Raw genomic sequence first — 72,089 nt, 5'->3', positions numbered from 1 at the left:
GAGCACCCCATCTGTTCATCTTCAACAATCGGGACGTGTGCTGTTGGCATGTCGTCCAGTCAACCAACGACTGCACTCACAGATTTTGTCTTTTCTTCCCATTCCTGCTACAGGAGGCAGGCAGAAGACAAAACAAAGCCATGAAAATTTCTAGTTGTGCTCAGAGAGGCAATTATTTATATGGAAACAAACAATTCCCCTAGTTCTTTCTGTCTTTTATCCACATTTGATTACTATATTCTTCAAAGCTGAGTGTGGGGGCTAGAGGATCTCGCTTTGAAACATACATTGTTTATTTCAGAGAGGAAAAGAAATATATGTCATGTGTGGAATGCTTGGGAATCTGAGTCATTGTAAACTGAAGCTAAAATCCCATGACACTTCCAGGCTAAGCCTCTGGTTGGGTAGCTGCTCTCCTGGCCTGCTCTCCTCTCCATCATGAATAGTCTCTTTAGACTTAGAAACATTTCAAGTGTTGCATTATGTGATGAGATTAATAGTAGTAGTAGTAGTAGTAGTAGTAGTAGTAACGATACTCTACTACAAAGCTGTTGGAAATTCACCTCAATATAGTAGAGAGGATGGCATTACTCTATTTTAGCTGAGCATTTAGGAATTATCTTTACAGGGGAAGACAGAGCTGAATGGGAAATAATTTAAAGAAGACAAGGAAGTCTCCTGAACAGCTATCAAAAATGAGGCTTGCCATCCAAAACAAAGAAACTTATTAATAAAAACTGAGGGTGTTTTCAGTAGGATGTGTTGTTGGGAGACACGAGCCTCTAGGGGGCACAACAAAGCCGCTGAGAATTATGCATAGCCTTTTTGAAATTCTAACTTCCCATAATTGATGCATGTGTGGATCCATGAATCCAGATCACAGATGTGTATAGTAGTGCTGTAGTAAGTTAGCGATCGAAGCCTATCATGTTTGAAAGTATTTTAAGGTAGGAAAATGGTGAGACTCACCAGCGCAAGAAAGTAAACAGTCTCAAATAACAGGAAAACAGTAAGAAGTTTATAAATTGTTAATCATTCAACAAATATTTATTAAGTACTTGATTTGGCATAGCACCGCACTAGTAATAAGGGCGGGGAGGGAAAACCTCAATTTCAGAAGAACAATCGGAGGACATTGTGATACGAAGCTTACCTGACACCAATTTTAGATGAAAAGGATCTAAAGACAAAAAGTAGTGCCTTGACAGAGTATCTGAAAGGTTGGTTCTGATTTCTATTTAAGAAAGTATTGATGAGCTGTTAACTGAAAGTAAAATTTGGGGTCGTTATAGTGTACTTCCTGCACCTCGCACTCAAGAATAACCCAAATCTGTAATCTCTTAGCTAAGATTTCTCAAGTGTTATTTTGAAAGTATTTTAGTTTGACCTAAGATGTGATATTTCAGGACAGAGCGAAGCTCTTAGCTACCTAGCTTTCATAAATATCAGTCTTGTAAGGACCATGGTCCCTGGTGAGAATCTGATGAGAACTATGGATGTTCTTCTGAGAAAATTATACATTTTCCACACATATTTTAATTTTCATAAGTTATTCCAGAAATTTCAAGACTCTTTCAGTCTGTCCACGGACCTTCTAAGAGTACCTGAACTTCCTAAGAGAAGATCCACTTTATCAGAGGATATTCCAGAGCTCATGATGTACAGATATTAGTTCGGGGACTCAGGGAATCTGCCCACTTAGAAGTTCTTGCATGGATAGAGAGATCTTTTAGTCTTTTCAGGAGGGTAGAACTTGCTGATTTCCAAGCAGCCCTAGGCTCAGAAGGTTAGAATAACTGATTAGTGAGACATATCTTCCAAGATGGGGAGCACAGGCCCACAGATGGCTCCAATGCGATTTCAACTCATGTTTAAGCATCTTGATGTACGGAGAAGTTTTTTGTAGGAAGTTCTGTGATGACTATAAGGTAGCATGGACCCATGTTGGACAGTCACTGAGAGAGGGGGACTTCTTCCAAAAGGTATCTAGGATCTAGGACTTCCTAGAGCAACCAGACTCTGTTATGTCTTATTCCAGGAAAGAACATCCCCCAGAGACATAAGAAAGTAGAATATATACAGGACCCCTGAAGGGATAGAATATCCTCTATTTGGACGAAGTTGGTTAAGTAAGTAGGATGAAGATAATGCCCTGAATATGTAGGACCCCTGAAGGAATAGATTATTCCTTATGTGGATGAAGTTGGTTTATAACATGCTAAGGTTGAAGTGTCTGTAGATTATCAGAAGGACAGTTGAAAATATGAATCTGGACTGGAAATACAGGTTGGGGTTGTATATACAGGTTTGTGAGTCACTCATTATTTAATTACCTTTCCCCACTTCACCATTTCTCCTTTCTTTCCTATTCTTGTTAATGATATCACTATTGATCTGTTGGTCCAAACTGAAAACCTGAAAATATTGTAACACTTTCTCTTCAATCATCTTACACTTCTACCACTTTTGAAGGATCGCTGGTTGCTCTACATTTGGGCCATTACTTTAGTTCAGGCCATCACCAGTCCGGCTGTTATAATAGCTCCCCTCACTGATCTATGAATCAAACTCTCTCCTCTACAAGTCAGCCTCACCATGACAGAGTTATCTTCTTAAAATTAATCTGTGTCATTCCCTTACATAGGGCTGTTGTTTTGATGAAGGGCAGTACTGCACAATCCACCTAAAGTAAAGAATTCTGAGGTCAAATAACTTTAGGAATTCTGCACATTATGTTTTCTTCTAAGAGATTCATATATTATTATATTCAAGGCTCTGAGGAGTCCTTCTCTTGCCATTTGATACAGCATTTTCCCACATGTATTTGCTCATGGAATTTTTTTCACAGGATGTTTATTAAAACCCTCTCAAGTTAGTGTTACCTGAAACACATTTTGGGGAATGCTCTCCTATGGGTTAAAACACGAAACAGCTTGGAATATGAAACCACTTGAAATTTGATCCCCTTATATTGCTACAGACATTTTTAAACCACTTACTGCCCCATTCCTTGCATCCTTACTTCGACTACATCAAACTTCTTGCCATTTCTTCATACTCCAGGTTATTTTGTTTATTTTCCTTTTACTGCATACATTACAGTAGCAATTGTGAAAATAAATGAAATCATGAGTATTGATTTGGTTTCCCCATCCCCTATTCATCTACCTAAAGTTGAAGATGCAAAGAAAGAAAGATGAGGCATTGAAGAAGTTGAAATTGCGGGGAAAAAAGAATGAGGACTACACAGTGGAATTTCTGTTTACTTGTTCTGAAGGAAAGATGGAAGGAAAGATAATAGAAAAATAGACTTTTTTGGGGGGAAAACTTACGTTTAAAAATTTTGACAAACATTTCTTCAATGCCTACTATGTGCTGAGCCTAATGCTAGACACACAAAAATCTTATAATGCATGTTTTAATCCCATTTTAAAGCTCCGTGAGCAAAAGCAAGTACTAACTAACTTCAAATGCAGATCTGTTTGACTTTTTCCATGGCTATGCACAAAAGGGAATCAGAAAAATAAATAATAGGGGAAACATTATGGATTAGCATATTGCTAGCAATAATAATAATAAATATATAATAATAATAATAAAACAAGTTGATAACATTTATTGAGTGCTTACTATGAATTAGGCCTTAATCTAAGAGATGAGGCTAAAGAAGTTATTTCCTTTCTCTTTGTTATTTCTGGTTTCCACCAGCAGAGTGCACATTGTTATCAATGTCACAATTCATCAGGGACTCCATTGAGACTTTATAAGCAAAAGGTAAGTGAAGTACTTACCATTGAAAAAGGGAGTTTAGAAATTATAAACACAGATTTTCTTTTTACTTTACTTGGTGAACATGTCTAAAATGACTGTCTCAAAATAAGAGATATCAGCAAGTAATGTGGAATTTCAAGTGAGGAAAACATTCTTCAAAAAGAGACGTCTTGAAAAACAGCAGTAGACAATATATGCATAAAGAAATATTTCATGAGAAGATTAGGAATAACTGAAAGTTCACAATTATAAAGTATAATGAAATGTAGAGCAAATTATCAGTTGAAGCTAGAATAAAAGTTGTGAGATTTAAATCACTCACTTGAGGTAAAAAGTGGGGCAAATGGGAAAAGAAGAAACAGCTGGGGCACCTGGGTGGCTCAGTCGGTTAAGAGTCTGACTCTTGGTTGTGGCTCAGGTCATGATCTCAGGGTCGTGAGATCGAGCCCCATGTCAGGCTCCATGCTCAGTGGGGAGTCTGCTTGAGATTCTCTCTCTATGTGTCCCTCTGCCCCTCCCCCAGCTCTCTCTCTCTCAAAATAAATAAATAAAATCTTTTTTAAAAAAGAAGAGACACCTGATCTCTAATTGTACAGTTGCAGAAAACTCTTAAACCATACATACGAATGCATTGGGAAAGTGTATTTATATACACAGGTGGGAAAATAATTCCAAAGGGGATGGGGTGAGGAAGGAGGAGGCAGAAGGATAAGGATGAAATTATTTGGGTATCATACAAAGACCCCATGGACTAATGGAAATACTGGAATGTACAGAAGATTAAAGTTGTAGCTAAAACTTTTACCTTGAAGATGAAGTGGTATTAGAGAGAAGGGATAAAAGAAAATAGGTGGAACAAATTTACACTTCTGGTGATGACACAGACTCTGGTCCAGACTTATCCTGCTTCTGTAAACAAATAGAAGACTAGAGAAAATATATGAATTAATCATTTTCATATACTGAGGAATATGCAGTATGGGACAGTGGGCCTCAAAAGAAGGAAAACAAACAAGGTGAGCCTTTCTGCCTGAATGTACTTTCCTCACGCTGTGTATGTGTGTGGGGGGGGGTCTCCTAAACAGAGCAGGGCATCATCTTGCTGAGTTGAAGAGACAGGGATTAGAGTTTGGAGATGCTGATCTGACTAATTTGCAAGGCAGAGTGCTGGAGAAGAGGGAGCCACACAGCAAACAAAGCTCTCGGGGTGCCTGGGTGGCTCAGTTGTTAAGCGTCTGCCTTCGGCTCAGGTCATGATCCCAGGGTCCTGGGATCGAGCCCCGCATCGGGCTCCCTGCTCCGCGGGAAGCCTGCTTCTCCGTCTCCCACTCCCCCTGCTTGTGTTCCCTCTTTTGCTGTGTCTCTCTCTGTCAAATAAATAAATAAAATCTTAAAAAAAAAAAAGGAAAACAAGCTCTCAAGATCCTCATTGGTGGTCTCCTGGAGTCTTTGGCAGAATACCTGTACTCAGAATATATAAAGAACTTTCAAAACACAGTAATAAGAAAATGAGCAATTTGATTTTTAAAAAAGAATCAAACATTTGAGCAGACACACTAGGAAAGAAGATATACAGATGACAACCACATAAAAGGGTGCTCAACTTCATTATTCATTGGGGAAATGCAAAATAAAACCCAAATGAGTTGTCACTGCACATGTATTAGCATGGTTGACCATACCAAGTGGTGAAGATGTAGAGAAAGTAAAATTCTCAAATACTTCCTGTGGAAATGGAAAATGATACAACCACTTTTGAAGATTGTTTGGCAGTTTCTTAAAAAGGTAATTATACACATACCTAATATCCAGCCATACCAATCCAAGAGAAACAAAAGTGTATATCCACACAAAAACATGTACACTAATGTTCATAACAGTGTTATTTTTGATAGTCAGAAGCTGGAAACAACCTAATTGTCCATGAACAGGGAATGGACATACAGTTTGTGGTATATCAATACAATGGAATATTATTTGGCCATAAAAGAAATGCATTATCAATATATGCAGTAATATGGATGAATAAATATGCATACTGAGTAAAAGAAGCCAAACAAAAAGTACATATTTTATGAATCTATTTATATAAAATTATAAAAATGCAAGCTAATCAATAGTAATAGAAAATGGATCAGCTGTAGCTTGAGGATGAGAAGGACCAGGGAAAGACATGAAGGTAGAATCACAGAAGTGAACATAGAAACATTTTCAGGTAGCATTTGTGATTGTGGTGATGGTTTCACAAATATATACATATATCAAAATGTACCATTTTTTATAATTTAAATATGTATACTTGTTGTATATCAATTATACCTCAATTGAAAAGGCGTAAAGTAACAAAGAAAAAAGACATTAGAATAAGTGAAGCCTCAGAATGATATATCTCATGAATATAGGTGTAAAAATTCTTATAGGATATTATCAAGTAGAATCTAGCCATATGTAAGGATAATGTATCATAGTCAAGTGGAATTTACCCCCAGGAATTCTAGGTTAGTTTTTCATTGGAAAAATAATCAACTTAACTTTTAAACAACCAATGGGTTGAAGAACAAATCACAAGTTAAATTAGAAAATACATTGAGAAAAATGAAAATGAAAACACAACATACCCAAACTCATGAGATGTAGTGAAAGCAGTTTCCAGAAGAAAATTTATGACTATAAATGTTAACATTAAATAAAAGAAGAAAGTTCTCAAATCAGTAACTTAAACTCAAAGCTATAAAAGGAAGGAAATAATAAAATTTAGAACACAGATAAATAAAATAGTGAATGAAAAACAACATAAAAATAAATAAAGCAGGGACGCCTGGGTGGCTCAGTTGGTCAAGTGTCTGCCTTCGGCTCAGGTCATGATCCCAGAGTCCTGGGATGGAGCCCCATGTCGGGCTCCCCGCTCAGCAGGGAGCCTGCTTCTCCCTCTCCCTCTGCCTGCCTCTCTGCCTACTTGTGCTCTCTATCTCTCTGTCAAATAAATAAATAAAATCTTTAAAAAAAAAAATAAAACCAACAGTTGGTTCTTGGAAAAGATCAAGAATATTGACAAACTTTTAACTAAAATGACAAAGAACAAAAGAGAGAAGATTCAAATTAACTAAAATCAGAAAGTGAGAAAATTACTATTGATACTATAAACAAATGTATGCCAACAAATTGGATGATGTAAATGAAATGGACACATTTCTAGGAACATGCAACCTACCGAGACTAACTCATAAAGAAATAAAAAATATGAATATATCTATAATTAGTAAAGAGATGGATTAGGAATCAAGTGTTCCAAAAAAGGCCCTGGACTAGTGGCTTCACTAGTGAATTCTACCAAATATTTAAAGAATTAACACCAAAATCCTTCTCAAAAGTTTCCAAAAATTTGAAGATGAGGGAACACTTCCTAAACTCATCTTATGAGGTCAGCATTATGCTGATATTAAAGCCAGACAAATACATTATAAAAAAACCCTACAGACCAATATCCTTTATGAATATTGATGCAAAAATCCTTAACAAAATACTAGCAAAGCAAATTCAACAGCACATTTAAAGGATTATACAACATGGGATTCTCTCTATGGGGTGCTTGGGTGGTTCAGTCATTTGAGCATCCGGCTCTTGATTTCATCTCAGGTCATGATCTCAGGGTCGTGAGATTAAGCTCCATGTAAGACTCCATGCTGGACGTGGAGCCTGCTTGAGATTCTCTCCCTCCCTCTCCCTGTTCCCCCTACTCTGAAAAAAATAAGAAAAATAAAGGATTACGCAAGATGACCAAGTGGTATTTTTAGGACATAAGTATGGTTCAACATACAAAAATCAATGAATGTGACATGCCACATTAACAGAAGGAAGGAAATGGGACGCCTGGGTGGCTCAGTTGGTTAAGCAGCTGCCTTTGGCTCAGGTCATGATCCTAGGGTCCTGGGATCGAGCCCCACGTCAGGCTACCTGCTCAGAGGAGAGCCTGCTTCTCCCTCTCCCTCTCCCTGCAGTTCCCCCTGCTTGTGCGTTCTCTCTCTCTGACAAATAAATAAATAAAATCTTAAAAAAAATAAAGAAGGAAGGAAAGAAAACCCCACAAGATCATCTCAATCAATGTAGAAAAAGCCTTTGAGAAAATTCAACATCCTTTTATAATTAAAAAAAGCTGAACAAACTAGGAACAGATAAAATATACCTCCTCGTAATAAAGACAATATATAAAAAACTCCACAGCTGACGTCATACTCAATGGTGAAAGACTAAAAGATCTTCCTCTAAGATCTGGAACAAGGCAAGGATGCTTGCTTCCACAACTTCTTGTCAACATTGTATTGGAAGTTCTAGCCAGAGCAAAAGAAAGACATAAAAGTCATCCAAATTGGAAATGAAGAAGTCAAATTATATCTGTTTATAGATGACATGATCTTATATGAAGAAAAACCTAATGAGTCCACATACAAAAAAACCGTAGAACTAATAAACAATTTCAGAAAAACCGAGTATACAAAACGCAAAAAATCGGTGGCATTTTTATACATTAACAATCAATGAGTAATCTGAAGAGGAAATTTAAAAACAATTTCATTTACAATAGCATAAAAAAATCAAATCCTTAGGAATGAACTTAAGCAAGATGGTGAAAGACTTGTACAATGAAATGTACAAAATGTTGCTGGAAGAAATTAAAGAAGGCACAAATAAGTGGAAAGACATCATATCGTTAAGACTTCATTAGTACCCAAATTGCTCTACAGATTCAATGCAATCCCTACCAGATTTGCAACAATGTTTTGTTTTTTTTTGCAAAAATGAAAAAAATCCATCTTAGAATTTATGTAGAATCTCAAGGGAGCCAAAATAGCCAAAATAATCTTAAAAGAAAACAAGTTGGAGGTCTCATATTTTCTGATTTTGAAATATACTACATGGCCACAGTAACCAAAACAGCGTGGTACTGGTATAAAATACAGAATACAGACCAATGGATTAGACTAAGAAGCCCAGAAATAAATGTTCACATATATGGTCAAACGATTTTTGACAAAAATTTCAAGACCACTCAATAGAGAAAGGACAATTGTTTCACAACACTGATGGGAAAATTGGTTAGCCATGTGAAAAAAAGAGCTTGGAACCTTACCTTGTACCATATATAAAAATTAATTCACAATGGATTGAAGATCTAAATTTAACAGGTAAAACTATATAACTCCTTGAAGAAAACATAGGGAAATGCTTTAAAACATTGGATTTGGCAGTGATTTCTTGGATATGACACCAAAAGCATAGGTAACAGAACAACACATAGATAAATTGGACTTCATCAAAATTAAGACTTTTGTGCATCAAAGGACATTATCAACAAAGTGAAAAGACAACTCACGGAATGCGAGGAAGTATTTGCAAATCATATGTCTGATAAGGGATTAATATCAGTATAAAGAAGTCTTACAACTAAGCAACAGAAAGCCAAACAACCCAATTTAAAAGTGGGAAAGCACTTGAGCAGTCATTTTTCCAAAGATATGCAGATGACCAAAAAAGTCCATGAAAAAATGCTCAGCATCACTAATACCGGGGAAATGCAAATCAAAACCCTAAGACACCACTTCTCACCCATTAGGATGGCTATTGTCATAAAAATAGAACACAAGTGTTGGTGAGGATGTGGTGAAATTAGAATGCTTGTGCATTGGCGGGAGTGTGAAATGGTGCAGCCATTGTGGAAAACAGTATTGTGCTTATTCCTCAAAAAAATTAAAAATAAAATTACCATACAATTAAGCAATTTCACTTCTGAGTATATGCCCAAAAGACTTGAAAGCAGAGATTCAAATAGATATTTGTATACGCGTGTTCATAGTAACATTATTCACAATAGCCAGAAGATGGAAACAATGGAAATGTTTACCAATAGATGAATGGAGAAACAAAATGTGGTATATACATATGATGGAATATTATTCAGTTTTAAAAAGGGCAGGAAATTTTGACAAATGCTACAAAATGGATTGAACCTTGAAGGCATTATGCTATGTGAAACAAGCCAGGCACAAAAGGATAAATATTTTATGATTCTACATATGAGGTGCCTACAATAGTCAAATTCGAAGAGACATGAAGTAGAATAGTGGTTGCTAGGGATTAGGTAGAGGAAGAGTGGGCAGTTAATGCTGAACGGGTACAGAATTTTAGCTTGTGAAGATGAAAAAGTTCTGAATGTGGATGGTCATGACGGTTGAACAACAATGTGAATATACTTAACGTCATTAAATTGTACAGTTAAAAATGTTCAAAATGGTAAATTTTATGTTATATGTCTTTTACCAGAATAAAAAAAAATCAATTCAGTCTACCATATGAAACTAATCAAAGAGTAAAAACTCATTGTGTTCAGAAAAGGTGCAGAATAAGCATTTCACAAAATTCAGTACACATTCATGATAAATACTCTCTGTTGTTTAGGAATAGAAGGGATCTTCTTCCAGAAGATAAAAAGCATTTGAAGCAAAATAAGACAAAACAAAAAAACAACGCCAACCACTTTAGCTAACATCTTGCGTAATCTTGAAAGGCTGAATGCCTTTTCCCTCTAAGACTGGAAGCAAGGCAAGTATGTGTACCCTCACTATTCCTATTTAATATTGTACTTGATGGCCTAGCCAGTGCAATAAGGCCAGAAAAACAAAAGACATAAAATTAAAAACAAAAAGTATACTCATTATTTACAGAAAACAGGATTGCATACATAGAAACTCCCATAGAAGAGATATATTTTAAAACCCTCCTGAAATCCTAAGTAAATTTAACAAGAGTGTTGAATATGAGGCCAACAGAAAAAAATCAATTGTATTTCTATATACTAGAAATAAACAATTGAAAAATGAAATTTCAAATAACCATTTACAATAGCATAAAAACATGATACATATAAGATAAATTCAGCAAAACATGTTCTAGATCTCTACACTGAAAACAGTATTGAAATAAATTATTTTTTAAAAACCCTAAAGGAATGGAACTATATACTGTATTCATATATGGTAGAGTATCAGACATATAAATACAGAGAACAAACTGTTGGTTGCCAGAGGGGACAGGGGGGTCGGGGGCTGGGCAATATGGGTGAAGGGAAGTGGGAGACACGGGCTTCCAGTTACGGAATGAATAAATCATGGGGACAGTAGGCACAGCATAAAGAATACAGTCAATGATATTGTTATAATGATGTAATGGGACAGATGGGAGCTACATTTGTGGTGAGCAGAACATAAGGTATAAAACTTGTCAAATCACTGAGTTGTATACCTGAAACTAACGTTAACGTTGTGTGTCAACTATACTCAAAAAATAAAATAAAATAAAGCTGCTATAAACATAAAAGACAAAGAGGTAGTCTGTCAATGGTCAGTAACAGACCAGAAACAAAATATTTGCCACATATATATCCTAAATTGGGATCGTACTCAGAACATACTGAAACCTTTTCTAGCTACAGATTATCCAGCTTTCATGGAGTTTTAGGTGTGGGGGCTGATGTTACCTATCCCCCTGTGAACCAGAGTAGAATCTCCCCACCAGCTTTTCAGTGTTCTCTTTATAAAGCAATGGCAGAGGGGCACCTGGGTGGCTCAGTTGGTTGGGTGACTGCCTTCGGCTCAGGTCATGATCCTGGAGTCCCTGGATCGAGTCCCGCATCGGGCTCCCTGCTCGACAGGGAGTCTGCTTCTCCCTCTGACCCTCCCCCCTCTCATGTGCTTTCTCTCTCTCTCTCTCTCTCAAATAAATAAATAAAATCTTTAAAAAAAAAATAAAATAAAGCAATGGCAGAGTCCCCGAGAGAGGTGTAGTTGTCAGCTAGTTTCTGCATCATGTTCATTTGAAAATCCTGTCATCGTCTTTAGGCTTACTTCTAAAAATCAGGCTTTGCTCTATTCAACTGATTTCTAGAATGTGTACAGAGATTCTTTGGAAGAGGGCAAGATTTTAGAAGAGGGTTGTTTTCTCCTCTCTACGAAGCTTGCATTTGCAAAGCTCCCCACTTAACATCCTTCCAACTTTCCAAAACCAAAGTCTACAATTCCAAATAAAACTGTGGAATTCAGGTTTATAAATACCTCTTTTGCCACAAAAGATTTGATGCTGGAGGAAAGGCAGATGTTTTCTCACACATAATTTGTAAGTTTTAATCTTTGTTCTAGGCGTCAGATCTGGTTTCTATTGGTGCAGCTGATAGACTCACTCATTAGGATAAATGCCCTACTCAATCTTAGGTTTCTTCCATAAATGTTTGTGTTCTGACTGATACATTTTTACATTGTTTAGGGACCGGCAATCAGAATATTGATTGAAAATAAGATAACAAGCTATCCTGGAATTAAAATTAAAAAATAAAATAGCATACACTCATCTCAGATGGAAGAAGCAGTATAGTAGACATTTTGGACTTCTCTGTTAGTGTCAGTCTGGGGCCATGGACTGGCCAGAGGGGTTAAGCTTCATGATTTAGCAAAGTAGAAGCGATTTACAAAATATTCCCTAAACTGAGTAGGTTGCAAAAACTCAGATGGGGTGGGGAGGGAAGGGGGAGGGAAAAGGGGAGGGAGACGGGGGGGAGAGAGAGAGAGGCTTGAGTGGAATCCAGAGACTTGCTAAGGTAGGACAAGATGTGATCTAGAGTCCGGAAGGACACATTGATTGTTATAATAGCTGCTACTTCCTGAGTGCCTTCAGTGTGGCAAGAACATTAATCTGAAGAATGAGGTATTATTATCCCCAGAGAATCAATGAGGAAATTGAAGCATAGAGAGGTTAGATACCTTATCCAGGACGGTGTAGTTGCTAAGTGGTAGATCTGGAAGCTGAACCTCATCATTCTTCCTTTAAAGCTATTTTACCTTGGGGCGCCTGTGTGGCTCAGTTGATTTCAGCTCAGGTTATGATCTCAGGGTCGTGAGATCGAGCTCTGCCTCCGGCTCCACGCTCTCTCTCTGCTCCTTCCCCTGTGCGTGTGCTCACGCTCTCGCTCTCTCCCTCTCAAATAAATAAATAAAATTTTAAAGAAAGGCTGTTTTGTCACCTCCCATAATACAGACTATTTGTGAATTTTGATCCGGTCAGACAAACTGTTTTTTCTCTGAACTATTTTATATTACTTTCTGGATGTAGGTGGCCCTGGGAGTGCTGGTATCAGTCTGACTCTCAAGGATGCCAAAGGTTTCCAGGTAATTCCTGATCTGGATGAGGCAGGGATAGAAATTTTGCGATTATCTCATGGTGAAGCTCTGTTTGCTTTTATTAGGAATGTACGGACACATTCCTGTCAGCAGACAGCTTCAGTGTTTAATATAAATACCTAGGTTTCTATTCATGTTTTGTTGGCTGGAGCAAGGGCTGAATTGTTCAGTTCGAATGAGTTGTTCGTGTTCAGTGTTCAAAAAAAAAAATGCAGATATATTAGTTTACAAAACTGACACCTCAAGTGCCAATAGAATCTTGGAGTTGAAAGAGACCTCAAGAAAGAAAGATGAGCCATTTAGGCCTTGCATCCCAGCTTCAAGGTACAGGAATTGTTAACGGGGATTGAATATCGCTCCTATGTTCTGTGAAAAGTTCTTTATATTTAAATGATTCTTATTATTTAGGAAAGCCTGAACTAGATAGGATCAAAAGAGATTGTCCAATAAGGTTATTTCATTTTACAGATGAGAAAACTGAAGCCACACCCATTGTTGAATTATGCAACAGGCCTTTTCCTTCTGGGTATAATACTGGCAGATTTTTAGATGAAAATCGTGTCAAGGAAATTTTAATTCTAGCCCATGACGTCTGAGAAAAGTGTTCCCTCTCTGCTTCTCCTAAGGGGAGGCTGGGGTTAGAGCAAGGGAACGTGAGCGTGTACGTATGTCCTTGGACATGCACGTGCACATTGGAGGTTGCAAAACTCTAACTGCTACTGGCTTTGATAAAGAAATGCCATGGACTTGAGCATTTCCCTTAGATTGAAAATGACTCCCTGCCAAGAAAGGCTCGCTGCAAGTTTTTGGCTGGTGGCAAATGCGAGATAGGATCATTCTTGTTCCAGAGCCACCAACAAGGCGTACCAGTCATGGTTACTAACCCACACTCCAGGGGTGAGGAGGTTGGAATTCTTTCACATGGACTGATCCTGGGTTTGCCTAGAAGCAAATACACGCTTCCAAATACCTTCCACATCTGGATCCCACACTGTGAGACTTGGCAGTCGGATCGCTTTAAAAATGTTGCAGCATTGTTAGATAACCTGCCAGGATATGTTGAAATGGTACATAGTTTGGAATATTCCACATATGGGTAAGTATATAAGTCCTTAAATGCTGTTTTTCTTGTCTTTAATCTGGCAAAGAAGTGTAAACATACAATCAGAAAACTGTAGCAACATGGTTCATATTTAGCATATTTATTCATCTTTGTTTTAATTATATTTTCTGGGAAAGTACTATTTGAAAGATATATTGTTTAATGTAATAGCCAAGTCGCCCGGAAAGACTTGTATATAGAGAGATCTCTAATGCAACATATTTTCAGTGGGTACATCTCTTTACATAATTTCAATTATATTTTTCACTGGGAGTTGCTTTGGTTCAGTGGTTGTAAAAGTCTGAAACACTGTGTTAAGAAAGATTCCGAAGTTTCATCAGGGTTCTAAGTGGGAAAGAGAACCCTGAGTTATTAGTGATTTGGACATTAGTGTAAAAAGTGAAAGCAATAAAAAAATGCCAATTATGTAATATACTGGATACATTTATTTTTTTCTAATTTTTTTGTTTTTGTGAATAAGATATATTAACATGATAAACCATGAAAACAGCACAGAAGAATACATGAGAAATTATTTTCCCTTCCATTCTTCTTACTCAATCCCCAAGTGCCACTACTTAGAAGCAACGATTGTTGCAATTTCTTTCAGAGACATTCTATATTTTTAAAAGCATTTTTGTATAAATATCTACCTTTTATTTTTGTTTTTAAAATTAAAAAAAGCTACCTTTTGTAGTAATTGTAGCATAATATAATACATATAATTGTGCAAGACTGTTGAATACATGTATTTTTTAAATGTCAAATTTTATGTTATATATATTTTACCAAAATTAAAAATAATAACAATATAACATACCCAAAAACATTGAATTGTTCACTTGAATAGATAAATTACATGGTATGCAATCTATTAATATGGTTGGATTAATTTCTCCCATATTTGTTTTGTTTTCTGTTAGTTGCCTTTGTTCCTTGTTTCTGTTTTTGTCTTCCACTCTTTTTCTGTGTAGCTCTAATTAAGCATTTTGTATGATTCCATTTTTCTCTCCTTTCTTAGCGTATCAGTTATACTTCTTTTTAAAAAAATTTTGTTTATTTAAGAGAGAGAGAGTGAGTGTGTGAGCAGGGGGGAGGAGCAGAGGGAGAGGGAAAAGCAGACTCCCAGCCAAGCAGGGAGCCCAAAGTGGGGCTCGATCCCAGGACGCCGGGATGATGACCTGAGCCGAAGGCAGACGCTCAACTGACTGAGTCACCCAGGTGCCCCAGTTATACTTCTTTCTTTACTTTTTTTTAGTGGTTACCCAAGAGTTTGTCATATACACTTACACCTAATCCAAGTCCACTTTCAAATCATACTATACCACTTCATGGGTAGGGCATGCACCTTGTAATAACAAAATAACCCAATTCCTCCCTCCTCTCCCTTACATAATTGCTGTCATTTATTTTGCTTATACATAAACATATATAATCTAATACATTGTTGCTATTATTATCTCGAATAAGCTATTATCTATTAGATCAATTAAGAATAAAAAAGTTTTTATTTTAGCATCAATTATTCCTTCTCCAGTGCTTTTGCTTTTTTATGTAGATCTGAATTTCTGACATATCACTTTCCCTCTCGATGAACTTATAACATTTTTGCAAGGCTGGTTTTCTGGCAAGAAATTCCTTCAGTTTGGCTTGTCTGAGACAGTCCTCATTTCTAGTTCATTTTTGAAGGGTAATTTTGCAGGGTACAGAATTCTAGGTTGGTGGTTTGTTTTCTCTCAACACTTTATTTATTTATTTATTTATTTATTTATTTATTTATTTGACAGAGAGAGAGAGACAGCGAGAGAGGGAACACAAGCAGGGGGAGAGGGAGAGGGAGAAACAGGCTTCCCACGGAGCAGGGAGCCCGATATGGGGCTCGATCCCAGGACCCTGGGATCATGACCTGAGCCCAAGGCAGACGCTTAATGACTGAGCCACCAAGGCGCCCCTTTCTCAACACTTTAAATACTTCATTCCACTCTCTTCTTATTCGTATGGCTCTGAGAAATCAGACATAATACTTATTTTTGCTTCTCTATTGTTAAAGGAGTTTCCCTCTCATTTCTTTCAAGATTTTTTCTTTGTCTTTGATTTTCTGAAGGTTGAATAAGATCTGACTCAGTGTAGTGTTTCCTTTGGTGTGTGTTTGTCTTTGCATTTATCCTCCCTGGTGTTTTCTGAGCTTCCTGGATCTGTGGTATGGTGTCGGACATTAAGTTGGGGAAAATTCTCAGTCTTATTTCTTCAAATATTTCTTTTGTTCCTTTCTCTCTTCTCCTTCTGATATTCCCATTATGCATAAGTTACACCTTTTATAGTTGCCCCACTAATCTTGGATATTATTTTCTGGGTTTTTTTTTTTTTTTCAGTCTTTTTTCTCTTTGCTTTTCAGTTTTGGAGGTTTCTATTGACATAGCTTTGAGCTCAGAAATTATTTCCTCAGCTGTGTTCACTCTACTAACGAGCCCATCAAAGGCATTCTTCATTTTTGTTACAGTGTTTTTGATCTCTCCCATTTCTTTCTGGTTCTTAGAATTTCCATATTTCTGCTTACATTGCCCATCTATTCTTACATGTTGTCTACATTTTGAATTCGAGCTCTTAGCATATTAGTCAGAGTTGCTTTCAATTCCCAGTCTGATAATTTCAACATTCCTGCCATAACTGAACCTAGTTCTGGTGCTTGCTCTGTTTCTTCATGCTGCGTTTTGTTTGTTTGTTTGTTTTTTAGTAGGCCTTGTAATTTTTCGTTGAAAGCTGGACATAATATATGGTGCAAAAGAAAATCGGATAAATAGATCTTTAGTGATGTGGTGGTAAGGTGTTGGGGGGAAGAGGAAGCATTCTATAGCTCTATGATTAGGTATCAGTCTTTTAGTTAGCCAGTGCTCCTGGGCTGTCAATGTTCTGTATGTTTCTCAGTTGTATCCTCCTCAGATGGGACAGGATGCCTAGAGGGGACTGGAGTTGAGTTTCTCTTCCTCCAGGTCAGTTATGCTCTGATAAAACCCTAGGAGGTTGGACTCTGATAAAATTGTTTCTTTTGAGGCCAGGCCCCGTTAAAAACAACAACAACAACAACAAAATAGAGTATTGTATTTCATTTTCCCTCCCACTAAGGGAAGCACAAAGGGATTTTTCTTTGATATTCACTGTGAGAACCTGGTAGAACTCCTAGTGGTAAAACTCACAAAAAATGTGGAGACCTCCCTATGACTTGGTTCTCTCTGGAGTTATTAACTCTTAGACATATCCACACTGAGCCTCCAGCAATTTGTCACTTATAGTTTAAATTTTCCTGCCCCGGGTACTGGTTCTCTTGGGGATTTCTGCTTGTGGGTATTTGCTCCAGTGAGTTAATGGTTCTCTGTATCTGTCTGTCTGCTGCTGCAATTTTGGGGGCAGTATTTCCCCTCACTTCTCTGACAGATCTAAGAAAAGTTTATTTTTCAGTTTGTTCAGCTTTTTACTTGTTGTTAGGATGAAGTGAAAATTTCCAAGTCCTTACATGCCAGACCAGAGACTTATTCCAGGGAGCCTGGGTGGCTCAGTCAGTTAAGCGTCTGACTCTTGATTCTTGGCTCAGGCCATGATCTCAGGGTCATGAGATCGAGCCCCATGCTGGGCTCTGTAGTAGGTGTGGAAACTGCTTAAGATTTTCTCTCTCCCTCTCCCCCTTCTCTCTCTCTCTCCCTCTCTTAAAAAAAAGTATCTGTATCATGTATTTTTCAGTTAATAATTTATCTTGGAAATTGTTTCACATTGCAACATACAGCACCTCTGTTCTTTTTAACTGGCGCATAATATTTCATTATATGAATATCTTATCATTTAACACTCCCCTACAGATGAGTACTTAGGTTCTTTTCAATGCTTTTGTTATAAACAATACTGTAATAAGTATCCTTGTACTTCTTTGCACATATATGTAAATAAATTCATAGGATAAGTTCTTGGTGCAAAGGATATAGACATCATTGCTAAATCTTCCTTTATAGAAATTGTACCAATTTAGACTCTCACTATCAATGTATGTGAGTGACCAATGAGGTATGTTCTTACTAATGTAGTATATTATCAATGATTTAAAAAATCTCACAGTATGTTTGAGAAATGGTATCTCATTGTAGTTTTGATTTGGGATTCCTTAATTAAGAGTGAATTTGACCATTTTTCTCATTTGCCATTTATTTTTCCTTTTTCTTTTTTTTTAAAAAGATTTTATTTATTTATTTGACAGAGAGAGACGCAGCGAGAGAGGGAACACAAGCAGGGGGAGTGGGAGAGGGAGAAGCAGGCTTCCCGCCGAGCAGGCAACCCGATGCAGGGCTCAATCCCAGGACCCTGGGATCATGACCTGTGCCAAAGGCAGATGCTTAATGAATGAGCCATCCAGGTGTCCCTATTTTTCCTTTTTCTACGAATTCTCTGGTCATGTCTTTGCCCCATGTTTCTGTTGGTTTATCTTTTTCTTATTGATTTGTAGGAGCTCTTTATATGTTAAGGAAATTAGCGGTTTGTCATGTGCATTGCACATATCCATTTTCACAGTAATGTTCTGTTGACATCTTAACTGAATTTTCTTGCTATGCAGATTTTTATTTTATTTATTTATTTTTAGAATTCTTCCATTAGTTTGTTTATTTTTTTACAGTGTTATATTAGTTTCAGGTGTACAATATAGTAAGTCAACAATTCCATACATCACTCAGTGCTTTGCAGAATTTTAGAAACTTTTAGGTAGTTAAATTTATTAGCTTTTCATTTGATGGCTCCTGGATTTTGCATTATGCTTAGAAATGCCCTTCATTACTGTTTTTATATTTTTGCTTCTTATGTTTAAATTTTTGATTCATCTGGAATTTATTTTGGTATAAATTGAGAATTAAGGATCCAACTTGATTTAGTATTATTTTTTCAGGTGGCTACCCAGTAGACCCAATTTTGGGTTATGCTATTTTAACTAAATACTGAAACATTTTTCTATTTCCTACATAGCTTCTCAGTAATCACATTTCACTATATTGATACTGTAGTAGTAATATCATATTGAAAAACTTAGCAGTTTCCAATTTTTGTACATTATGCTAAATGGCCTTCTACATGTATCTTCTTGTTTCTGATTAATTGTTTTTCTGGGACACATGACTAAGAGTGGAATAATTGAGTTTTGCTAAGTATGATCATGTTGGCAGTTATTAATCCCATCATTGATTAATAAAATCTCATCAGTTCGAAGTTTTCTTTTTTTGACTATTTTATTAAGCTGAAAAAAATGGAAATCCAAGATTGTTTTAATTGGAATTTATTTGATTTTGGAAGTATGAACACTCTTTTGGTGTTCATTTACTCTTTTCACTTAGTGGAAAGACCATGGGCTTTGGAGCCAAACAGATCTAGTTTTAAATTTCAGCTCTACCAGTTACTAGTTTTGGTATTGCAGCTGAAAAATGAGTATAATAATACCTACCGTGTAAGGTTTTTTTGACAGTCATATATGTGGCATGTAAAATACCTGACTTGGGGACTGATTTAAGGAATAACAGCTATTATTATTCTTTCCCTTCATGTGAATTGTCTTTGTAAAAAATTACATTGTGCAGAAATGCCAAAGAGGCTGGTTGAAAACTGGAATAGGGACAGGAGCCTTACAGGCCATAAGATCTTGACCAAATCACTTAACTGCTCTTGAGTATTAATTTCCATGTAACAATCGAAATAATAACCCTCTTGGTTTTTGTAAGGATTGAATAAGATAACAAATGTGACAAAAGTTGGTAAACATTAAAGTATTTTTTTAAAGAGATTTTATTTATTTATTTGACAGAGAGAGACACAGTAAGAGAGGGAACACAAGTAGGGGGAGTGGGAGAGGGAGAAGCAGGCTCCCCGCTGAGCAAGGAGCCCGATGCAGGACTCGATCCCAGGACCCTGGGATCATGACCTGAGCCGAAGGCAGACGCTTAACAACTGAGCCACCCAGGCACCCTATGTAAAGTATTTTTTAAAAAGATTTATTTATTTTATAGAGAGAGAGTGAGTGCAAGTGGGGGGGAGGGGCCAAGGGAGAAGGAGAGAGAGAATCTCAAGCACACTCCCTGCTGAGTGGGGAGCCCAATGTGGGGCTTGATCTCGCAGACCTTGAGACAATGACCTGAGCCGAAATCAAGAGTTGGACACCCTACTGACTGAGCCAACCAGGCACCCCTAATGTAAAGTATTTTTACTATTACTATTTTGATGAGGAAAACTAGATACTCAAAATCCCTATAGCTAAGACCTTCACCCAAAATCTACTATCCCTTTCCCTAATATTCTGAATCTGAGATGCTATCAGTGTGGACTATGATTCCTTTAGAGAACTCTCCATCTTATCAGCTATTTAAAGGGAGGAGGAGCAGGCTTTCACTTTTGGCATACGGTATCCCTAGAAAAAGGACACATATATGAAGCAATTTAGGACACTTATAGGAAATTGAAATTTGTATATATTTATGGAAAATAACTCATAATAAGGTAAAATGAGTCTCAAGGGAAATCTCTAATCCCTGAACCTTCGTAAGTCAGAATCATAGGATCTTTTGATATCTTAGCACAATGGAATAGAAGAAGCATGGTGACAGTAATATACCCAGAAAGAAAACTAGATACGATTAAACTGAGCCAAGATGGTAGAACAAGGGAGTCAAGAATGTCGTTTTCTTTTCTTTTTTTTTTTTTTTAAGAATGTTGTTTTCTTGAGGTAAGCAGACATGAATGCCAATCTTGTGTTTGTCATATATCAGCTGAGGGACATTGGCCAAATTGTTTCACTTCCTGTAAGGTGGGACTTATAGTTCTTACCTCAAAGTGTTGTTATGAGGGGTAAATGAGAGAGATAATGGTGCTTGTAACATGCTTCCTTAGTACAGTTCCTAACACATAGTAAGTACTGAAGAAACAGTAACTATTATTAACACAGTTGTTATTAGCAGGAGTATTAATGTCTCAATTAATTATCATAATAAAACGTTTACACACGTTTGTGTGAATAGAAGTAACCCCTACGGTTACCTCTTTTATCGAGTAACATTGCCCTGAACAATACTCTTTAAAAGGAACCTCATATACAAAGTCCGAGAACTTTAGCTGGTAGAACTGGATCAACTTAGAGGGGAAAAGTAAACGGTTTCTCTCACACTTTACAGACATACCTTCACACAGATAGGATACATGAAGCTTCAGAAATTCAGGAGGAATGACAGTTAGTTACAAATGGACATTTGGTTAGGAATATGGTAAGCTTGAGGTAATTCAGAAAAATTACGAAGGGATTTGAACAACTGTGCTCACAAAATCAATCCAGAGGCAAACTAAAATCAGTTTATTTCCACAGATAAACACTACTTTTCTATAGATTACAACATAATAGGAGAAAATGTCAGGCGTTTTTAGGAAACAATAGCAAGTGGATTATTCACCTAACCAGCCTTTCCTTCAAACCAAACAACAGATTCTGTTGCATGACCATAGTTTTTTTCAAGCTCTTCTTTTATGATGAATTTCGAGTCATATTTAAGGTTGGTGAGGAACATAGAGTGTGAATTTTACACCAAACATCCTAACAGGATGTATAGCCTTAAGTTCTTTCATACCTACTCATTCTGCCCATTGTTGTCCAAACATTTCTTTTAAAAAAGGACCTAATTGTGCCAGTTTTCTACCTACAACTTCCTCATTATGAGCAGATTAGGGTCACCTGGGTGGCTCAGGGGGTGGAGCATGCGACTCTTGATCTTGGGGTTGTGAGTTCGAGCCCCATGTTGGGTGTAGAGATTACTTAAAAATAAAATCTTTAAAAAAATGAGCAGATTAAATCTAAACTCCAAAGTGGGGTTATAAAGGCCCTTTTTAATAATGCTTTGAGATATATAGATATAGATATTTAGAGAGAGAGAAAGTGCAACCGGGGGTGGAGAGGGGCAGGGGGAGAGAGAAAATCCTAAGTAGGCTCCACGCCCAGCATGGAGCCTGACGGGGGACTCGATTTCACAACTGCGATCATGACCTGAGCTGAAATCAAGAGTGGGTGGCTTAACCGACTGAGCCACCCAGGTGCCCCGACATATATTTTTATTGTTCTCCACACTTACTTTCCATTCTCTCCCTGCCATACACCAGCTTCTTACATTTAGTGTGCATCAGAATCAGGTCAGAAGCTCACTAAAGACTTCAGGTCCTTGGGCCATATCTTGAAGTCTGGTGGTCGCCTTTAGGAATTGGAGTTTTTAACGAGCCATGCAGTTGATAATCAGATCTCAGTCTGACGAACAATGACCTAAGCCCTGTTCCGCCAAATATCTTTTCATTCCCTCAAAAGTCCATCTCAGTTTGTGCCTCCCCACCCTTGTGTTCTTCTGTTTAAATTCTTTTTTTTTTTTTAAAGGATTTTATTTATTTATTTGAGAGTGAGAGAGAAAGAGAGAGAGAGAGAGAGAGAGCACAAGCAGGGGGAGCGGCAGGCAGAGGGAGAAGCAGAGCAAGGAGCCCGATGCGGGACTTGATCCCAGGACCCTGGGATCGTGACCTGAGCTGAAGGCAGACACTTAACCGACTGAGCCAAGCAGGTGCCCTCTGTTTAAATTCTTTTCTTCCCTTTTTTCTGTCTGATTAACCTACCAATCCTTCATGACCTGCCTCATGGTTACTCCCTGTTCAAAATTTTTGCCTAAACAGACTTAGTGTTCTTTCCACATTTTGTATGCATGTTGAATGCTGATATTTGTATTAATCTCCCTCAATCAATTTAGACTTTCTTCTAAGGGCTGAGATCTCGGTCATTTTTGTATCACACTCTAGAGCTTGGTACAGTGTCTAACATATAACAATAGATGCCCGAGAAATGGTTTTTAAATGAGTAGATAAGTGAGTTGATGGGGGAACTTCGTTTTTATATTCACCATCAGAAGAAATGTATATTGTAGTTTAGAAATTGTTTGGTTGAATTCTGCCCTGGGACTTAAATAGCAATTTCCCTTAGTAAGAACAATTAGGAATTTTGCTGAACAGTTCATAATATTAGGTTTCATTTATTTTATTAGTAGTTAAATAATAAAAATCTAGTTTGAATATTGTACTTGGTATGAAATTTTCTAAAATTTGAATAGCACAAGTAAAGCTCTGTGCCCTACAGCTGATGAATTTACTTTGCAAAGGAGAGCTGCAGATTGCATTTCAATAACATGACTTCAAATAGACTTTGAAATGTTAATATATCAAATCCCAATGATGACAAATGTTTGTCATAACAGGTGGTATTATTCTGAGCCTAGGAACGACAACAATGATAACAAGTAGGAAAGAAACTTTAGATCCATACCAGTTTCATAAAATCCATATTCGGGGTACATTTTTGAATCGAGAGTTGTCAGAAGTCTAGGTGTAACTGATACGAGAATTTTCTATCAGATGGTCCTTTGTTTCAAACTAACGAAAAACACTTCCAATTAAAGGACAAATTTGTCTAAGTGACAGTCGTTCATTCGACAAGTATTTATTGATCCCCTATTTTGTGTCAAATTTGGCTCTGGGACCTAAAGACGCATCAATGAACCAGAGGCAAATTTCCTGTTAACAGAGATTACTTTCTGGTCTGAGAAGAAAGTGAGTAAACAAAATGTGATTGTGTGTGTGTGTGTGTGTGTGTGTGTGTGTGTGTGTGTGTGTGTGTGAATGCTATGTCAGATGGTGATAATGGCTACGATGTAAGATAGAGCAGGATATGGGGGGTCTTTTAGTTAGAAAGGGATGGGAAAGCCTCATTAATAAGGTGACATTTGAGCAGAGATCTAAAAAGAAGTGAGAGAGTGGTCACGTGGCTATCTGGGGAAAGAGAATTCATCAGTCAGGGATAGCATTTGTGAAGGCCTTGAGGGCCGAGGGTGTCTGAGGAGTAGGAGGTGTACCGGGGAAGCCCGTGGGGCTGGAGTGGAGCAAACTGGAAGAAAGAGGTAGGAGCTGAGGTCTTTGGAGCAGTGGTGATGCTGGTGTGTATGTGGGTTGGGGGAGGGATGCAGTTTATATCATGGAAGGCCTTGTAAGCCACGTTAAAGGAGGAGAAGACACTGGAAACATTTGAACAGAGGAGTGACATTATTTGATGTATACAGATTGTCTACATAAGCTGTGTCTTTCATTCTAAATCCTTCGCTAGTCATTGCTAAGCCACACTTGAGTTCATAACTTTGTTTAGAAGTCGAAGAGTAGGATTAGAGCTCTTTAGGCAGTTTTAGGTAATTGTTAGTAATGTTGCTTATGTTTAGTTAATAATACTTGTCATTATTCATTTTAAGCATCATAACAACGTCAATAATAGCAACAACGTGCTTAAATGTTACCACTTACTTAGTGCCTGCTCTATGTACTCTCTATCTACGTTATTTTCCACAATCCACAATTACCTGTGAGGAGGTACTGCTCTTCCTCCTACTCTACGTTTGTAGAAATGTGAACATGAATCACTTAGTCTCCAGAAAATATTTTATTTATGCTGCCATGTATCTTATGCAAAACTACATCTACCTTGTTTTGGTATAAAGCAACAACAGAATAGTCTAGTGCACCACTGATTTATTTGGCTTACTTACTTTTTTTTTTTTTTTTAAGATTTTTATTTATTTATTTGAGAGAGAGAGAGCACAGAGGGAGGGGGAGAGGGAGAAGCAGACTCTCCCCCCGAGCAGAGAGCCTGATGCGGGGCTTGAGCCCAGGACCCTGGGATCATGACCTAAGCCGAAGGCAGGTCACCGACTGAGCCACCCAGGCGCCCCCGGCTTACTTACTTTTGACAAGTAATCACGGTGGTTTAATTCAAATGGAAACTATTCATTGAATGTACTATATTCCACTTACTGTACTAAATGCTTTATTACACATTGTCTAATTTAATCCTTATAATAGCCCAAAGAAGCTGGAACTCAGAGATGTGAAGTAACTTATCTAATGTCACACAGCTAGTAAATAGTAGAACAGGGACCCAATTTAGGTGCATCTGACTCCAGGGCTTGCATTTTGAACTGCTGTGCTCTATGACTAAATATGGGTGAGAATAGACCGAGGTCCTCAAAATCGTTAACACTATGTTTCGTGTCACATATTTCAAAATCTTCTTTATTTTATTTTTAATCTGTGAATGTGGAGCCATCAGTGGTTGGACGCTTAGGTCCATTTGGAGCGATACGATAACCTAAGTTCCTATAAACCTGTACCACGACTGGACTGTTCCTTCTAGGTCAGCCTCTGTGACAATCAGCCACATTATTGCCTTGATCTGTCCACATGATCCCTGTGTTGTATATCTAATCATCTGAGCTGTCTGGTCCTTGAGACCAGTGATGGCCACGGCATGCCTATTACTTTGAATATGTAACATGTGGAAAAATATATTTTTCATTGCAGTCTGTCCAACGCAAGTTACAAAAATGGTAACAAGGACAAAATGCAAAAATAAATTGCTGGAGGAGACACGAGAGAGGGGGAGAGGAAGGGCGGTGAGAAGGAAGAGGATGTGACAGATGGGGTGGGGGGGGAGAGAGAGAGAGAAACTCTGACAAATGGACAATATATTACCAGTATTAGTCTTCCAACAGCCACCAGTCTACAGTAGACCCTGAAAGATTCTGCTTTCACTTCCCTCTCCTTATCCTAAGAACTCCCCCTAAGGCTTGCTCATATTCACAAAGTCAAAGTAAGAAAGAAATTGTTATAAAAAGTTTATTTCATTGAAATAAATGAGACCAGAAGCTCCTGGAAACTAGCAAGCACATTTTATTTATCTCTGTATTTTCAGCACCTGGCCCAAGGCCTGGTTCTTGGTAGGCCTCGAGAAAATGTTAAGCTCAGGCTCTAAAGATGGTGTGGATAATGTCAGCAGTATCCTACATGAGCACCCAGAAGGCTAACATTGTCAAATGCTCAATCCAACTTTTCCAGTAACTAACTGTATTTGGTATAAATGGCTGGTAAAGGGGATGATCCTTCCATTCTTTCATTTTCCATGTACTTCTTTCCCAGAGAAAGGAGGACCATTCTCTTCTCTAGCTTCCATGCTCAAACCTCCAAACAAGCACAGAACTGCCATAATTAACCTACTGGCCCAAATACATTTTTTATTCTCAAAGATTTACTTTTTAACAACGAGAGCAATGAGCTTGGATCCTCCTCTCCTGTCTCCTCTGCCGTCCTATGCTGCCTGGAGTTTGTTGTCTTGAACAGTGGGAAGGCATTATAGGTAGGTTAGCTAGCTGGATACGTAATAGAACTCACATTGTTTTTTACTCTAGTATTCATCCTAAGTCTTACAGAGTGCCTGGAGCTTCTCAAAGTATTTGGCAAAATTTCAAGGGAAAAAATAAAAATTTACAATCTGATGGGAAAAAATACATTTATTTTGAAAGTATAGGACGAGTTACGTATTCATTGTCATTTTATTTTATATACGTATACAGTTTTAGATTTCATTAGAAAGCTTTCCCAGTACTCCAAAAAGATTTGTACAGTTAAGTTATATAAACAAAGCCCTAAACTGTTGCAATTCAAGCTCTTTTCACCTTATTGACTCCATCTTAGCTATTCATTTTTGAGTTAAGAGTCAGTAAAGAAAAATCTTCTCTTTACAGGATTTTACCTGTGAGATTTGCTCTGAGTATATTATATTTGTCAATTATTCTCATTTCCTGAGTTATCCTGCTAATTTTTAAAAGCATTTTTCTGATTGACTTTAACCCAGAAATTCCCAGAATGCTTAGAAGTCCCTCTTGAATTGGGGAAAGGAATTCATCTTGTGCCTCATATTTACCAGAATGGTGTAGTCAACATCATGCCTGGGGTTTGAGCCTGAGTTTCATACTTTATGAGCTGTTTGATCTTGGGCGAGTTATTTAACCTCTGTGTGCTTCAATGTCCGAATTTCTCCTCTCCTTACTTACGAAACGAGGATGAGAACTGTCTCTCAGGATTGTTGAGGTTTATATGATGCGTTTGAGTGCCCAGCATAGTGCCTGCTACCCTGTCCCTACTCTATTCACAGTCTTTGATGTCAGCACCTCCCTAACAACCCCTGGGGACTTCATGTCTGGGGAAATGAAAAGTGGCTTCTCTTCACAAAGAGGTTGGGGACCTTCAGATAGAATCAACGCTAGAGGCTATTTACGTGACATTTATTTTTTGCATTAACGCCAAAGAAACCTGACTGGGAGTTTAGTACAAATAGCTCAACAAGAATGTATACAGTCGGGGGAAGTAGACTTACACTAACAGGACTAAATGTTCACTGAACGAGTGTTTAGTTTACTGCAATCTGTGGGGCCACAGATTCATGCCATTGAAAATAACTAAAGCACAATGAAAATAGTATGCAGGATTGTTCTTAAAGTTCATTCATTTATGTTTTGATTTGTTATCTTTTTCTCTAGACAATGTCTTGTGGAATTTCTAGGCTACAGTTCATCTTTTAAGCTTAAGAGGAGAATAGAGGCTGGGAGAGGGGGAAAGCAGAGTGGTTGCTAATGGGTATTAGGTTTCTTTTAGAGGTAATGAAACTGTTCTGGACTTATATAGTGGTGATAGTCGCACAACTTTGTGAATATGCTAAAGACCATTGAATTGTACATTTTAAATGGGTATATTTTATGGTATGTGAATTATACCTCAATTTTTAAAAAGGTGAATAATTTTGACTGTGTGACCAATATAAAATAGGACCAATATGAAATAGGATTGTTAATAGTGAAATAAGATACAACATAATTGTATGGAATTGTATCAACTCCCAGATACCTGAACATGAACTATTTTCTGTGGGGATGCACTGCAAATTATTTACAGTAAAAATTCTCCTTTTGGTTGTAGATTTTACAAATCTGTATTGAACACCATGAATCCAAATATTGGTAGGGTCAATACCTAAAATCTCAAGCAGTCTCAGAATTCCCAGTGATAAGTATCCTGTTTTTCATTTCCTTGGAGTAAAAGCCCTATAATCCTTCAAAAACTGCCTGTCACTTGACTTCCTGTCATCTGCTCTATCTTCTAATCTTAAATTGTTTTATACCCCCAAAGCAAAATATATCCAAAGCTGTACAGGGGCACCTGGGTGGCTCGGTCGGTTGAGCCTTGTGCTCTTGGTTTCAGCTCAGGTCATGATCTCAGGGTCGTGGGATCTAGTCCTGCATCAGGTTCCACGCTCAGTGCAGAGTCTGCTTTAGATTCCCTCTCCCTCTCCTTCCCCCTCTGCCACTCCCCCTGCTGTGCGCATGCTCTCTCTCTCTGTAAACAAACAAACAAACAAAGCTGTACAATGTGTTGTTATTTTTCTGTCTTTTTAGGGGCCTCAGGAAGAGTTTGAGCAGATGAGTCCCTCAAACAAAGCGAAATAACTGTTTGTTTTTATTATTTTCTTTGAACTTACGGCTAGTTTTTGAGAGATGTTCTTTTGCCCCCTTCCCTCTCTTTGTTGTAGACACAAACAATGAGGCATTGCTTTTCCCCACCCCCATTCTCCAACTTTGAGAGTTTGTCTTATTTGAATTAATCAAACAAAAGCTTCTAGGCTGCCTGGAGCAGGGACTTGACTATAGCTTCTAAATTGTTATACTCTATTATAAAATAGAGTATCAATAAAATTGGGTGGCAACTAGAAATTAAGGCTCAGAGAGGCAAAACTAGTGGAGAGAATGATTTGGGGGATTCATCAATCTGGCTTCTAGAATGATTTGGGGGATTCATCAATCTGGCTTCTAGAATGATTATCCCTGTTATAGAATTTCCCAGAGCTGAAGTGAAATATGCTCCCAGTTACCAGTTTTCCTGGTCTGATAGCATAGTCACCAAGCCAGATTTCCTCTATTGGTATTGTGAAGGAGATGGAGAGGGTGCTTTAAATAAGGAACACAAGCTTTATGGTCATTGAAATGTAGTATATCCTTATTATAAAATGATACAGTAGCAGTCAAGGTGGTATATCAGGTTTGTGAGAATTTTTTAAAAGATTTTATTTATTTATTTTAAAGACAGAGAGCGAGCATGAGTGGGGGGAGGGACAAAGGGAGAGGGAGAGGGAGAGAATCTCAGGCAGACTCTGTGCTGAGTGCAGAGCCTGATTCAGGGCTCGATCTCACGACCCTGGGATCATGACCGGAGCGAAAATCAAGAGTCAGACGCTTAACTGACTGAGCCACCCTGGCATCCCCAGATTTGTGAGAATTTTGTTGGCATGAGTCAATTGCTGAAAGCCTGGGCTATTTGAGAAAGTTCTTGTTCTGGACTTCAAGCCTATGGACCCCACTCTAGACTTAATGATTTGTTGATCCACTGCCTAATGAGAGCCAATCTGACAACATCTCTCCCAAACATCCTCATTACCTAACAGTGGTGTTAAAATATTGATAAGACAACTGGTTGTTTGGTGTATTTAATTAATTGGCCATTTCGGATAATTGTAAGAAAGGACAAAATTCCTCTACCCTCTTAGGTCTAGTAGCTGGCAGTGTGAAATTAACTGACAAAAGACAGATTCAATAGAGCCAGAGTTTATTAACATGTGCAGTATGCATACACATGGGAAAACTCAGTGATGAATAACTCAAAGTGGTGGTCAGAACTTGGGCTCATATAGCATCTTAAGAAAAGAACAACAGATTTATAGAGAAGGGACAAAAGAAAAGGGGTTTAGGCTTTTAGAGTGGCAAACTGTAGGAAGGTAAATATATGGAGAAAACTAATAGAAGATAGGAATTATTTAGTAAGGTTTGTTATGTAGATTCCTCTTGGTGTCCATCTCTGGGCTGATAAGAGTCTAGAGCTCTGCCGGGCATTAAGAGTTCCGTCTTTTAGGGTAAAGGAAAGAAAGACACATTTATAAATTCATATCCTGCTTTCAGGCAAATAGGAAGAGGGCAGAGAGTTTTTCTTCTATCTGCTTCTGCTCAATTGTCTCTAGCTCAAAATAATCCTTATGCCAAAGTAGCATAGTTTGGAGTGGCATATTATAATACCCTACCTAATTAATTGAGTCAGATAAGTAGGGGGAAATGTCAGATCAGTGAACCAAAAATAAAGACAATTATCAATTTTTTATTTTTCCACCAGTTGGGTTACATAGCACTGAGATGCTATTTGGTAGAACTCAGGTGCCTTCTGTGAGATCCTGGGCTGAACATGATGCTCAGGCCTGCAGATGCCTTTGGGGCAAAGGGAAATTGGAACTCTTCCTTCTCCTTATGTTCTTGGGACCAGATTCAGCTGGAAACAACTGGTCTCAGGAATGTACTGAATCAGACATCTACTCATTTCGCCACTTGGATTCCACCTTGTTAGCTGATTTAATATCCCTCTCAGTTACTCTCTATATGATGCCTAAACAGACAGTTAATTTGATGCAAATAATCACTCATATTGGCCATTTTACTGAATTTTTAGGCTGGTTTCTGCAAAATGAATAATCTGATTGTTAGCTCTTTTTCACTTGCTTTCATCCTGATATTCTTGTTCTCATTATATTGGAAACTACAGAGATGCACAAAGAGAATCTGGAAAAACATACAATAATGGGCAATCTTCTTAACTGTCCTCCTTTCAGGGATACCCAGGTTTGGAAAAATACAGTGGCAATTAAAGTAAGGCTTCCCTATGGGTAAGTGAATTGAAAAAGATTGGTGTTTAGTATGTACGTGGGTATCTGTGTGTGTGTGTGTGTGCACGCATGTGGGTGCACGTTTATAGAACTTGGGAGAAATGGAAATGCTATTGGTCTGGATGGGGACTCAGGTGGCTGGGGTGGGGGAAATTAAAATGACGCTGAAAAACTTAAACTGAAAAAGATGGCCCCCACACATTTAATTATTCCATGATCTGCACCTCTAATCCTCACCTTTAGAATGAGGGCATTATATCCTGACTTTTGCGTTTAATAATTCTTGTTCTCCTTCAAAGCCTCATCTGTGTGTCTGAGTGGGGGTGGGAGGGACAAATAAGATTTTTTTTCTGAACCCTGTATCCTTCTGACAGAGGAGAAAGTCCTCTCAAGAACATCTTTTTTTTTTTTTTTTTTTTTTTTTTTTTTTTTTTTAGTCTGGTCGTTTAAATTTTACTGTTAAGTAATCTCATGATAAATAATAGGTATTCACTAGAAAAAAATTAAAGTGATTTACCATTGTTTAATTCTGCTAGCCAAGCTGCACTTGCCCTGAAGAGCTGCATAATTTATTCAAATGACCTGAGGCTTTTAAAGTCAATCTTCCAGCAGAAAAATTACCCCCTGTCCCCAGGAGAGTGAATTTTTCTGTGTTGTACTGCTTCCTATGGTTGGCATTTATTTGACTCTCAAGTGTATTTACATTGTTGGCTTAACTTGGAGTTCTTTGCTGAATCAATAATATGCTGTATTTCTTGCTTCAAGTGGTGTCGATATTATTGTTATTCCTTTTAAAAAAAAACAAAAAACTTTTTCCCTTAATTCCCTGCAGTTACAAAGTTTTTCTTTGAGTTGTGAAAATTTTTGCTTCTAAAATTATGAGGAAGCTGAGTAAATGTTCTTTTAATCTTCTGGGAAATGTGTGCCTCTTTAAACTTTATTTACGTCAGAACTTACTGTAATGAAGGACAAAAGCTCTAGACAAGGTCCCCTGCTCGTCGGGGGTGTTCAAGGCTAGGTCTCCCAGAGGCGAGCCTGCAGTTTGTTCTCAAATGTTTATAGCTTACCTCCTGGCTGTTTCTTTGCAACCGGCCGAGAGGGGGCTAGAAATAGAGCAGGGTGGGAACCTGACCCATCGTGACCACTCAGGGGGCTCTGGCCTGGAAAATTCCCCTGTATGTGGCAAAAACAAACATTAGAAATGGAGGGAGAAACTAGGCTTAAACAAAGAGTGAAACCGGTTCCCATTTCATCTCTCCTGCCGATAACCATATGTGCCCGCTCATTCGTTTCCCAGACATCAGTGCTCCATCGTTTGGACAGAGCCTCCACCTGAATCTGTCCAGAGCATAGGAAACAAATATTTTGAAATGTAATACAATGGTGTGTATGTATCTTAGGAGCATTTCCTCAATGTGCAAACTCAGTCTAACCGAAAGAGTCACCAAGATGGTGGTGTGCAAACCTTTGAATCCTACTAATATTTTTCAGGGAAGGGTGACCTCTTCTTTCTGGTCCCATGTGCCACAGGATTGGCCGCAATATGGGGAATAAAATTAAGAAAAATTCGTTCTCCCACATAACAATCCTTCAAACGCTTTTCCCCTCCTTTAGTGTTTTTGTGACACCTTGTGAATGATTGGCTGTGGCTTTTTGTAAATGTCACATGTTTTCTTTTTGCCAAGACAAAGAATGAGAGGAAAGGGCCAGCGAGGGCTCCCTCCTTTAACGTGGCGGTTAAGAGCATGGACTCTGTCATGAGACTGCCTCGGTTAAAATTCAGATGTCCTCCATTTAATAGCTATGTGACCTCAGGAAAGTCATTTAAACTCCATGAGCCCTAGCTTCCCGATTTGGAAAATGGAGGTAATAGCAAGACTTTATCATTGCATCTACCATATGTGAAGCATGGTTTCAGGCATTTTTAAATGTATTAGCTCATTTAATTTTCAGAACTCTGTGATGTAGGTAATCAGCATCATCCCCATTTCTCAGATGAGAAAACTGAGACATGGAGAAGAAAAGTAACTTGGCCAAGGTCATAGGATAAGAAAGTGGGTATAGCTGAGCTTGTGGAGCCTGGCCGTTGTATCCCAGGAGCCTAGCCCTGTACCGACCAGTACGTTCCATCGGCTCACTCTTAGATTACTGAGCACTCAGCACAGTGTTTGGCCCTTAGAGTTTATTGTTGGCTGTGAGTCTCACTGCTGTCACCTGTCCCGATCTTTCTTTTGTCACTCTTGCGGCTGTGGGACTGATTTGTAAGTTTGGTCACCCCCACCACCAACAAAAAGAAAGACCAACAGTGATCTGAGCCGTGGTGGTTGCCTGATCCTTCTTCACCTTTGTGTGCTTTGTGTTGAAACCACAAACAGGACAGGGACCTGTGAAAGGAGACACTATTTGCTAATACCTCTTTTTGAAGCCGTGAAAATTATACCCCTCCTATCACCACCTCTCCAGCAACCAGCCAACAAAAATTGCTTGAAGCAAGGGAGAAGTTTGAGAAAGTTTAGACTTTGGGTAAAGTCGCTACTGTTCTTTAATGAACAGAGGTAAAAAAAAAATCTCAAAAAGTAATGAAGGTGGTAACAGACGTTGGTGGACAAAGGTGCTGCTACCAGAATACGTTCTCTATTCCCCACTCCTTAACTCGCCTTAGAGTGTCAGTATCAGGGAAAAGGGAAGAGAAGATTCTGCAAATAATTATATTCTTCTTTTAAAGTAAGCCACCGATTTCAAAATTCTCCAACACATTTGTGGAAATTTCATTTTTTGGTTTGAGATTTATTTGAATGAGCTGTTATGATTGGAGACAGTGAGAATTTCAGATTAATGTTTTGCAGCCAAAAAAAGAAAAAAAAACCTCTCTGAAAACGGCTGGCAAGTGTTCGTAAGTCAGCCCTAGAATTATGTAGGTTGAAGGCTCCCAGTGGACAGACCGAACATATAAGAAGGAAACCAGAGATCTCGTGCTATTACGTCCCCGAGTCTAAGGGAACGAATAAGCACAGACTTAAAAGCATTAAAAGCATTCTTCAGCCTGAATTTTTAAGGTAGGTCTGCACAATTTCTATATACTGTATCTGGAGAGTAGAACATACATTAAGTGAAAGTGTTTTTTTTTTTTTATGGATGAACTTTCCCTTTTTCCTGTATTTTAACACTGTATTTTTGCAAACCTCCTAAATTCTTTCCCCGCTGTTTCTCTTACAGGGGTGCACGTAGGAACTAGGCAAGCTGATTTATGATAACTAACTTTTAAACTCCAACGACCAGTAAGTCTGCAAGTGGGTTTATTTGAGATTCTTTCATGTTACTTTGTTAGGTTAAGATGAGGAGAGAGTGAGCTTTAGACAAAAATGATAACTTTGCTGTTTACTAGGAGATTCTTTGGTGATTGCGGTTCTCATTGAGTAGTTTAGATGTATTTTGAAACTATCAAAAGTAATAGTCTTTCCTTTACTGTGTTTAATCTTCAGCTAATTTTCTTTTGTTTTAAAGTAATGCTGCTCCTAAAACAACAACAACAACAACAACAACAACAACAACAAAACCCAGTATCAGAAAAACCTGAGCACTGATTATAACATTTGAGAGCCATGTAGCACTGTTCCTATTTTGTTGTGTTTAAACTGAAATGATAGCAAAGGAAAAATGATACAGTTAGCTCATGATTCATCACTGATGTTCAATTCTTATTTCATTGAGCAATCAAAACTATTTCTACTTGACTCTAAATCAGATTTGGCTATTTTTTTTTTGTTGTTGTTCTTTTCCTAATTGAAAAAGAAAATGGATTTCCTTTTAAGCAGATTAAACATCTAGATCGAAAACTAATAGTCTCTATTAAAATGTTCAGGGGGCTTTTAGAAATACGTACCTACTCCAGAGCTCCCTGTTAATGATATTATTATTATAAAAACAATGGAAAAGTAGAAGTAAAGGAATTCGTGTTAAGTTAGTAAAAACCAACCCTACCCCCATCTCAATATGTTTCTTTTGCATATTCTCTCTCAGTCTTTTGTGCACTTACTTATTTTTTCCATAGCTTATGTTACTTATACTTTCCATAGCTGTAATGATTTGTACATAATTAGTTACTTGAATAAGGCATTTCTCTCTGCAATAGCGGGCAGCGGTGTGGTTTCTAGAAAGTATACAGCCTGAGATATGTGCTCAAGTGTTTTTGAAATGTTAATTTTTCTTATTTCTTGGCTCCTTCTTATTTGTTTCCCCTATTTCTTACCCAGGCTAACCTTTTGAACTATTGATTTCCTTTAAGCCTTTTGAAAAGATGATAGAAATGATGGGCAAAATAGAGTTTTGTTCAGCATTTTCAGTCCCTGAGGCTGAAATGTCTTACCTGCTTGGTACTGTTGAGGAAATTCCTTTTTCTTCTTCAAGGAACAAAATCCACTCTTATTTCACAAGGCACAGTTGTGCTTCCCAGTGTTTTCTATATTCACCCACCTTTTCTTTTCTTTTCTTTTTTTTTGCTTTCGACAAACTTTCAAAATGCTAATGATTTAATAATGTCCTACACTCCGTATGTGTTCTGGGAGTTCCATTTTTTTTTATTTAATTTCCACAGAAGGCGTAAGAAGTAGGAGCTACTGAGCTTGCAATATGAAGAACGTCACCCTGGCCACCATCAGCAAAAACATCACCAACAGCCTTCACTTCGGACTTGTGAACATCATTGGCAATGAGTCGACCTCTAACTGCTCGCATAAGCCGTCAGATAAGCATTTAGATGCAATTCCTATCCTCTACTATATTATTTTTGTGATTGGATTTCTTGTCAATACTATTGTGGTTACGCTGTTCTGTTGTCAAAAGGGTCCTAAAAAGGTTTCCAGCATTTACATCTTCAACCTGGCTGTGGCTGATTTGCTGCTTTTGGCTACTCTTCCTCTCTGGGCAACCTATTATTCTTACAGATATGACTGGCTCTTTGGGCCTGTGATGTGCAAAGTGTTTGGTTCTTTCCTGACCCTGAACATGTTCGCGAGCATATTTTTTATCACCTGCATGAGCGTTGATAGGTACCAGTCTGTTATCTATCCCTTTCTGTCTCAGAGAAGAAATCCCTGGCAAGCGTCTTATATCGTTCCCCTTGTTTGGTGTATGGCTTGTCTGTCCTCGTTGCCAACATTCTATTTCCGAGATGTCCGAACCATTGAGTATTTGGGAGTGAATGCCTGCATTATGGCCTTCCCCCATGAGAAATATGCCCAATGGTCAGCTGGGATTGCCTTAATGAAAAATATCCTTGGTTTTATTATCCCTTTAATATTCATAGCCACATGCTATTTTGGAATCAGAAAACACTTACTGAAGACCAATAGCTACGGGAAGAACAGAATAACTCGCGACCAAGTCCTCAAGATGGCAGCGGCTGTCGTTCTGGCGTTCATCATCTGTTGGCTTCCCTTCCACGTTCTGACCTTCCTGGATGCTCTGGCCTGGATGGGTGTCATTCATAGTTGTGAAGTTATAGCAGTCATTGACCTGGCACTTCCTTTTGCCATCCTCCTGGGATTGACCAACAGCTGCATTAATCCCTTTCTGTATTGTTTTGTTGGTAACCGGTTCCAACAGAAGCTCCGCCGTGTGTTTAGGGTTCCAATTACTTGGCTCCAAGGCAAGCGAGAGAGTGTGTCATGCCGAAAAAACAGTTCCCTTAGAGAGATGGAGACCTTTGTGTCTTAAACACGAGAGTGGAATGCATGTCCACAACACGGCTACTTGGTTCGAGGGCCCCTTGAAGGATCGTTTAATGCCTTTAGTCAAGGAGTAAGTTTCTCCCTTAATGTAATCTTTTCTCACTCTTCTAGAACAGGAAGCCAAATGTGACTCGAAGTGTTACCCAGTGACTTTCAGGAATTGCCCGGTTTCCTTCAGTTTCTGGGTACAAGACTGTCATTGGGAGGACAGAGCCATAACCTAGAAGTCACTGAGGAGTTATGTCAAATGATAATTAATAGCAAATTGTGACTGGTGATTTGGGGTTTCAGATTTCTCCTTGAAAGATGCTGAAGTTGGTTTGTTTTTTTAATTGGTTTTTATATCCATTTTCATCAGGCTTTCCTCTCGAACCAAGGCCAGTTTTTTTTTTTTTTTAACTCATTGCATTATTTACAAGACATCATGCTAAGAAACATGAGCATTTCGAAGTGAAGTATACTACAGTATTGGTATTGAATTATTCAGGCTCTAGGCATATGCCTTCTACTTAAAAATATTATAAATAATAACCTTTTACATTTTATTTGAGCACAGGTTGATTTTGAAGATATAGCTACATATCGAGTAGGGCTAGGGATGTAGATTAGATCACCTGTACTCCTGCATTTATCTTATTTTTACAGTTAGAGGAAGTAGAATATATAATAACATAGATTTGAGATTAACAAATATTTGAGTGTTCATTAAACTCTGAATATACGCTCTTTAGAACTTTCTATCCATTTTAACTATTGTTTGAAGATTTCTATGTTCTCTGACAATTTTTTGAAAACAATAACTAAACACTGTGTCGTGTTATAAAATGTAAAGGTCACTTTTTACATCCTTGACCTTTTGGTGCTTTGATATATAGGAAGTTGACTTGACTTTTGTTATTGATGCTTTTGTTCTGGGTTGCTTCCCAAAATATCTGGAGGGCTTCTTTAACTCTTTAGTTTGTAATAAACCTTTAACAGGCATGGGAAAAAGTTATGCCAGAATGGAGTTTTGATACCCAGGGAGACAAAGAGATCCAGCAAATGACAATTTTGGTGTCACACAAAAAAAACCTACCCGTCAGGGCAGTGCCATGTATCTTTGAAGGTAGAGACCATGGGTAGTCTGAACCTATACGTAGGGCTTCTGTTTCTTCCAGATTTTATAGGATTCTGTGGCACTCTCTTAAATCAATCGCTGGTCCATGGATCTCCTTTTCCACACTATTGGAACTCCTGTCAGAGAAGTACCTAAAACTGACTGAGTTACCTAGAGTTTACTTAAGAGTATGAGTCCTAATTTTAGAAGTTAGACATTTTATTCTGCACCAGCCCCACACTATACCAGGTTATCTAGGACCTTCCTAGACCAATGCTGACCTCTGAGGTAGAAATAAAGTTTCAAAGACTTTGTGTGTCTGCCAGGTTCCAGGGCTATAGATTAAAGAATTCTCTCACCCCACTTTCTGGGAAATGCCTAATTTCGTGTAATCTATTATTATCAACAAAATAAATAGCTAAATGTGTAACTGACTCTAACGTGATATTTTAAATAATTTTGTAAAACATTGCATATAAATAAAATCTTTAATCGGAAGATCATGTGTACTTACTTTTTTTTTTTAAAAAAAGAGTTATTTATTTGAGAGAGAGAGTGGGGAGGAGGGGCAGAGGGAGAGGGAGAGAATCCCAAGCGGACTCCACACTGAGCACGGAGCCCGATGCGGGGCTCGATCTCACGATCCTGAGATCATGACCTGAGCTGAAATTGAGTCCGATGCTTCACCAACTGAGACACCCAGGAACTCTGTACTTCCTTTTTTTAAATTTTGACTACTCCCAAGTATAGATTCTTACCTTTTGTTTTATCTGTATCCTCCTTACAATCCCTAATGATACTTTTTTGTTTCAGTCCCCATCATTCTTTATCTGGCTTCTTCATGGACTCTTCTAAGTCTCTCTCTCTTGAGTCTTCAACCATAATTTCTTATTAATTATGAAAAGAAAGTCCAGATTGTCTATCAGCAAGACTATAAGAGATCTGATTCTTCCCAGCTTTCCTGGCTTTTTCTGTCTCTGCCATCGCTGCTCTCTTATACTCTATGTTCAAGCATCACAAAAGGACTTACTGCTTTTTTAAGGCCTAATGTTCTTTCATGCCCCTCTGCTTTTGTTCACACAACTCTGTCTTCCTGAACACCCCTCCAATCATTCCCACCCCTAGGATCCTTCATTCAAATGATGAACACCTACTCAGCCATTTTCATTCTGCTCATGTCAATTCCTTTACCACAATAATATTTATTATACTAATTATAATACAACCCCCCCTTCCCTGGAAGCCCCCTTAGTAAAGAGAATTGTTTCTCTAGTTCTTGGGGTGTTAAGCCTGGATTCCACTTCCATAGGAGGCCAGTATTGAGCCCTAAGTGGTTCTTTGAGGCTTGGACTTTTTGGGGACTAAGAAGAAATGTCAGTCAAAAAGGTGGTGCATGAACATGCGAACTGGGACTGCAGAAATGTACAAAGGTATAAATGTCCTCTTTTCTCTTTACAAATGTAAATTTCAGGTAAGTTTTTCAGACAGCAAATGAAACTGTTCTTCTCATTTGGCCATATTTCCAGGTATTACCTAATCCCCTTCCTTTTTCTATGGGCCCTCCTTTATGCACCTCACCTACACAATGCCCAGGAGCCTCTTAATAATAACAACAATAGCTCCTATTAGGTGAGCATTATATGCTCTATACTATTATACATATTTTTATGAATTATCCCATTTTATTCCCACAATGACTCAATTATTCTCATTTTACAAATGAGGACACTGAGGCACAGATGAGTCCCTACTAATCTTGAAATTTGGCTCTAACAGCTGATCTGAGTAATCCCAACAGCAGTATTTAGTAGTTTAAATATGGATCCTAAGCTACCAAGCAATATTTCAGAGATGGTCTTGCACAGTCCTTAACCCTTCCCTCCAAACCTCATTGCTTGCACATCCCTGACCACAGCAGTCCAAGAACTCTGGGCAGGTGGCATATTTGCACCCATGGAGAAAAGGAGAAGAGGCAGATGGATGAGGCTTTCTCTCTTATTCTCCGCTGCCCTTTTCTTGTGCTCCACGCTGTAGAGAATTGCATGAAGTAACCACTACCCCTTGCTGCACCCACTACCCCATACACAAAGCAAGACAGTCACCTCAAATATTTCTTTTGAGCAACAAAAAAACTTCAGCTCTGAGGGCGCCTGGGTGGCTCAGTTGGTTGGGCGACTGCCTTCGGCTCAGGTCATGATCCTGGAGTCCCGGGATCGAGTCCCGCATCGGGCTCCCTGCTTGTCAGGGAGTCTGCTTCTCCCTCTGACCCTCCTCCCTCTCATGTGCTCTCTCTCATTCTCTCTCTCTCAAATAAATAAATAAAATCTTAAAAAAAAAAACAAAAAAACTTCAGCTCTGAGAAATGAGATTATATGGGATTACCAGAGAAATTAATCTCTTGCAATTTGCAGAAGGAATATGCATTTTTATTATGGAAAGGGAAGTATTAATTCTTCCTACATTTTATGTCCCTAAATGAAGTCTACTAAATAGAACGTCTTGGAAAAATCCCTTTTTTTCCTGACCTTTTGCGGCCTGTATCTAAATGAAAGAAATTCTGAAGGAAAGCACGCTGTATTTTGACTTTTCTTCTTTTTCCCCCATAAGGACCCCAGAGTGGGAAACTGTTTGGTGGCCTCACATATCAACAAAAGAAAAATCCAAACTTGACAAGTTGAATTAACCACATGTGTTGACCGAAACAAGAAAGGGTTGAGGTAGTAAGGAAAGTGTAACACTTAATTATTTGTTAATTCATAGATAAACTACCTCAGCAATAATGACTCACATAAAATAACAGAAATTCGCATGCCGTCACTAAAAATAATCACTTCCCTTGCAAAAGACCAGTGGCGTAGAGCTGAGTTGACTAGCCTTCTATACATTCATGCTCACTTGCCCAAACATATTACCTACGAAGGGTTAACATTCTCAGAAAGAAAATTCTTCTGGGATGAGAGAATTCTTTTCAAAATTAGAAATAATTGGTATGTATTTCTTATTAATCAATATTTTTTCATTATTGAAAAATGTAACTATATAGATTAAAAATTAGCCTTGGTGGGGCACCTGGGTGGCTCAGTTGGTTAAGCGACTGCCTTCAGCTCAGGTCATGATCCCAGGGTCCTGGGATCGAGCCCCGCATTGGGCTCCCTGCTCGGCTGGAAGCCTGCTTCTCCCTCTCCCACTCCCCCTGCTTGTGTTCTCTCTCTCGCTGTCTCTCTCTCTCTCTGTCAATTAAATAAATAAAATAAAATCTTTAAAAAAAAATAAATAAAAATTAGCCTTGGCGATAATCACTGTTAGTAGCATGGGGTAAGATTACAGCTATACATATAGACACAGATATATATATATATTATATTATTATAATATATTAATATATTACATATATGCATATATACTATTTATTTTTTATCTCTTTATCGGTATCCATATTTCTTTCTCTTTTCATCTATTATCTATTGGACATAGCCTTCATCATCCCGTGGTGTATTTCTTCTAATATTTAAAATATTCTGACCCCAAACTCCTACTTGGTTTACTAGAAAATATTCTTTCTCCCCTTTTAGGTCCTCTTTTCCTATGATAAGTCCCAAAGCCTCAGAGCTTTAAGCAATCCAAGAGATTACACCTGGTTACTGTTGCCTAGTGGGGGAAAATATTGGAAAATCGGATAAGACCACTGGCCCACTTTCTGCAGTTGTTGCTGCTGCATTATTTATCAGTTGGTGCACACGAGAACGGATGGCTCGGTAGTCTGGTGCAGACTGCTGTCCACTTCAAGGAGTTTCTAAGTGATCTATGCCTAAGCTATCAGATAGAGTGTAGGAGAAAGAAAAAGGAAGTCTCTCTCCCCGGTGGTACACTCACCTGTACCTGAAGCATGCCCCAGTAGACAAGGTCTCAAAAGCATCTTCATTAGTTTGGGCATCTCCATAGAGAAGGAGGGATCAGCAGAAACCTAGCAGAAGCACCATGTCGTACCAGGACCCAGTCCTCTCCTTTCTTTTTTTTTTTTTTTAAAGTTTTTTTTTTTTTTTAATTTATTCATTCGAGACACAGAGATACAGAGAGAATATGAGCAGGGGGAGAAGCAGAGGGAGGGGGAGAAGCAGGCCCCCCGCTGAGCAGGGAGCCGGATGTGGGGCTCGATCCCAGGACCCTGGGATCATGACCTGAGCCGAAGGCAGACGCTTAACGACTGAGCCACCCAGGCGCCCCTGTCCTCTCCTTTCTTAAATGAAGCTCCTCTGTGCGGCTGTATCACAGTTCAAACTCCTTCTCAGTAAAAACAAGTATTCCTGGTTGGGGGAGAAAAGGGGTGGTAGGGCTGATGTAGCTTCTTGATTGATGACACTAGAAAGCGACACCTCAGTGCATAATATAGATCATAATAACTTTGAACTTCTTAGAATAGGGTCTAGTACTAAATTTCCTTTTTTCTCAAAGGGCCCCTTTGCTAAGTGCCTCTTCCCCCAAATCTCCAAGCTCAATACACCAGTGAGATACAGTTGACATAGCTCCATTTGCCTGAAAAGTTGGAACCACCAGACCATTGCCAACCCCCTAAATTCCCAGTTCTAGCCTTCTCTTTGAATAATGGATCCCTGCTTACTCTACATTCATTACCACTGAAGTGATCATTCCCATAACAAAAAAAATCAACAGTGTTTCTTGATGTCTTAACAACTTGAAATATTTGTAGATAATAATTTGAAATGTTCTCTCTGGGTATGTTAATATCTATTGTTCTGTCCTGAAGTGTGTCTCCCTAAAATTCATATGTTGAAATGAAATGTGATTGTATTTGGAGATAGAGCTTTTCGGAAATATTTAAGGTTAAATGAAGTCATAGGGATGGAGTCTCAACCCAATAGGATTGGGTGCCTTCTAAGAAGAGGTAAATAAATACCTGTTTCTCCCTCTACATGAAAAAGTCCAGTGAACACACAGTGGAAAGACAGCTGTCTACAAGCCAAGAAGAGAGCTCTCATCAGATCTCCACCAGCCTGGCACCCTGATCTTGGACTTACCGCCTCCAGAGCTATGAGAAAATAAATTTCTGTTGTTTAAACCACCAAGTCTATAAGATTTTGTTATGGCAGCCCCAGCGGACTACTATAGATTTTGGTCTTGAGAGCGGTTCTAGAGGAACAGAATTTTAAGGATGAGTTTTCTGAATTGGCTCTCCCATCTGATTAGCTTTAAATGACTCTATTTCTAGTAGTAAAGAGATTGACTTGTTGCTCCTAATGTTGCTGGACAAAGTGGGGAAAGAAAAGGATGAGCTCAGGGCGCCTGGGTGGCTCAGTCGTTAAGCGTCTGCCTTCGGCTCAGGTCATGATCCCAGGGTCCGGGGATCGAGCCCCGCATCGGGCGCCCTGCTCTGCGGGAAGCCTGCTTCTCCCTCTCCCACTCCCCCTGCTTGTGTTCCCTCTCTCACTGTGTCTCTCTCTGTCAAATAAATAAATAAAACCTTTAAAAAAAAAAAAGAAAGAAAAGGATGAGCTCAGAGATTTGAATTTCCAGTTCTTTCCAGTTCAAGTCCTGCATAAATCACATGCAAGCTTCTGTGTGTGCCTTGAAGGAAATCCTTATCTCTTGTAGCCTCAGGATTGAGATTGCTGAAAGTCAAATGCAGAATCTCTTTTTACAATTGGCTGAATTACAATGTAAATTGAACTCCCAGGGCACCGGGTGTCTGTGGTTAAAGTGAGGGCATTGATTGGGAAAGAACAGGATCCTCTAAGTTGAAATGGGGATGTGTGGGCAGACCCTAATGAAGCTGAGAACATTGAGCCCCTAAATTCTGATGAGTATTCCTTGCCAGTAGAGAAAGGCCTCTCCACCCCCAGCGGTGGCAGCCTTTCTAACCCCACTTCAGAGGATTAATCCTGCATTGCCTGAGAAAATGATAATGGTCTCTTCTAAGGTAGTTGCCATGCAAAAGAATTCTGAGTCTCCTCAGGACCCACACCATCACCCATCTTTGCTTTTAGATCTATAACAAGATTCAAGTTGCAGCAGGCCCCTAAAGGTGAGGCCCCTAAAGTTTCACCGGTGAGGAGATATACTACACTCCAAAAGAGCTACTTGAGTTTTCTAACTTATGCAGACAGAAATCTGGGGAAAATGTGTGGGAGTAAGTATTAAGGGTGTGGGATAGTGGTGGAAGAAACATAAAGTTGGATCAGGCCAAATTTATTGATATTTGCTCACTAATCAGATTCTGCATTTAATGTTGCAGCTTGGGGGAGTTAGAAGAGGCTCAAATAAAGAAGAGGCTCTTTGGTTGGTTGGCTGAACCACGGACCAAAAGGTAGACCAAAGTGAGTAAATTAAAAATGCTGGGCCTGCTTTGGTTTAATGTAGAGGAAAGGATTCAAAGGCTTAGGGACATTGGAATTTTAAGGTGGATTTGTCATTTTAGACCTACTCACCCACTGTGGGAAGGTCCAGAAGACACATCTTTTACCAATAGAGTAAGAAATAAATCTGTAAGGGCAGCACTGGAATTCTTGAAGAACTCTGTGCTCATTCTTCTTGTTAGGCCAGAATTTACAGTGGCAACTGCATTTTTCAACTGGGAAACCGAAATGCAGTGGTAGTATTCAGATTCTGGGGTGGCAGGGGCCAAGTGTGGGTATAGTTACCATAACGGATGGCAGAGTCAAAGCAGCAATCAGAATGGGCTGAAGTGAAATATGTAGGCAGCTTACTGGATTCTTAGTCTGCATGAGCAGAAAACTTCTAATTCAAGGGAACAAATGTCTAACCTGAATCATAAAAACAAAGAGTCATGACCCCCCTCCCCCATGAATTCCTAGTTTTAAGTCAGTTTACAGACCCAGCCCAGAATGAAGGGAAGGCCATGTTCCTTGAGGGAGGATCTCCGCATACTACAGTATACATTTGTAGTATGGTGTCAATCTTTCTCCAAGTCTTCCCTGAAAGTAGCTATGGTCTTTTACCAGGGTCACTGTGCATTGGAGAAAGCGAAATAATCTGACTACGAGACATTGGCTATAAACTGACACTTGTTTCTCAAAGATCCAAAGTCACTGGGGTCCACCAGACAGTGTAGAGACTTATGGAGGTCAGGTGATCAATGGAGTTGTTTTGGTTTTAGCTCCAGTCTATCTTGCAATGGGCCCAGTGTGTCACCAAACCCAGCCTGTGGTTATTCCTTTAGTTCCAGAATGCATGATTTGAATAGATATGCTCAACAGCTGGCAGAATCCTCACACTGGTTCCCTGACCTGGGGGTGAGGGCTATTATGGTGGGAGAGGCCAAGTGGAAGGCACTAGAACCACCTCTACCTAGGAAAATAGCAAAATAAAAGCAATACTGCATTCTTGGGGGATTGCAGAGATTAGTGCCACAACAAGGACTTGAAAGAAGCAGGGGTGGTGATTCCCAACATGTCCCCATTCAGCTCCCATGTTTGGTCTACACAGAAGATGGATACATCTTGGAGAATAACAGTAGATTATTAAAGCTTAACCAGGAGGTGACTCCAAATGCAGCTACCAGATGTGGTGTTATTTCTTGAGCAAATTAACACATCCCCTAGTGCCTGGTATGTAACTATTAATCTGGAAAGTACTTTTTTCTCTCTATCTTTTAGTAAAGAGTACCAGAAACAGTTTGCTTTCAGCAGATAGTAACTACTGTAGACTTATTTGTAAGACTTTTGCATGTCAGAGCATGATCAATAAATCCAACAAAAGTTCAGGGGTCTTTTCTTTCAGTGAAATTTCTAGGGGTTCAGTGGTATGAGATATGCAGAAACATACCTTCTTCTTTTTTTTTTTTTTTTTTAAAGATTTTATTTATTTGACAGAGAGAGACACAGCGAGACAGGGAACACAAGCAGGGGGAGTGGGAGAGGGAGAAGCAGGCCTCCCGCCGAGCAGGGAGCCCGATGCGGGGCTCGATCCCAGGACCCTAGGATCATGACCCGAGCCGAAGGCAGACGCTTAACGACTGAGCCACCCAGGCGCCCCCAGAAACATACCTTCTAAGATAAAAGATAAGTCATTGCATTTGACCCCTCCTAAAACCAAGAAAGAGGTACAATTTCTAGTAGGCCTCATTTGATTTTGGAGGCAACATATCTCTTATCTGGGCGTGTTGTTCTGGCCCACTTACTGAGTGACCCGAAAAGTTGCTCGTTTTGAGTGAGGCTCAGAGCAAGACCAGGCTCTGCAACAGGTCTGGGCTGCTGAGCAAGCTGCTCTGTCACACCCGTCCTATGATCCAGAAGAATCAACATGTAGCATGGGCCCTTAGGACTTGGGAGCAAAGCCCTGCCATTCTCTGCATATACCTTTGCTGCTTTTGAGAAACTGCTCCTGGCCTGCCACTGGGCCTTAGTAGGGATCAAACATTTAGCCATTGGTCACAATGGTTACTGTATGATCTGAGCTGCCCATCATGAACTAAGTGTTATCTGAGCCACCCAGCCATAAAGTTGGATGTGCATAGCAGAAGTCCATCACCAAACAGAATTATTGTATACCTGACTGGATCCAAGCAGGCCCTGAAGGTATAAGTAAGTCACATGAACAAGTTGTCCAAATGTCATGGGTCCACATTCCTGTTACACAACCTTCTCTCTTCCATCCTGCACCTATGGCCTCGTGGGGAGTTCCCTAGGCTCAGATGACAGAGGAACAGAAGGTTTGGGCCTGACTGGCAGAGGGTTCTGTACAATACTCAGGCACCACCTAAAAGTGGACCGCTGTACCGCTGCGACACTTCTCTGGGACATTCCTGAAGGATAGTGGTGAAGGGAAATTTTCCTACTGGGAAGAACCTCATGTAGAACACTTGGTTGTTCCCTTTGTTTAGAAGAAGAAATGACCAGATGTGTAATTGTATACCAATTTATTGTCTGTGGCCAGTGGTTTAGCTGAATGGTCAGGGACTTGGAAGGAACATGATTGGAAAATTGGTGATAAGGCAATTTGGGAAAGAGATATATGGATAGAACTCTCTGAATACACAGAAAATGTGAAAATATTTGAGTCCCATATGAGTGTTCACGAAAGTATGGACTCAACAGAGGAGAATTTTAATAATCAAATAGATAGGGTGACCCTTTTTGTGGATACCAGTCAGCCTCTTTCTTTAGCCACCCCTGCCGTTACCCAATGGGCTCATAAATAAAGTAGCCATGGTGGCAGGGATGAAGATTATTCATAGGATTAGCAACATGGACTTTCGCTTACCAAAGACAACCTGGCTAAGGCCACTGCTGAGTGCTGAGTGCCACCAGCAGAGACCAATGATGAATCTTGACATGGCATCATTCCTTGGGGTAACCAGCCAGTTATCTGGTGGCAGATTGATTATATTGGACTGCTTCCATGATGGAAGGGGCAATGTTTTGTTCTTACTGGAATAGACACTGTAGATATGGATTTTCCTTCCTTGCATGAAATGCTTCTGCCAAAACTGTCATCCATGGACTTATAGAATGTCTTACCCATGATTGTAGTATTCTACACAGCATTGTTTCTAACCCAGGAAATCTCTATATGTTCTGATTAATTTTGCTGTGACTATGAAACTGCTATAAAGACTGAAGTTTATTAAGGTTAAAGAAAAAAACAAAATAAATATCTAATTATTAAATCAATATTCTTTTCAATTTTTTACTTTCATAAATAATACTATGGTTGACATTCTTGTAGTTAAATTTTTACATATTCCTTGTAGTTAAGTTTTTACATATTCCTTTTATAATACATTTTTAAAAATGGAATTGCCATACCAAAGGGATTAGGTTATTATTATTACTATTATTTTCTTTTTTGGAATAATTTGCCACATTGACCACCACAAAATATATATGAATTTATATTCAGACGAGAAGTTCAGGAAAATGTATGTTGCTTGAAATATGCATATTTAAAGCTTTTTCTCAAATTTATCTGCTCTAAACTTTGGCTTACCCATCCTATACATTTATGTGTTTTTTTCAGCCAACATGAGTGGCCACTGCTTTTAACAAATATTCTTTAACTATGTTTTGGTGATCCCCACCATGGAAAAGAAACTGCTTTCACCTCATTCTTGATTAAAATAAGGGCGCCTGGGTGGCTCAGTTGGTTAAGCCTCTGCCTTTGGCTCAGGTCGTGATCCCAAGGCCCTGGGATCCAACCCTGTGATGGTCTCCCTGCTGAGCAGGGAGCCTGCTTCTCCGTCTGCCCCTTCCCCAAGCTTGTGCGCTCTCTCTCTCTGCTCTCTCTCTCTCAAACAAATAAATAAAATCTAGGGGCACCTGGTGGCTCAGTTGGTTAAGCGACTGCCTTCGGCTCAGGTCATGATCCTGGAGTCACAGGACTGAGTCCCGCATCGGGCTCCCTGCTCAGCGGGAAGCCTGCTTCTCCCTCTGCCTTCTGCTCCCTCTGCTTGTGCTCTCTCTCTCTCTGACAAATAAATAAAATCTTAAAAAATAAATAAAAAAATATAATCTAAAAAAATAAAATAAATTTAGGTGATTTGTAGAAGATGCTAAAATCTGTTTCTATTGAGATCAACACTAACCATGAGTCTGTTTTCTAAAGTATTCTGATGATGATCAGATGGTGAGGTAGATGAAAAGATTTCCAGTTCCAGTGTATTTCTTGAACCCACCCATTTATAGACTCTTTATCCTCATATCCCAATCCAGTGAAAAGTGGAATACAAAAATAAAATCTATTGCCCTGGAAACCCAGGAGATATGCAATCACTAGAGAGGGATATTTGGAAGGTATAAATTGGATGGAAATAGAGAAGCAATATAGTACATTGAAGCTTCACATCCAGCCACCCCAAAGCGGTGGATAAGTAGACATGTAAAAGTTCATTATCCTCAGAACTCCAAATAGCCTCAAGATCAAAGGAAGTTCAGGCTGAAAAAAAGAAAAGTTCATGGATAATGGGTCAATTAGTTAATTTTAGAGTAGAACACCTGTGCCAGTCCTGGTTCTTAGAAGGAATGATTCAGGAATATGCTTACAGGCTAATGCCATAAATACAGTTCTTTAAAGAGGGCATTGAGATGCGCAAAACTCAGAATAAGTGTGGATTTCAGAGAAGAAGGGTTACTCTAGGTAATGTTTAAGATCCAAGTGGATGGGAAACCCCCATGTAGAAAATAAGCTACTTTTACATTCCTTAGGAAAGCCTGCCAGATGCATAAACCTTTTCCTCTCCACATCACAGCTATTGGAATGCTGGATCCTACAATTGAAATTTGTATTAATAGAACAAGAGGACAAGGGTTCTCAGTTAGCCTGAGGAAATACACTCTAGCAATTACTTTAATTTAATTTAGAGTTGCATCTACAAACATAAACAGACAATTAAGAAGTGACTAAACCTTTGAGGAAAAGAAATGGCATGAAAAAGAGGAACCAAATTCAACAAAACTAAGAACCAACATCCTAAGGAAACAAGTAATATAGAACATAGGAAAAAAATAAATGGGAATACTTAATAGCTTCGGTGTGCTTTTTCTCCCTGCTTTTTATAACTGACAAGATAACAATGTGTATACTTAAAGTTCACAACATAATGATTTGATATATGCATATATTGTGAAATGGTTACCACGATCAAATTAATTAACACCCGTCTTGTTAAGTGAAACAAGCCGGAGAGAGAAAGACAAATACTGTATGATCTATTTAAATGTGGAATCTAAAGAAAAGCCAAACTCATAGAAACAGAGAAAAATGGTGATTGCCAGGGGCTGGGGAGTGGGAGAAATGGGCATACGTTGTTCAAAGGGTATAAACTTTCAAATGAAAGATGAGTAAGTTCTAGGGACCTAATCTACAGACTAGTTAATAATACTATATTATATTAAAGATCTAAATGAAGATCTAATTAAATATTATATCTTAAAGACCTAAGGATCTAATCTATATGCTATAGTTAATAATACTGTATTATATTAAAGACCTAAATGTGAGACCTGAAGCCATCAAAACCCTAGAAGAGAACACAGGCAGTAACCTCTTGGACACTGGCTGTAGCAACTTTCTAGATCGTCTTCTGAGGCAAGGGAAACAAAAGCAAAAATAAAGTATTGGGACTACATCAAAATAAAAAGCTTCTGCACAGTTAAGGAAACAATCAACAAAACTAAAAGACAACCTATGGAATGGGAGAAGATATTTGCAAATAACATATCTGATAAAGGGTTAGTATCCAAAATATATAAAGAACTTATAAAACTCAACACCCCCAAAACGAATAATCCAATTAAAAAATGGGCAGAAAAGGGGTGCCTGTGTGGCTTAGTCAGTTAAGCATCCAACTCTTGATCTCAGCTCAGGTCTCGATCTCAGGGTTGTAAGTTTAAGCCCTCTGTTGGGCTCCACACTGGGTGTGAGCCTACTTAAAAAAATGGGCAGAAGACATGAATAGACGTTTCTCCAAAAAGACATACAGATGGCCAATAGACACATGAAAAGATGCTCATCATCACTTGTCATCAGGAAAATGTAAATCAAAACTACAATGAGACATCACATCATACCTGTCAGAATGGCTAAAATCAACAACACAAGAAACGATAGGTGTTGGTGAGGATGTGGAGAAAGGGGAACACTCTTACACTATTGGTGGGAATGCAAACTGGTGCAGCCACTGTGGAAAACAGTGTGGAGGTTCCTCAAAAAGTTAAAAATAGAACTATATATGATCCAGCAATTGCATTACTGGGTATACCCAAAGAATACAAGAACACTAATTCAAAGAGATACATGTACCCCTATGTTTATAGCAGCATTATTTACAATAGCCAAGATATGGAAGCAGCCCAAGTGTCTATCAGTTGACGATTGGATAAAGAAGATGTGGTATATATACACAATGGAATATTATTTGGCCATAAAAAAGAATGAAATTTTGCCATTTGCAATGACATGGATGGAACTAGAGAGTATAATGCTAAGCGAAATAAATCAGTCAGAGAAAAAGATCACATCATTTCACTCATATATGGAATTTAAGAAAGAAAACAAACAAGCAAAGGGAAAAAATAAGAGAGAAAAAGAGAGACAGACAGACAAAGCAAGTAACAGACTCTTGACTATAGAGAACACGCTGATGGTTACCAGAAGAGAGGTGGGTGGGGGGATGGGGGAAATAGGTGATGGGGATTAAGGAGTGCTCTTGTTGTGATGAGCACAGGGTGATATATGGAAGTGTTGAATCACTATATTGTACACCCGAAACTAACATAACACTGTATGTTAACTGACTGGAATTAAAATAAAAACTTAATACTATATTATATACTTGAAATTTGATGAAAGAGTAGAACTTAAATGTTATTTAAAAACTTAATAGCTTTAGGGGCGCCTGGGTGGCTCAGTCATTAAGCATCTGCCTTTGGCTCAGGTCATGACTCCAGGGTCCTGGGATTGAGCCCTGCATCAGTCTCCCTGCTCTGCGGGAAGCCTGCTTCTCCTTCTCCCACTCTCCCTGCTTGTGTTCCCTCTCTTGCTGTCTCTCTCTCTGTCAAATAAATAAAATCGTAAAAAAAAAAAAAAAAGCTTAATAGGGGCGACTGGGTGGCTCAGTCGTTAAGCATCTGCCTTCTGCTCAGGTCATGATCCCAGGGTCCTGGGATCGAGCCCCGCATCGGGCTCCCTGCTTGGCAGAAGGCCTGCTTCTCCCTCTCCCACTCCCCCTGCTTGTGTTCCCTCTCTCTCTGTGTCTCTCTCTGTCAAATAAATAAATAATATCTTAAAAAAAAAAGCTTAATCGTTTTAGAAAAACTTGAATTCCAGTGTTCATAATGCTGCTCAAAGTTCTCTAAAAAAAAAAGGAAAAAATGAGTATTTGGAAATGGTTGAAATTTAACAAGTAAGAGAGAATTGAGTAAGGTGGCTGGACAATGAATCAGCATACAAAAGTCAATAAACTTCTGATGAAGTAAAACAAATAACAACCAACTAAAATGTATAATGGAAAACAAATCTCATTTACAATAAAGACAATGACAACAGAAATTAAATGCCTAAGAATTAATTTAACAAGAATGCATGAACTTTATTTATTTTAAAAGATTTTATTAATTTATTTGAGAGAGAGAGCATGAGAGAGAGAGAGAGAGAGAGCATGAGAGGGAGGAGGGTGAGAGGGAGGAGGGTGAGAGGGAGAAGCAGGCTCCCTGCTGAGCAGGGAGCCCAAAGTAGACTTTATCCTGGGACTCCAGGATCATGACCTGGGCCGAAGGCAGTCATTTAACCAACTGAGCCACCCAGGCGGCCCATGCATGAACTTTATAAGACAACTTTAAAATATTAATGATAGCCACAAAAAAATAACTATTGATAAATGGACAGGCATTCTCTATTTTCAGAGTATAAAAGACACTCATGTAATTTCACCCTAAATTAATCATACCTTTAATACAAACTAATAAAAACACCAACACGGAGGCGCCTGGGTAGCTCAGTCGGTTGGGCGTCTGCCTTCAGCTCGGATCATTATCCTGGGGTCCTGGGATCGAGCCCCACGTCAGGCTGTCTGCTCAGCAGGAGCCTACTTCTTCCTCTCCTTCTGCCTCTCCCCCTACTTGTGCTCTCTCTCTCTCAAGTAAATAAAATCCTAAACAAAAAACACCAACATGATGGTAATACCAGCAAGATGGGGGAATAAGGCATCCTTGCTTTTGTTTCCTTATAGAGACCTCAACTTAACAACAACACGTGAACCATAATACCTTTATGAAAACTCCAGACAGCAGCTAGGAAATTGTATTAGCCTAGGTGAATGCAAAGTTGAAACAGTTGCACTGAAATGGACAAAAGCTGCTTCATGCTGCCACAATGATCCCCCCTTGGCAGGTGTACCTCAGCTTCATTTCTGGCTTCTCCCTCAAGGGATGGTGGGTGGATGAAGACAATAGTGAGATGTGCTCCCAAGGTTCTGGCTCTTTAGAGAGCTACCTGAGGGAATAGTTTCTTTCTCGCCTCACTTGGAGTACTAACAGAACTGGCAGAACCGGGGGTGTGGGGGAGGGGCAGCTGAAAGCACAGGAAGTTGCAAAATTTTTATTCTTTTTTTTAGTATTTTATTCTTTTTGACGCAATTGTAAATGGGATTGCTTTCTTGATTTCTCTTTCTGAGAGTTTATTAATGTATAAAAACAGAGCAGATTATTGTATATTAATTTTGGATCCTGTAACTTTACTGAATTAATTTCTTAGCTCTAACAATTTTTCGGCAGAGCCTTTAGGGTTGTCTCTATACAGTGTCATCTGCAAATAGTGACAGTTTTACTTCTTTCTTTTCAATTTGGAGGCCTTTTATTTCCTTTTCTTTCCTAACTGCTATGGCTAGAATTCCCAGGACTATGTTGGATAAAAGAGGGGATCCTTGTCTTGTTCCTTTTTTTTTTTTTTTAAGATTTTTTTTTTAATTTATTTGACATAGAGAGAGGGAACACAAGGAGGGGGAGTAGGAGAGGGAGAAGCAGGCTTCCAGCTGAGCAGGGAGCCCAATGCGGGGCTCGATCCCAGGACGCTGGGATCATGACCTGAGCTGAAGGCAGAAGCTTAACCGTCTGAGCCACCCAGGCGCCCCCCTTGTCTTGTTCCTGATCTTAGAGGAAAAGATTTCAGCTTTTTACTGTTGAGTATGATATTAGCTGGGGGCTTGTCATATAAGCCTTTGTTATGTTGAGGTATGTTCCCTCTTTTACCCACCTTGTTGAGTTTTTATCATAAACAGCTGTTGAATTTTGCCAAATGCTTTTTCTGTATCTGTTGAGATAAAATTAAAATTATTGGGGTGCACATTTATGATATGGGCACCTTCCGGAAATGTATTACACTGTAATATCCTGTTAACATGGCATATTAACATGCCCTACTCTTATGCCCCTTGTCTAATCTTCCTCATTAGCTTTGAAATCCCAAGGCCCATATCATGGTGAAAACCAGCAGCATTAACAGTCATTGAAGAGTTGGAACTCTTCAAAACTCCCCTTTCAGCAAATTGCTATTATGTGAATTGTCTGACAGTTCCAAGGATAACCCCAGTTTCAAGAATTATCTTTACTTGACCTGACCCAGAGCTAACCCTGTGTGAAAAGCCTTTTCCTCCGAGGTAATTGCTGAAACCAATTACAGGGAAGTAATTAACTTCGCAGCTGCCTGAAGTTGTGGATAACGGTTGAGGGAAACAATAGACTAACCATAAGGTTTAAAAAAGAAAGCTGGGGAACGAGATCGATAGGGGCTTTGAAAAGCTTTGACACAATCCTGGAAATTTAGAAGGCTATGTGCATGCCCAAGGCTGTACGCAGCTGTGCACATGCTTGGGAAAGACTTGAGAAGCCATTAAGATTTCAACTCTGGCTGATCTTGAGGTTCTTTCTAAGGAGGGAACAAAAGCTAAAGCAGAATTCAAAACTGCCTGATGGAGTGTTGATATTGTTCCTCAACATGCACACAGAGTCCCTGGCAAATATGAGGAGACTTACTGGTCCAAATGCTTAATGAAATCTTTGTCCAATCATTAGTGGACTCCTAAGCTAACCAGAGTCTTCAGTGGCTGCACATGATAAAAAATACAGATTTTGCAGAATTAGTTTAGAAATGTCAGTAAATATGTAGACACATCACCACCAACAAATAGCAGCAAACCTGCAGAGGGGTCCATAAAGCAAAGCATGATAAATTTCAATTTTTGATATAATACAATGTTCTCTAATCACAGTGGAGTGAAATTATGAATCAATAGCAAAAGGAAGTTTGGGATGTTCACAAATGTGTAAAAATTAAACAACACACTTCTAAGTAACCAGTGGGTCACAGTAGAAAGCACAAGGGAAATTTGAAATTACCTTGAGGTAAATTAAAAATTAAAAACAATATACCAAAACCTATGGGACTTTGCTAAAGTAGAGCTTAGAGGGAAACTTACCTAAATCAATAACCCAACCTAAGCATTCACCTTTGGAAGCTAGAAAAAGAAGAACAAACTAAATCTGAAATAAACAGAAGGACGGTTATGAATAGAAATAAAGGAAATAGAGAATAAAAAACGAGAGAAAATCAAAGAAACCAAAACTTGATTGAAAGATCAACAATACTGACAGAACTTTAGATATACTGACCAAGAAAAATAAAAGTACTAGAATTACCCAAACCAAGAATGAAAGGGGAAAGTCCCACTGACTTTTCAGAAATAAAAAAGATTATAAGGGAATACTAAACAATTTTAAGCCAAGGAATCAGATAACTTCAATGAAATGGACATTTTCTGAGACACAAACTATTGAAACTAACTCAAGAATAAATAGAAAATGTGTATAAACCTATAGCAAATAAAGTAACTGAATTAGAAATCAAAAACTTTCCACAAAGAAAAGCCCAGAACCAGATGGCTTCACTGGTGATTCCTACCAAATGTTTAAGGAAGAATTAACACTAGTCCTTCACAAACTCTTTCAAAAATAGAAGAATGGAGAGTGTGTCAAGTCATTCTATAAATCCAGTATTATCCAGATAGCAAAATCACATGAAAAAAAATACAGACTAATATCCTTTATGAATATAGACACAAAAATCCTCAACAATATACTAGCAAACTGGATCCAGAAACATATAAGGATTATATATATTTTATATTACATACAGTTATGTTTTATGTGGTTATATGTAATATGACATAATATAATAATTATATGAGGCTTACACACCGATCCAATGACTGGATGATTGGTTTAATATTCCCAAATCAATGGAACATGCCACATAAATAGAATAAAGATAAAAATCTCATGAGCATCCCAATAGATACCGAAAGAGCATTTGACAAAACTTAAATCCTTTGATGACAAAAACTAGGAATACAAGGGCACTCCCTGAACCTAATAAAGGGCAATTACAAAATTCCCACAGCTAACTTTGTACTTAATGATAAGAGACTGAGAGGATTGCCCCTAATATCAGGAACAAGACAAGGATGTCCACTCTTACCACCTTTATTTTACTGGTGGGTCTAGCAAGAAAAATTGGGCAAGAAAAAGAAAGAAAAAGCATCCAGATTGTAAAGAAAGGAGGAAATCTATTCTACTTACAGAGAGCATGACCTTACAAAATCTTGAGGAATTCACTAAGTCTCTAATAAAACCAAAACAACAACAACAAAACTTCAACAAGATTGCAGGACCCAAGATCAATATACAAAAATCAATTATATTTCTCTGTGATAGCAATTAACAACCTGAAAATAAAATTAAGAAAACTCCATTTACAATAGCATCAGAAAGAATAAAGTACTTAAGAATAAATTAGCCTAGTAGGTTCAAGACTTGTAACTGACAAATACCAAGCATCAGTGAAAGAAATTAAAGAGAACCTAAATAAATGGAAAGGTATATCATGCTCATGGGTTGAAGGATTTAATATTGCCAAAATGACACAACTCCTCAAATTGATTTAATGATTTAATACAACCTTCCCCAAATCATACCTACTGTTTTTGCAGAAATTGATAAACTGATTCTAAAATTTGTGTGGAAATGTTAGGAACCCAGAATAGCCAAAATAACATTAAAAAGAAGAACCAGGTGGGAGAACTCACAGTTTCCTATTTTGAAATTTAATACAAAGCCATGATAATTGAGGTAGTGTAGTACTAGATAATAATAGACATATAGGACATTGGAATAGAATTGAGAGTATAGAAACAAGCCCTCACATTCATACTGATTTACTACCAGGGTGCCAAAACAATTTAATGGGCAAAAGATAGCTGTTTCAACAAATGGCACTGGAACAACCATATATCCACATGTGAAACAATGAAATTGGATCCCTACATCACACCATACACAGAAATGTACTCAAAATGGATCAAACAGGGGCGCCTGGGTGGCTCAGTCGTTAAGCGTCTGCTTCAGCTCGGGTCATGATCCCAGGGTCCTGGGATCGAGCCCCGCATCGGGCTCCCTGCTCTGTGGGAAGCCTGCTTCTTCCTCTTCTACTCCCCCTGCTTGTGTTCCCTCTCTCGCTGTGTCTCTCTCTGTCAAATAAATAAATAAAATCTTAAAAAAAATGGATCAAACATTTAAATGTAGGGGTCCAAGCTATAAAACTGTTAGAAAAAATCTTAGACATAAAACTTCATGACCTTCGATATGGCAATGGAGTCTCAGACATGACGTCATGAACATAAGGAACAACAACAAAAAATTGATAAGTTGGACTTCATTGAAATTTAAATAAAAGAACATTTTAAAAAAAGAGAACAGGATCAAGAAAGTGAAAAGACAACCCACAGGACAGGAGAACATGTTTTCAAATTATATATGTGATAAGAGACATGTATCTGGAGTATGTAAAGAACATTTAAAACTGAACAACAAAAAGACAAATAACTCAATTAAAAAGTGGGTGAGATAATTAATTGACATTTCCCCAAAGATGATACAATCTTGGTCATGAAACACACCACATGGTGTGCAATATCATTCATTATTAGGGAAATACAAATCAAAACCAAAATGAGACACCAGTTCACACCCCCTAGGATATCTGTAGTGAAAAACAGTAATAGGTGTTGGCGATGATGCAGAGAAACTGGAATGCTCGGACTTTGTTGAATTGCTCCTGAATTTGTGAATGCTGACACATGGGAAACGGTGTAGCTGCTATGGAAAACAATTTGTCACTTCCTCAACAAGTGAAATATTGAGTTATCAAACGACCCAGCAATTCCATTCCTAAGCATACATCCAAGAGAATTTAAAACATATAGTCATACAAAAACTTGTACATGAATGTTGATAGCAACATTGCTCATAATCACCAACAAGTGGAAACAACCCAAATATCCATCACTGGATGAATAAATAAAATTTGGTAAAACCATATAGTGGATTATTATTCAGTAATAAAAAGATACCCAGTACTGATACATTCTATAATATTGATGAAACTTGTAAACATGCCAAGTGAAAGAAGGTGGAAACAAAAGGCCTCATAGTGTCTGATTGTGTTTATACAAATTGTCCAGAATAGGAAAATCCATAGAGACAGAGAATGGATCAATGGTTGCAGGGATGGGGTGAGGGGGGAGTTGGGAGAGACTGCCAATGTGTATGGGATTTCTTTTTTTTTAAAATATGTATTTATTTATTTTAGAGAGAGTGAGCATGAGTGGGAGGAGGAACAGAGGGAGACAGAGAGAGAAGCAGACTCCCTGCTGAGTGTGGAGCCTGATGCGGGGCTTGATTCTCACCCCCTTGAGATCATGACCTGAGCCAAAACCAAGAGTCAGCGGCTCAATGGACTGAGCCACCCAGGCGCCCCGTGTCTGGGATTTCTTATGAGGATGATGCAAATATTCTGGAATTAGTGTTCATCATTGCATGGCTTTGTGAATATACTAAAAATAACTGAATTTTTCACTTAAAATGTGAATTTTATTGTCTGAGAAACATACATACTATATATTGCTGTCCTTAGTTAATAGACTGGTTGGCTTATGATGAAAATGTGTCGGTGTGGGAATAGTAAATGATGAGGCCAGAATACTTTTAGCAGTGATTCCGAAGGCAAAATACTGAAGTCATTAATGCCAAATAATATAAGAATGCCTCTATCTCTGCTGCTGCTGTTGTTATTATTACCATTTATTGTTACTCTTGTTACTATTATTATCATATTGTGGAAGATCTAGGAAGAACAGTACATCATGAAACACGAATGACAACTACAGCTGTTGAAAATAAGGCGAAAGTGTTTTCATTACTGGCAGATGGCATGATGGTTCCCTGAAAAATCCCACGGAGTTCAACTGAAAAATTGTTAGATAAAAATGAGTAAGAATAAGATGGACATATATACATACAAGATCAACAGCTTGTATTTAAATTATAAAACCTCATTAGACAATATGATGAGGAAAGTTCATTTTCCAGGATCCAGAAAAAAAAAAAAAACCCAAACAAACCTAGAAATAAACTCACTGCCAAAGACTTGGGATTTCTGTAAAGAAAAGCAAAAAAATTGAGAGCCATGAAAGAAGACAAATGTAGAGGCAGATCTTAATTCTGGACAGCAACACTGAATAGTTTTACATTGTTAAATTGTTCGCTAAATGATTTATGAGTCCAATGTAACTTTCATTTCAACCTCCTGAAGAATTTATATTGGAATATTATGGGGAGAGTCTAAGGATCAGCTGGAGGAGTAAACAGTGAGACTAGCCAAGCAAATTTGGAAAAGGAAGAGTAATTAGAGAAGCCTTGTCACATTGCATATTCTCACTTCATCCCCTGCCTCCCTCCAAACTGCAATAGCCAAGAAAATGTGGAGCTGGTTCAAGAGTCAATATCTGGATCAATGGAATGAAACTGTCCAGCAGGAAAACAGCCACCACCATTATCACTGCAATCACCACCAGCAACTTGACTTTATAAAGAATTTAGAATGTGACCGATATGACCTTACAAATTAGTGGCGGGGTGGGGGAGGGGTGCCTGGGTGGCTCAGTCGGTTGAGCTTCTGACTGTTGATTTCGGCTCAGGTCTTGATTTCAGGGTCGTGAGATTGAGCCCCATGTCGGCCTCTGCGCTCAGCAGGGAGTCTGCTGGAGATTCTCTCCCCCTGCCCCTCCCCCCACTCATGCTCGCACGTGAGTGAGCTCTCTCCCTCTGAAATAAATAAATAAATCTTAAAAAGATACCAAATTAGTGGGGTGGAGGAATAGAAGGATTACTCAGTAAGTTTAAATATTTGGAAAATAAATTTATTCTCCCATTACCTTTCTTACATCAAATTCATGAAATATTTAAATATGAGAAGCAGAAATGTTTTATTTTTTTTTAAAAGATTTTATTTATTTATTTGAGAGAGAGAGAATGAGAGAGAGCACATGAGAGGGGGGAGGGTCAGACGGAGAAGCTGACTCCCTGCCGAGGAGGGAGCCCGATGTGGGACTCGATCCAGGGACTCCAGGATCATGACCTGAGCCGAAGGCAGTCGCTTAACCAACTGAGCCACCCAGGCACCCCTAGAAGCAGAAATGTTTTAAAGACCAGAAACAAATAAAGGGGAATATTTATTTAACTCTAGCTGAGAAGGAACTTTCTGAGTATAAATTAATGGAAGAAACCACAAAGGAAAAGACTGATAAATGAGACTACATAAAAATGAAAACCCTCTGTACGCACAAAGTGCCCCATAGATGGTTTCTGCCATGGGTTTGGAGTGGAAGAATGATAGCATTCATCTTGTGTTGTGAAAGATCCCTGTGACCGCTTTGTGGAGAATGCATTCTAGAAGGGTGAGAATTTGAAGCAGATGGACTATTCGGCGAAGCATTGCAATAGTTTAGGAGATGATTCTGGTTTGGACTGGGGGAATAATGGAAGTGGTTAAAGGAGGTTGGATTCAGGGTACAGTTTGAAGACAGATGACTATTTCTAGAGCCTTGGCTGGGTGGATCATTAAGGAAATGAGATAGTTAGAGGGCTACTCAGGGTCAGCAGAGGGTTTTTAAGAGGTGGTAAATAAAGATTTGAATATACTTATAACCTGAAGGAAAGAGCCAACAAAGAGGCAGATGTTGGAGATCAGGAGAGAGTCAATACATTTGAGAGAGGAAAGAATCAGATGAAGCAATAATGGGGGCTGGGATACAGAGCACACCTGAATGCATTAGCTTTGACAGGTAGGAAGCATATCTCCTTTGACGAAGTGATGAAAAAAAGAAAAGAATGGGTATAGGATATTGTTATGTTTGTAAATGGGAGATTAGGGAGGTGAAGACATTCATGCCTCTACGTCTCTATCTTCTTTGTGGTCGGGCAGAGGTGCATTAGGGGCGTGGCCTGTGTCAGCGGAGAGTGACCTATGCAGTCACTCAGAAGGGGGCGCCCCACTTGGGATTTAATACTCCGTGACTGCCGTCTTGAAGTTCTTAATCATTTTGCCTTTGAATTTGTTTTGTTCAGTGAAGTCTGATGGGAAAATGGAGCATTTGCTCCGGTCTTGGATCACTGGATCGGGCATGCGTCAGCCCATGGGTGGTTTTACCTCCCGCTGCCTCCCCACCTCCCCGGGACTGATTCTTGGCTGACCACTCCCCTGCCCCTGCCCGGTTGCTGGTGCCGCCCTCTGGGCAGAGACCTGGGTATGAGCATGTTGAGGGTGGGGGTCAGGTGTGCCCGTCCCATTCCTTAAGTGGTGGGCCAGGGGCCTGGGTAACTCTGAGGGTCCACATTTGTCCCAGGAGTATCCCCACACCTGAGGAAGTATGCAGCATTATATAGTAATTCAAGGAACACCAGGACAAATTGAGACAGAGACAGCAGAAGAAAGAAAAATGCTGCATCTTCCTTTTCTGCACAAGGGGCCCTGCATTTTCATTTTGCACTGGGCCTTGCAGATTATGTAGCTGGCCCTGATTAGGGGCCCGGAGAAGACAGAAGAGGTTTGGAATAATGCCTCAGTGGAATGGGAGATGGAGTATGTAATAGGATTTCCAAGCAATGTTCATGAATTTGGATTGGCACTGATTTCCACTGCCGTGTGTCATCTCTCCAGAAGCATTCGGCTCCATTTATCCCTTATTGGTGATTTTCGAGTGAGTGCGATAGAAATACGACACTGAAATCAAGGACACAGCCTGATGTGATTAACAAGGCTTTTTAATGGAAGAGCCACAAAGTGAGGATTCTTTGGAAGTGTTGACCCTAGCTAGAGTGTAAAGTGAGAGTCCTCAAAATTCTGCAGTATTCGGGCAGGAAACATTTAGCTCACGTGGTTTAGATAGTTCATCATCTCTGTTTGACTCTCTTCAACTGCAGGGTAATGGAAGATCTAGATTCTGCTCGGACTTTGGTGATATTCGTTCAGGCACTATGAGCGATTTTGCATGAGGCGTCATTGAAAATAAAAACAGCATTTCATAGCACATTTCAATCCCTTTCTCAAAGACCCAGGAAAGAAGCCCAACCATCTTAAGATCAGGAAGATTTTCTCTGGTCCAGAAAGGCAATGACTCTTTCGAAGCATACATCTTTCTTTTCATCTGAAGCTGGAAAGCTCCACCAAAGATCATGAAGTTTCCTTGCTTGACTGGAGCAGCGTGTTTTGAGAGGTAAGTATAAACATTAATTTGGGCCTCGCAACCTTACATCAGCCTTTGTTTTTTCTTGGAGGCCATGTATTTGCTTCCCTTCACCCAGGGTCTCTTTAGATTGGGAAGATAGGGCTGTAAAAATGCACTTTCTCCGTGATGTGACGTGGAACTGCTTTATTATGCAGTTAGCTGCTCGGCCAGCCATGTGCTCGGTGACCTGCCTGATTTCCTGTACACACATGCCTTCTCTCTCTTTCGCTCTGCTCTAAAGGCATTCGTCTCCATGACTCGAGACCAAAAACATTATCAAATAGGAAGTGTTTAGTGCCTCCGAGAAGCTATTTTTTTTGGGGGGGGTCTCACTTGAGTTGTTAGAGAATAGGTCTGCATTTCAAAAATCTGATCTTTCCCAAGGAGAACGGTAGTTGAAGAGACAAATAAGCTGAGTACTTACTGCTTTAAGCTACTCTCTGGACCAATGGGTAATTCATACATGAAGGCAATATAGGGTGTCCTACCTCTGGGGTCTTTGATCTCCAACCCCTACCAATCCCATGTTCACCCACACCTCCTTCTTTAGCACAAATATGCGGAGCTGCAACAGAAGACAGGAGGACTTTAATATCAAGGCAAACTTGATCGTAGTTCTTCTCCATCTTTTTATCCTCGTTCAAGTGACTGGGTCTCTAGCTGGTCCCTGAGACTTTTCTGTACTGATAAGCCCCCAAGGCTTGAGGGATGGGGACCCTGCCATGTTCTTGCCAGTTTTAACTCCAAGCTACATTCCTGTGATTGAAGCCCTCTTACCAGCTACCAGATTGTCCTCGGCTTAGATCTTTGAATGCCGTGCTCCTAAATTCTTTGTGCTTATGCTCTGTACACTCTTTGGGAAATTCTTCTGTCCACTGCTATCACTATGTCAACAGCTTGTCCATGCCATATGACTCTTTTTTTAAATAAAGATTTTATTTATTTATTTGAGAGAGAGAGAGAAAGCACAAGCACAAGCACAAGCAGGGGGAGCGGCAGGCCGAGGGAGAAGGAGAAGCAGACTCTCACGCTGAGCAGGGAGCCTGATGCGGGGCTCGATCCCAGGACCCTGGGGCCATGACCTGAGCTGAAGGCAGATGGTCAACTGACTGAGCTACCTAGGCGCCGCTGCCATATGACTCTTATTGTACTTCCTCCGAGACCATGTTTCTTTTGTCTGGCAGGGTCTATTCCCATAACTTGACATTTAATTACTTTCCTACAGTCTGCAGCACCCCAATGTGTCCTATTTTTGTTAATTTTTTGGCTCCTAGTTCTGTCACAGTAAAAGACAAGATGATACACAGGAGTGTCATCAATAGACTGTAGACTCAGATTCTGTGAATTTGGATATTAGAAGACCATAGTTCCCCCCCGCCGCCGCCCGCCCCGGGCAGATGATTCTAAGGGAAATAAAGGTGAGCTCAGTATTCTGAGAAAGGCAGAGAGAAGGGATTGTGCAAGTTTAGAGGTAGAAGAGTGAAGTAGGTAGAAGGGTTTTGGTTGGTTAGAAATGAACAGAAAACAATCAGAAATATCTTAACAAACAAAGGGAGGATTTGTTATAAAGAGGTATCTCATGGAACCCACGGGTGTAAATGCAACCCAACTTTTTTTTTTTTTTTAAGATTTTTATTTATTTATTTGACAGAGAGAGACACAGCGAGAGAGGGAACACAAGAAGGGGGAGTGGGAGAGGGAGAAGCAGGCTTCCCGCAGAGCAGGGAGCCCAATGCAGAGCTCGAACCCAGGACCCTGGGATCATGACCTGAGCCGAAGGCAGACGCTTAACAACTGAGCCACCCAGATGCCCCAAAATGCAACCCATCTTGAGGAAGGGATTGTCTTGTTCTCTCTCACATTTCTTTCTTTCTTTTTTTTTTTTTTTTAAAGGTTTTATTTATTTATTTGAGAGAGACAGAGAAACAGAGCACAAGCAGGTAGAGGGGCAGAGGGAGAGGGAGAAGCACGCTCCCCACTAAGCAAGGAGCCCGATGTGGGGCTGGATCCCAGGACCCTGAGATCATGACTTGAGCAGAAGGCAGACGCTTCACCTACTGAGCCACCCAGGAGCCCCTCAAATTTGTTTCTATCTACACATCTGCTTCATTCTCTGAAGACAAGTCCTCTCAGCTTTTAAGTTGATGGAATAGAAAAAAAAAAATTTTAAGCAAACATATATTTGATCTTGTAACTCCCTGCTTTAAAACCTTCTGATGGATTCCCACTGTACTTAGGATAACTTCTAACGTCCTTACCGTGCCCTGCATAGTCCTGTTATCTGGTTCATACCCACTTCTCTAACTTCGTTTCCTCTCACTAAGTTTTTATTCCTCTGACTTTGTAGACAATTTAGACTACTGCTTTTGGGCCTTTACATTTTTGGTTACTCTTTATCACATTGCTCCATCCTGTTTTCTCTGGTACATATTACTTTCTGAAATTATGCTGTTCGTGAATCTGTTTGCCATCCAATACCTTCTCAGTTGTGAGATTCGTGAGAAGGAGACGTTGTCCATCTTGAAAAAGGCAGATCTCATAGCTTCAGTGCCTAGAATTATGTATAGCACATGTTGAGGACTCAATAAATATTTGCTAAACCAATTAAAAGAGCAAGATGGTTGACCACTGAGAGTCGGACATCAGCACAGTGACCTAGCATTAGGGAGAAAAAAAGAGGTATAAACAATAATAATGTTGTTTAATGATATACGATATAGAACAATAAAAAAAATAAATAGTAAGTCATGTTAGCTCATATTTTTGGAATATTTACTCTGTTTGGCACCATTCAAAGAATGTGCATGTGTTAACACATTTTTTTTTTTTAAGATTTTATTTATTTATTTGAGAGAGAGAGAGAATGAGAGACAGAGAGCATGAGAGGGAGGAGGGTCAGAGGGAGAAGCAGACTCCCTGCCGAGCAGGGAGCCCGATGCGGGACTCGATCCCGGGACTCCAGGATCATGACCTGAGCCGAAGGCAGTTGCTTAACCAACTGAGCCACCCAGGCGCCCTGTGTTAACGCATTTAATCCTCTCAACAACCCTCTGAGGAAGATGCCATTATGATCCCCATTTTAAATTTGTGGAAGTTAAGGCACAAAAATGTGAAGTGACTTACTCAAGGTCAAACAGCTATTAAAAGGGAAAGCTAGGATTCAGGATACAAACCTAGATCGGTCTGAGTCCACACAGAGTACACTTAATTACTAATGCTTATTGACTTCCTTGGTTGCACAGCAATATAGATAACAAAGGAAAGTTGATTCCGAAACAAATTCTTCTTCATACATTCTCTAGCCAAGGTTATATATAAGGCCTAAACTTTATGTAAGTCCTAACTTAAAGGCTGGAATAAGTAAGCATACCCAAGGGCAAATCCAAGTGTGTCGGAGGTGGGAACCAAGCGGTTCTCAACACAAATAAGCCTTGAAAGTTGAATTGACCAACTTTAGGAATAGTGAGGGAGCTAACTAGAAATCAAATGTAAAGGTAGATTTCATTTTACTGTCTCTAATGGGCAGTCTTTCAGAATGAAGTACAGTGCTGAGATTTAAAAAAAATTCTCTGTGTGTGTGTGTGTGTCACATTCAACTACTTCTTTATAATTTGTCTTAAAATAGGGCAATATTAAATTCTTGGGCGTTTATAGACATTCATCCAACCCGTGGAACATCTTTTTTTCCATGTCAATCGTAACTGGTATCATAAAAGAACTACTGAAGTATAAATATTGAAATGACTCTGGCATCCAACAAATGTCAGACCAGAAAAAAATAGAAAAATTGCTTTACTGAAAGACAGGTGAAAGGGATACAAAACCATCCATTAAGAGGACATTAAAATGGAAATTTTGACTCTTACTCTGAAATGTTGAATACTTTTTTTTACAGTGTGTGTTGTTTGCCACAAGATGGCAGCTATGCAATTGTCATTCGAATATGGCATAGGTAGGTAGGCAGCGCTGTGCAGAAATCCTTTCTTTGCTTTAACAAAGTACAAATTGAATTACAAATATTGCTTCTAACCATATATAAATTTATTAAAAAAATGGTACATAAAACTTTGTCATGAACTATATAGACTGCCAAGATTTATGTGGTTATATAGATCTTTGAAGTTATTGGGAGGAAGGTATTGATTGTCAGCCAAGAAAAGTCCCAGATAAAGCTTATTAAGTAAAATCAAACAATAAAAAGCACGAGCTTTATAAAGATGTGCCAGGACCTTGGAGAAGAATGGAAATGTATTGTTCTGATGAGAAATCCAGGCTTCATTACAGCAAATTGATTATTCCGGCAATGATGCTCATCTTGGTTGTTCAATCAATGGTTCAGTAAATGGCATCAATCATTAAGAGAGCCAAATTGTGAGAGGAGAGCCATTTTAGAAATGTCGATCAGGCACAAAACATGGTTCCTTTAACATCAGTCTCTTCTATGAAGTTCTTTCTCATTTCCTCTGAATTCCTACCACACCTGCTGCCCAAATCACTCACTTTGGCATTTAATCGTGCCTGGACCTATGGCGTAGTCTGTTTCTTTTGAATGTTTTTTTTTTTTTAAATTAAATTACAAATAAATAAAAGAATCTTAAAAAAATTAAATTGAATTATAAAGTTTTTGTGAATGAGAAGTATATTTTACTTTTTCTTTTTCATTTTTTTAAAGATTTATTTATTTGACAGGGAGAGACACAGCGAGAGAGGGAACACAAGCAGGGGGAGTGGGAGAGGGAGAAGCAGGCTTCCCGCTGAGCATGGAGCCCGATGTGGGGCTCGATCCCAGGACCCTGGGATCATGACCTGAGCCGAAGGCAGACGCTTAACGACTGAGCCACCCAGGCGCCCCTATATTTTACTTTTTCATGCTAAGCAGAGTGCTCAGGTATGGAATGGTTATAGTCACATGGGCAGTATAGTACAGAAATTGAGTGTGGACCCTGGAGCCATACTGCCTAGATTTATATCCTATCTCTGTGTAAACTTAATGTAAGTTATTTGACCTCTCTGAACCTTAATTTTCCTCAAATGTAAAATGATTAGCAGTTAATATAAGTAAAACATTAAAAAATGTGCCTAGTGGGAAGTCGGTCTTTTAGTAGTCTTTGCTCTCAATGGTTCATGTCTTGGAGAGGTCCCTCGTAGGAGAAGCCTGGGTTGCCTCTTGAGCTGTCTCCTGGTGGAGTGATTAACCCGATACTGGGAAACCAACCACTCTCTACTGGTAAGCCCTCTGGTCACAGTTACGCTAAATGGTGCTTCCTTAAGAGACAGAAAAACTTTAGTCATAAGTACTTGAAAGTCCCATAACCAGTTCTATAAGGAGTAGTTTCTCCTGTCATGCTTTCAGGAAGGAAGTTTTCTCCATATTGGAATTTGTCAAGTTGGCACACCTCCTTCTGTTGATATGGAGAGCCCTGCTCTCGAAGAGGGAAGTCTGTTGTTTCATAATGTGGTCAGCTTTGCTGAAGTGCTATTCCAGTATATCGTCTCCTGGACAGTGTCTTATCCCAAGCCATATGGTGGTATGGGTAAGGGGGGTGGGGTAGTGGTGGTAATGGAACGTCATCATTGAAATTTATTCTATGTTAAGACTTGTGGTAGGAGCTTCCATATACCTATCCCATGTCATCGTCATGATTACTAGTCATATTTTACAGCCAAGGAACCTGAGATTCAGAGAGGTGTGTGATTTTCTCAGGATCATATGACTAATGTTTTATAATACAAAAACATACATTTGTGGACATTGTATGATGGTGGAACCAGGGTTTTAATCCAGATCTTTAGCTAGGGCACCTGGAATTCTTCTTAAATTCCTTATATATGACCATGGGAAAGATCAGGTCTCTCTTCTAGTCAGTGATGCCAGCTCTTCTGACATTCCTTAAAAAAACAATGGTACCAGTTCAGGCAATGACTCTTTGAGGCTAATCTTATCTGTTTACTCCGTAATGAATTTTTACCTGCCCCCTCCCCCGCCACAAACACACTACAAATATATTACACCAAAACAAGGTTTTTGTATCTGTTCTCAGGTGTCAATATCCCTTCTTGATCTCTTATTTTTGGAGGTGTTTTATTGGCATCTATTGGCACAATATTATTTGTTCTGGAGCTTTTGCCTGACTGATTCTAGGCTGGTGGCTGCTTTGACATGTGGACTCACCTTTAATCCTCTCCATTCCTTTCCTCCATCCTTGTGATCCTTTTACTTCTGTTTGCAAGAAAGCAGATCATTCTTTCTGGATGGACAACACACTGGAGAGTTTGATGTTTCCTTCTGAGTGCTCCCACTGTATTTTTCCATGCCTCTATGGAAGGGTTTAGATATATGAACCTATTTTTAGGGTTGCCAGATTTAGTAAACAAACATACACATATGTCCCAAATATTACACTGGACATATTTAACAGTAAAATTGTTCACCTGAAATTTAAATTTAAATGAGCATCTTGTATTTTTTTCTGGCAGCCCTGAAAGCTGGGATTGTTATAATATATATTCCTCCTTCTCCTCTTCTCACACTTCCTCCCGGTGTTTTTTCACTCTCCCTTATGTGGAGGAAGAGGGTATCCCCAGGGCCTACCATAGTGCCTACACACAGTAGGTGCTCAAATGTTAAAAGGAAAGAGATAGTTTCTAGGGGATGTCAAATTAGCTCAATTGTTTGCATGCTGTGACGTACTGGTGTTCCTTATCTAAAGAACTGGTGGCTGCTCTGGAGAACAGTATGGAGGTTCCTCAAAAAGTTAAAAATAGAACTACCTTACAACCCAGCAATTGCACTACTGGGTATTTACCCAAAGGATAGAAACATAGTGATTCGAAGGGACATGTGCTCCCCAATGTTTGTAACAGCAATGTCCACAATAGCCAAACTATGGAAAGAGCCCAAATGTCCATCAACTGATGAATGGATAAAGAAGGAGTGGTGTGTACACACACACACACACACACACACACACACACACACACTGGAATATTACTCAGCCATCAAAAAGAATGAAATTTTGCCATTTGCAATGACATGGATGGAGCTAGAGTGTATTATGCTAAATGAAACAAGTCAGTTGGAGAAAGACAAATACCATATGATTTCACTCATATGTGGAATTTAAGAAAGAAAACAGATGAACATACGGGAAGGGGGAAAAAGAGAGGGAAACAAATCATAAAAGACTCTTAACAATAGAGAACAAACTGAGGGCTGTTGGAAGAGGGGATGGTCTAGATGGGTGATAGGTGCTAAAGAGGGCACTTGTGATGAGCACTGGGTGTGGTATGTAAGTGATGAATCACTGAATTCTACTTCAGAAACCAATATTGCACTGTGTGTTAACTAAAATTTAAATTAAAAAAATAAAAAATAAATAAAAATGCAAACCAAGATAATACACAAACATACAAAATAAAGACCAGATGGCTGAAAAACATAATCTTCATTAATCCTTGTGAGTTACCCTTGAAAAAATGAAACCGTTGTTATCTAGCAAATGAATTTAATCAATATCAGATAGATGATTCTTCCAGCTTGGGTTTGGGGAACACGTATCCTATTGAGTTGGTAAGTGTCTATTTTCACCTCTGAAAAGTTTGGGCTCATAGAAGTAGGTCTATCCGGTACTCTCACCCAGGCTCCCCAATGAGGCAATCCACATGTAACAGTTTAACCCCAGTTCTCAACTCATACTGGTGTCTGTTTTGATCGAAATTCTCCTGTTAATGTCACCAATCTTCACTCTAAACCATCCCCTCATTCCATCCCTGCCCTTAGTGTCTCAAGATGGATACAGACTAACTGAAATGTGATAGGAAATTACCAAGGGAGTTTCTTCTTTGTTTTTGCCCATGATCTCCAGCTGTGGTGAACAATTTGTATTAATTAATGACAAGCATTTACATTGTTACATGTATCAAAATGCTTCTAAAAAATCTTTTCTTTTTGAAACATGATGGCTAGCACTAGAATTATTTCCAAAATGGAAAAAGAAAGCATTTTTTAAAAATAGAGGGTGTTTTTTTTTTAACCTTCAGAGTATAACTACCCCCAAGAGAAACTTAAACTGATAATTATGGAATCAGTTTATGCTTTCATTGATGGAAAATATCTTAAATAGACATTATCTTAAATAGACATCCTGCTGAGGACCTAGAGAAAGCTCTTTCGTGGAGCTGCACTAGGTTTCCCTAAAAACAAAATTAGCTAATTTTGTGCAGCAGTTACAGTCTTATTACTCTTAACAAAATTCAAAACTCCATTTTAAGCCTACTCATGTAATAGTTGCTCTTCAGGGTAGAATAATAAAAGCTACCCACACAACTTGGAGGCTACAATTATAATGTGCGGTAGCTCCAACTTCTATGGAAGAATGCACCTCATCCCACCAAATGGAGAAAATTTTACAGAAAGAACATTTCTTTCAAAGAAAATGATTTTGTTTCTAGTATATTTACAATTGCTTTCCAGTTGTCAATGTTCTCTGGTTGGCCTCAGAGGATGATCAACAGGATGTCATCAAGCAAACTCCCACAGAGCAAAGTTTCCAGACACAGTTTCTACTAGCTTCTATTGCTCAACTCACTTGTAGATGAGGGATGAAATAAATACTGATTAGCTACCTACTTTGTATACACCACCATGCTAGTCACTGAAGATAATACAAGGATGGATATTGTGAATATTGACCTCAAGCTGCTCACGTGTATATTGGAGACATTGAAACATATGTTATCATGTTAAAATATGTGGTACAGGCAGGATGCCCAGAAACTGGTCACAATTTTCTTTTCTTTTTTTTTTTTTAAAGATTTATTTATTTATTTGAGAGAGTGAGAATGAGAGAGAGAGAGAGTACATGAGAGGGGGGAGGATCAGAGGGAGAAGCAGGCTCCTCGCCGAGCAGGGAGCCCGATGCGGGACTTGATCCCGGGACTCCAGGATCATGACCTGAGCCGAAGGCAGTCGCTTAACCAACTGAGCCACCCAGGCGTCCGGTCACAATTTTCAATGACCATATCTTAATGCACTGCATCTATGGCAGGCATTACAAATCATTGGTTATCAACAATTTTTAAGTGGTTGAAGGTTGTAAATCATTTACTTAAAACATAATTTTATTAACATGATGGCCTCTGTCACTTGCAATCATTTATTTATTTATTTATTTTTGAGTGAGAAAGAAGACTGTGTCAGTCACTTGAGTAGTTTGCCCCGTGACTCCTCTGCATGTGTGCAGATAGGTTTTCTGGATTCCCTGTCTGGGTCCTGCACGGATGTCAAGAGGGTACTAGATATTAGGGAAGGAGAAGTGGGTGCAGACAGTGGAAGCTGGGGTCTAGATGGGCTCTAGTTCATATTATTGTGAAAATGTTTCTTTCTCTAGGGATTGTATTTCCCTCTTCTCATTTTTCTCTCTTGGGTCTTCTCTTGTGTCCATGCTTTCCAGGTAAATGACCCTCAAACCTCCAATTACTTCCCAGTCACCTTTATTTTTTTTTTTAAGATTTTATTTATTTGTCAGATTGAGAGAGGAGAGAGAACGAGCACAAGCAGGGGGAACAGCAGAGGGAGAGGGAGAAGCAGACTCCCCGCTGAGCAAGGAGCTGGACACGGACTCGATCCCAAGACCCCGGGATCATGACCTGAGCCAAAGGCAGACCCTTAACTGACTGAGTCACCCAGGCGTCCCTCCCAGTCACCTTTAGACTGCTCTCAATCATGATAGGAAGACAGCACAAAAAGTAAAAGATAGCATGTGAACAGAAGGTGCTAGAACCAAACCTGGGCAGCGCGTGCCTCTGCAAAGATTGTGGTTTGTGTATCCAGTAACCACTTCCACCCCAGGCATAGTTCGGTATGCATTTTTGTGTTTGTTGTGGCTGGTGTCAGGAGGAGGGAAGGTCTACATGAGACTGATCTGCTTCCTTCCTTTGTAGTTACAGAAGTAGTTGGAAGTACAACTTCATGGATTCCAGAAAGAACAAAAGTACCTTACCTTTCCAGGGGCAATATTTTCACAGAGGACCATAAATGAGTCAGATCACAGTACTTTGGATAATGTGAGGGAAGCTCTCCTTTTTTTCATGAGAAACCGAGGCTCAGAGGGCTTACCACCTTGCCCGAAGCCCACATCTCATAGAATACGGCTGCTCAGGAGTTTTCTTTTCTCTCGTCAGTACTGGAACAAATGGTCATTCTCCTGTAACTGCTGGTTTTCTCCTTCTCTTGGCCTCTCTGTCTTTTCCTGACTTTCGTGACCACACCTATACATCCCTTTGCTAATACTGGCAGACAGCCTGGCCCAGGTAACGTCAAACAACAACGTTCCTATGTACTCACAG

At 39.1% G+C, this 72,089-nt stretch overlaps 1 protein-coding gene across 2 annotated transcripts; it reads left to right on the top strand.

Annotated features, from left to right (window-relative positions):
* Positions 1-13,581: 13,581 nt before the first annotated feature.
* AGTR2 (angiotensin II receptor type 2) lies at positions 13,582-38,060 on the top strand. Of its 2 annotated transcripts, XM_078065080.1 has the most exons (4): positions 13,582-14,091; positions 30,716-30,769; positions 33,986-34,047; positions 35,364-38,060. In XM_078065080.1, the coding sequence occupies exon 4, from the start codon at positions 35,399-35,401 to the stop codon at positions 36,482-36,484; it is 1,086 nt and encodes a 361-aa protein (XP_077921206.1). In that variant the 5' UTR covers positions 13,582-14,091; positions 30,716-30,769; positions 33,986-34,047; positions 35,364-35,398; the 3' UTR covers positions 36,485-38,060. The 2 variants fall into 2 exon arrangements, with proteins under 2 accessions (XP_077921206.1, XP_077921207.1); XM_078065081.1 differs by lacking the exon at positions 30,716-30,769.
* Positions 38,061-72,089: the final 34,029 nt, after the last annotated feature.

This window comes from Halichoerus grypus, chromosome X, assembly GCF_964656455.1.
Source record: "Halichoerus grypus chromosome X, mHalGry1.hap1.1, whole genome shotgun sequence".
NCBI lineage: Eukaryota > Metazoa > Chordata > Mammalia > Carnivora > Phocidae > Halichoerus > Halichoerus grypus.
The sequence above is the reverse complement of the archived record's forward strand: the minus strand, read 5'-3'. Positions and strand labels throughout refer to the sequence as shown.

Excerpts from the sequence above, each read along its gene's own strand:
- AGTR2 (XM_078065081.1), top strand. The coding sequence starts at position 35,399 with ATGAAGAACGTCACCCTGGCCACCATCAGCAAAAACATCACCAACAGC.